This window comes from Somniosus microcephalus, chromosome 1 (genome assembly GCF_052327205.1).
Source record: "Somniosus microcephalus isolate GS21.2 chromosome 1, FLI_Smic_1.0, whole genome shotgun sequence".
Classification (NCBI taxonomy): Eukaryota; Metazoa; Chordata; class Chondrichthyes; order Squaliformes; family Somniosidae; genus Somniosus; species Somniosus microcephalus.
The window spans coordinates 250125388-250197476 of NC_140987.1; positions in this window are offsets into that span (position 1 = coordinate 250125388).

A 72089-nucleotide genomic window follows, 5' to 3' on the forward strand; every position below is an offset into this window, starting at 1 on the left:
AACGTACCCTGCCCCCTCATGCTACCCACTGAGAGCGACTGGTACAACCTACTATCCAGGGAAAATAAAAGTAATTTGGCTGTCTCAGCTTCGTTACAATTATTGATCCCCCCCACCTGCTCCACATCTGTAAAATGGACAGATTGGTCCTTTGTGCTGGTCAGTTTGGTCAGGTTAGAGAACATTGCCTGCAGCTGGGAGCTTGTATACGGGACCACGAAGTCACTCTGCAGTGCTCCTTGCTCTTGACCGTCTACGGGCGCACCATATTTCCGCTGCTGGACAGGGCACATTGGTCCTGGTCCCGGCACTTCGGGCGGTGGTCGAGCGTTCTCCTCTGCCTCACAGTCCTCCTTATCTCCCTCCTGCTCTTCCTTATCTACCTGGGCCACTCCCGGAGCTACCAAGCAGACCATCCCTTTGGCCTTAGATAGAGCATCGGTCAAATTCCGGATCTGCTCCTGGCAAGGACCATGATTACCCTTATCAAACCCTCCCGTGCTGGCTGTTAGATCCGTGTATCTTGATGTTGTGTCCTTCAATAATTAGACAAGAGACTGCAGGGAACGATCAACAGGTGTTTACTGAATGAGGGTTACTCTAGCACTAACCGTACAGATCACTACTCAGGGTTTATATACAGGTGTGGTCACTGCCGGTACTACAGTATACAGGAGCTGTAAAAAGTAGTTCTCCCCTTAAAGGTACATACATTACAATTCCTCCCCTTTTAGATTAACAGTACCATAACACTCATTTAACAATTAAATATCAAACTAATTACAATTAACACTTTTAACATGCAACATTAACTGAAAATAGTCTATTTATAAATTCAATCTTTGGGGAGGCTTCCTGATTCTTTCTGGATAACGCCTTTCCCGAGTGTCTCGCTCTTGGTGCGGAGGCGATTCTAACACCCTGTCGTCAGTTGATTCATCAGCTTCCAATGCTATTGTTTCTAAGGTAGATGCGACTTGTACGTCGGGTTCCTCACCAGGTACGTATGGCCGAGACATGGGGTTGACTCGTTCCTGTGACTCTAGGATCTGGTCAGCATGGCATCTCACAATGTTCTCCCCAACATCCACTGTGTACATTAGTGGCCCCTGCCGTGTGCATATCGTTCCTGGTTGCCATTTCTCTGTTCGGTAGTCGCAGGCCAAGACTGGTTGCCCTACATTGAAGCTCCTTGTCGGCTTCTCATTGATGTGCTGGAATTGCTTATTCTCAACATCTCTTCGTACATTTGGTCTGAGCAAATCCAGACGAGATCTCAACCTTCGGTTAAAGAACATCATGGCCGGGGCCTGGTTGGTGACTGCATGTGTCACATTTCTGTAGGCTAACAGGAAATTGTCCACCTTATGCTGCAGTGGAATGTCGTCATCGCACATGGCCTTTACTGCTTTTTTAAAGGTTTCTACGAACCTCTCAGCCAATCCATTTGTGGCTGGATGATACGGGGCGGATGTGTAATGCCTCACCCCATTCCTTTTCATAAATCTTCGAAACTCTTCGGACACAAACTGTGGTCTGTTATGAGAGCAAATCTGCTCTGGCAAGCCGTTCCTGGCAAAAATGGTCCGTAGGACTGCAATAGTTTTCTCCGTGGTGGTGGAGGACATTTTGATCACCTCAGGCCATTTCGAGTGCGCATCCACGGCTATTAAAAACATTGAGTCCATGAATGGACCAGCAAAATCAATATGCACCCGTTGCCATGGAGATGAGGGCCAATCCCATGGGTGTAGAGGGGCATGTGGTGGTGCATTTTGGACCTTCTGGCATCCTGAGCAGCTCTTTGTCAGGTCCTCGATTTGCTGATCGATCCCCGGCCACCACACATAAGCCCTAGCAAGGCTTCTCATTTTCACCCCTCCCAGATGACCTTTGTGAAGCTCATTGAGCACTCTCTCCCTTAACTTGGGTGGAATTACCACTCGGGATCCACACATCAAGGTTCCCTGGCATACTGACAGCTGTTCTCTTCTGGGTGAGAATGCTGGTAACAGTGAGTCGCCATGTGCTGGCCATCCCTTCACCGTCAAATCATATACCCGAGACAGTGTCGGGTCATTTCGGGTCTCCTTCTCTATACCAGCGTTAGTTACTGGCAAGCATTCAATTATAGTCGAATGAAACATTTCGACAGGATCCACTGCTGGTGCTTCCTCCGCAGTAGGCAGTGGCAGGCGTGATAGCCCATCAGCGTTTCCATGCTGTTTCGTGCCCTTATACTCGATTTCATATTGGTGCGCCCCTAGAAAAAGGGACCATCTTTGTAGCCGTTGCGCAGTCATCACCGGAACGCCCTTCTTTGGATTAAAGATGGAGACAAGTGATTGGTGGTCAGTCAGCAAGGTGAACTTCTGCCCGTGCAGATAGTGATTGAACTTTTTCACTACCCACACTAGGCTGAGGGCCTTCCTGTCAATCTGGGCGTAGTTACGCTCGGCTGAGGTTAGTGACCGAGACGCAAAGGCTACTGGCCTCTCCGAGCCGTCCGGGAATTTGTGCGACAGCACCGCTCCAATGCCATAGGGTGATGCATCACACGCCAACCGAATTGGTAGTGCTGGGTTGAAATGAGCCAACACCTCGTTTGATGTGATCAATGCTTTGCTCTTCTGGAAAGCTCGTTTACATTCGTCACTCCACTTCCATAGTACCCCCGTTTGCAGTAGGGTGTTCAGTGGGTGTAGTAAGGTAGACAAATTCGGCAAGAACTTATGGTAGTAGTTCACCAGCCCGAGGAACGACCTCAGTTGTGACACATTTTCCGGTGCTGGAGCCTTGACTACTGCCTCAATCTTTTCAGGGGACTTATGTAACCCCTCTTTATCAATAACGTGGCCACAATACAAGATCTGCTTCTGGAAAAACTCGCATTTGTGGCGATTAGCTCGGAGTCCATATTCCTTCAACCTAGTGAGCACCTGCTCCAGGTTGGCGAGGTGATCACTGTCATTTTCGCCCGTGACCAGGATGTCGTCCAAATAACACTGGGTCCCTGGAATCCCTTGCAGGACTTGTTCCATTGCCCTTTGCCAAATAGCCGGAGCTGATGCTACCCCGAACACCAGCCGGTTGTATTGGTAGAGACCTTTATGAGTGTTGATTGTGAGGTACTGTTTCGAGGCTTCTTCTACCTCCATTTGCAGGTACGCCTGGGCCAGATCAATCTTAGTGAAGCGTTTCCCTCCAGATAGCGAGGCGAAAATATCTTCAATCCGCGGAAGTGGATATTGTACAGTGTGAAGGACTGGGTTCACTGTCACCTTAAAGTCCCCACAGATGCGAACCTTCTTTGGTTCCCCAGGCGTATTACTCAACGACCTCTTCATTACAGGAACGATGGGTGTAGCCCACTCGCTCCAGTCCACTTTGGACAGTACTCCTGAACGTTCCAAACCTTCCAGCTCTGCTTCGACGGCTGGGCGGATCGCATAAGGTACCGGTCTGGCCTTAAAAAACTTTGGGCTTGCATTTTCCTCTATTTTGATCATCGCTGTTATGCCTTTTAGTGTTCCGAGTCCCTGCTGGAACACTTCTTGTGCATCAGTTAGCATTTTTGACAGTCGTCCAGGTGTGACGTCGTCATCCTTTTTGGCATCTACAGTCAGTGCTTGTATGGAATGCCAATCTAGCTGTATCTTCAGGATCCATTCACGTCCTAGTAGTGGTGGTCCTCCATCTGGCAATACATATAGGTCCATTTTTGGTGTTTCCTTGCCGTTAAATATAACGTTCACCCTTATTTTTCCTTTGGGGTAGACTTTTTGCCCCGTGTACGTCTTCAAGACAATCTTTGTATCTCTCAAGGGTATATGTGAGAATAGCCGCTTGTAGTCCCTTCGGTTTATGACTGTTAGGGCTGATCCTGTGTCCAATTCCATTTTCACTTGGACTCCGTCAATCTTGAGCATGACCCAGATAGTTTGGTGATCCTCCGTTTTGATCACATTATGTCGTTTCAGACAACCCAGCTCCTTGCTTCCGGAGTCTGTATCACTTTTCTGTTCGTCTGAACTACTCTCCGTCACCTTATGTACATTTTTGTACTTCTCCTGTGGAGATTTCTTGCTGCTGGTTTTCTTTCCCGACCTGCAGATTCTTGCTATGTGTCCTACTTTTCCACACTGTCTGCACACTTTGTCCATGAACCAGCAATCATTATGGTCATGTGTTGTTCTGCTGCAGCGATAGCACTTCACTTTTCCATATGACATTTCATTTGTGACATGTTCTTGCGGTCTCCATTGTACCTCTGCCGTGCCCCGTGCTGCAGCTTCATGTGATACTGCAATGCTGAAAGCCTTGTCCAGCGTAAGATCCTTTTCTGATAGAAGCCGTTTCTGGGTTCCTTCACTTTGAAGCCCACACACAAACTTGTCCCTTAAAGTATCTGCTAGTCCCGTTCCAAACTGGCAGTGTTTCGATAGCTTGCGCAGTTCCGTTAAATACTCAGCATTACTTTCATCTTTATGCTGGTTCCTTTTGTGAAACTTAAATCTTTCTGCTATCAGCAGTGGTGTGGGGTTTAGGTGGTCCTGTAGGATTGACACTGTGTTTTCAAAATCCTTTTCTACTGGCTTCTCTGGGGTTACTAGGTTTCGTTGTAAGCCATACGTTTTTGCACCCATTGAATTCAACAATACCAGCGCTTTCTTGTCACCTGGCACTTCATTCGCCTTGCAGTATACTTCTATGCGTTCGACATATGTTGTCCAACCTTTGACTTCATTGTCGAACACTTTGATACTGCCACTCTTCGGCATTTTTGGGTGTGGTTAGACTGGCTTAAAATGGCGCGTCCCGCGCTTTCCTTTCTTCCCCGCTGCGGCTTAAAATGGTGTCTCCCGCGCTTTCCTTTCTTCCCCGCTGACGCTGCTCGGCCCTTGAACACCGGCTGCGCTCTGCGTGTTTTCCTGCGCGCCTCTCTCCCCCGTTGACGCTGCTCGGCCCTTGAACACCGGCTGCGCTCTGCTCTCTCTCGCCTCTCTCCCCCGTTGACGCCGCTCGGTCCTGAACACCAGCTGCGCCCTGTGCGCTCTACCCTCTCTCTCTCCCCCATCGACGCTGCTCGGCCTTTTTCTGTGCCGTCGGTCGGCTCTAGCCGCCACTGTCCGGGAAGGGTCTGTGCAGTACCTGTTGCCAGCCCGTTTCGCTGGACCACCGTGACTGGAAAGCCAAGCCTGGCTCTCGACAGCCTCCCCTGCGATGCTCAAATCTCCGCTGGATGACTGGGGGGTTTCCCGCGCTTCTGGACTCAGCCTTCTTCCACTGTTCTCCAGGAGCGAATCCCTGGGAGGTGATGCAGAGTTGCAGGTAGGTTTGAATCTGCTCGTCGCCAATGTTAGGTCCGTGTATCTTGATGTTGTGTCCTTCAATAATTAGACAAGAGACTGCAGGGAACGATCAACAGGTGTTTACTGAATGAGGGTTACTCTAGAACTAATTGTACAGATCACTACTCAGGGTTTATATACAGGTGTGGTCACTGCCGGTACTACAGTATACAGCAGCTGTAAAAAGTAGTTCTCCCCTTAAAGGTACATACATTACACTGGCGACATTGTATGCCACCTGAATATCCTTCAACTGCTCTCCCAGCAACTTCACCTCACTCGACAAGCGAGCGTTCTCCTCCCTAACCATCCTCTCATTCCCCTTTGCCTCAGTTACCTGGCATTGCAGGAACTACTTATGGTTACGGAAGGTTTTCTCCTGGCTTATTCTTCCTTGCTTCTCATCCCTTAGCTCTGTGCATAACCTGCTCCCTACTACAGCCCTTGCGTCTGACTGTGCCTCGGACTCCCTGAGCTCTGCCTCTAACTTAGCAACCTGCTTATCTAGCAGTTGCGCTTGTCTTTGTAGACAGACGAGCCATATCACCTTTTCAATGCTGCGCCTATGATCCTTGCCCTACATCCATTCTGCCGTTGCGTCCACCGGACGCTCAGCACACAACAAGCCTAGCACCCACTTCTTAGTGACGTTAACCTTCTTAAAAACATATGACAAAATCCTTTCCTCCATTTGGGATCTTTCGCCAGAAGCGCTGTCCATGACAGATTTACACTCCTTTAACCCAGGTCCTGCCGCTGGTCACCAAGAGATGTAAGCGGCTTTTGATCCTAGCCCAATTGCTAGATGGACAGTTCGAATCGCCCCTGCCTTACGAAAGTTCTATACCCGGGAATTATTATTCAGAGTGTAAATGAAATAAGTCACGGACAGGAATGCTTCGGTGAAAAATCAAACTTGTATTTATGTGGACTAACATACACTGGCTAAAACATGCACTACTAAACAAAATCACTATCCCTGTGGAGAATAAAATCCAGATTACAATCAACATAGATACAGTACAAAACTGGGGACTATAACAAACAGTAATTCCCTTGTTGCTATGGTGACTCTATAATTCCACCCCTACCAGCAAATTATCCAGTCGCATGAACCCCTTCACCTGGCTGAACCAAACGAAGCTCCCACCCTCGGAATAGCCCAAAAGCTTCACTTCTGAGAGACTATGCTTACCCCCACATGCAGTCGGTTTCGATCGCTCTGCTCGTCGGCTTCTCTGGTATTTCTTGTTAGTTCGATCTTGTAGGGGCAGGGAGCGAGAGAGAGAGAGAGAGAGTGGTGGAAAAGAATCTATCTTTATAGTAGTCCCTATCTTTTCCCGCCAATCTTTAAAATCCATTTGCTTCTGAGCACTCCGGTGCTTAATCTGTGATGAGTCAGCCTCGGACTCATGCAAATTGCATTAATGGCCCTAAGTCTGGAACATATCTTTCGGTCTTTGTGTTGGGGAACAAAATTGGCCCCCTTTTGGCTGGCTGAGGCCAGTGGGTTCATTGTTCTGCTTCTCTTCTGAGATGGAGGTGAGAAGTGCTTTGCATATTAGAGTGGTTTTTCTAATCAAGTTCAATGGCCCCCTTCCTTTTTCCAGGACTGTCAGGCGAACCCATACATTCTGGATGACTGACAGTCCTTTTTATCACAGCCAACTGCCATGCGTTCTCTGGAGTTTTAACAAAACCAGTCTTTTACGTATCTGCACAGGGCAGTCCCATAACAGGAAAAATACCCTCAGAAAAATCCCATAAAGTCCACAAAATATTCCCGACTGAGTTCATTCTTCAGAGACTTTGCGATCTCTTCAGTGCAGGAAGAGGTTTCATGACCTTCTGCACACTGGAAAAGTGAGTATGACTTTCCCATCACCCTCAATCTGATCCCCATTGCCTCTCCTCGCCAGCACTCCTGCACCCTTACCCGTTCCCTCTCTCTCTATGGTCACATTCACCTAACTATTCGACTATGCAGCCCTCACACTCCCTATCGCTGTGATGCTATGAAAACAACTTACAACACACAGGGCGGTCCCTTGGTCTTGCCACCTCACTCCATCTTTGTCTCCTTCTAACCATCAATGATATGGATTCTCTACACTCACTCCTTCATTCTCACTCAAACTCCACTTGTCTCCCAAATTGCAGGAAAAGAGAGATCAAAATAAGAGGGAAAGAGCGAGGACAGGAGGAGGGCCACCCTCAGTAGCCCAGCTCACCCCCTGGGAGGAGGCGGCCCTGGAGATCGTGGGAGTGGAGGAGGATGTGCAAGTGAGGGATGGGCAGACGGGTGCATCAGAGCAAGTTGGTGACAGAATAGTTTGTCATCTCTCTCATTGACATTGCATGAGTCACTGATAATGATTCTGATGCTCTAACAGATTGACTTTTGATCATATGCTATATTCAATGTGCATGTAACCTTCTCCTCACATCTCTGACTCTTTCCTTTACTCCCCCACAGGACCATCGAAAGCCCCGTCCCCACTATCCAGGAGGAACAGCCTGAGCCTCCAGACTCCTCAGAGTAAGCTACAACCTCTGAGGGCGCAGCGCCAGCAGAATTCAGCGCACCCAACACCAGCGCAGACACTCACACCTCGGTGAGAACTTCACGAGATAGTGCAGTGCTGTCACCTGGTGTATCACAGCTCACAAGTGAGCATCAGCAGATGGTGGAGACAGGGACAGCAGTGGAGAGCCCTGGTCGGAGGGTGCAGGGCTCTGCCAGCTCGGCTCAGCTGCATGTCGACCCTCTGCCTCCAGTCGATCCAGAAGAAGAGCGGTGCTGGAACTCCAGGAAGAGGTGCAGGAGTCTCTGGCAGGTTTTGTCTCCAGGGTCGCTGTGAGTGTGGAGCGAATGGAGGAGTCCATCGCTAACATGAACAGAGCCTTTGTGGAGGCATTGGAGCATGAACGCATCACCACGGAAAGGATGGTAACCTCCGTGGAAAGGATGGCTACCTCCATGGTAAGGCTGGCTACGTCCATGGAGGAGCTTAGTCGCCAGGGTATGGAAAACATGGTATTTGTTCAGAATAGACTGACATCTCTTGAGGAGCGATGGTCAGCTCTTGAGCAAACAAACCAGACCTTCAGGCAAGTTCTCGGGAGTAGGACTTCCAGTACAGAAACGAGTCCTCATGGCCCCCCTGAAGTGCAGCAAGGTGCTGTCAAGCCACTTGCTAGCTCTGAAGTGGGGCTGACCTACGAGAGGGATGTTGGTGGCATACAACAAGGAAGTGGGGGCTCCTCTCCAAGCACTCACATGACCATGCCACTGCAGAGCCCCACCAGAGTCCCCACCCAACTGAGATCGGCGTCTCAACCCCTGCACAGCCGCAGGAGCAGCAGACTGTTGCCGAGCCCTCACAGGTTCGCAACCCCAGAGGACGCCCGCCAAAGGTGTTGAGACAGGAGCAGCAAGAAAGTGAACAAGGGGCCTCCACATCTGCTGAAGCCACAGGGGAAACACGATGTAGGAGCACGCGTAAGAGGAAGATAATGCACAAGTAGTCACAACGGTAGTCTCTTGGGTGAAATGTTTTGTTTTATGTTGAAAAGCCATCAGTTGGTTATTGTCATTAAAAATTCTGATGTCAACTGTTGCATTTGTGGCGTGTGTCATAGCGCTAATGGGGCTTCCACATTGAGGGCTTAGGATGACTTGCAATTGTCAGTATTGTTGTGTCTGTGTATAATAAGACACAGACTGCAGGAGAACGGTACAACAGGTGTTTACTCAACGTGGCGCACACTGGAACTGATCTGTACAGATTACTACTCAGTGCTATATACAGGTGTGGTCACTGCCGGTACTGCAGTATACATGAGCTGTAAAAGATAGTTCCCCCCTTAAAGGCATATACATTACAATTATGGTGGTCAGAGTGGTAGGAACCACAGGTTCTTGGTCATTGTCGATGCTCTGGTAAGAAGCTGCGACGCAAAAGTGCTTGATTGGCTAGGCTAAGCAAATCTGGCCAAGATGAGTGCATGCCTTGCATCCCGGGCAGCAATGTGCTCGCATGCTGCTGGCGCTGGTTGATGCACCCCTGCAAGCTGGTCATTGTCACTCTCCTCCTCCTCCTCATCTGAGGAGGCTATGTGATGAGCCACTTGTTCCTCAGGCATCTGCAAGCCACGATGCTGTGCCATGTTGTGAAGTGCACAGCAAACCATGACCATTCTGGAAACCCTGGCTGCTGAGTACTGCAGGGCTCCACCTGATCTATCCAGGCATCGGAAGTGCATCTTCAGCAAGCCGATGGTTTGCTCGATTATGAATCTGGTGGAAATGTGGCTCGAGTTGTAGTGCTCCTCAGCTTCGTTAGATGGGCTCCTCAACAACGTCATTAGCCACGTCTTCAGGGGATAGCCCTTGTCTCCAAGTAGCCACCCGTTAAGTTGGTCTGGCGGACTGAAGAGCGAGGCACACTAGACTGGTGCAGGATGAAGGAGTTATGGCAACTGCCAGGGTACTTGGCACAAACATGCAAAATGTCCTTCTTGTGGTCACACACCAGCTGTACGTTGAGGGAGTGGAAGCCCTTGCGGTTGACAAAAATACCTGGATTGTGATGGGGTGCCTTAAGGGCCACCTGTGTGCAGTCAACGATGCCCTGCACCCTTGGAAAGCCTGCCAGATTGTCAAACCCAACCGAACGCGCAGCTACACTGGCTTGATCCTTGGAGAAATGGATGTGATTGTGCGCGATGGCAAAGAGGGCATCGGTTTCCTGCGTGATGCAAGTGTGTGTGGCTGCCTGGGAAACGCCGCTGATGTCTGCTGCTGATCCCTGGAATGAGCCTAAAGCAAAAAAGTTGAGTGTGGTGGTGACTTTGATGGCCACTGATAAAATGGGTGTCCACCTGCTCCTCTGGGCTCCAGGTCTTGCTGCAGCATTGCGCAGATGTCTCCCACTACCTCTTACGAAAGTCTGAGCCTCCTTTGGCACTGCTGCTCAGTCATGTTGAGGTAGCTGATCCTCTGTCTGTAAACCCTGTTTGGGGGGTATCTCCTGCGCCGGCGGGTTTCCATGCACTGGCGCCAAGTGGGTGAGCAGCAGCTTGGAGCTCCTGCTGTTGCTCCTGCAGTTGGTGCTGCTGTTGTTCAGGGTTCGAATCTGATGTCCAGAAGGAAAGGAAATAAATGGTTCCCATTCTTCTGGTATATACCTCAGTTGAGGAAGCGCTCATTCAAGGTGGGGAGAGGGGTTTCTGAGGAGGTCAGGCTCCAAACTTCCACAACAATGAGTAGGCCTGCTAAACGTTCCCCCAGACCTGAGACAACAAAGTCCTGACACCTGCAAATGATGATTGGTGAAAACTCCTTTTTAATGGTGGAGCTGCAGCTGTTAGTAAGCAATCCACTTGTGCTGCCGCCAGGTTTCACTGGTGTGTTTCAGAGGAGGCATGCAGCAGGTGGGAAAACTGTTAAAATCAGAAAGGCCTCTCAAAATGGGATTATAGAGGCACTTAACTGATTGTTAAGAGCCTTAAGGGCCTATCCCGCCTCTTGGAGGCGGGATGGAGACAGGGTCAGAAAACTCGCATGTGGGAAAATTGCTCGGAGGCGGGATCGGGCCCGCCCGCCAGTTTTTGCAATTTTAACACCTCACGCCTTCAATCCCGCCTCCTCGGGCCTGGCAAAATCGAGCCCATAGAGTTAGGTTAGATGATAGGAAATACTTCTCTTTCACAGAGAATCATTGACGTCTGGAGTAAGTTGTTGGCTTTTGCAGTGAGTGTGGATTCACTGCAAGAGTTCAAAAGGGAGGTGGGCGAGTTCCTGCAAGTGGAAGGCATCTCGAGTTATAGTTGGGTTAGTGGGTAGGGGTGCCAACTCTCCAGGATTGTCCTGGAGTCTCCAGGAATTAAATATTAATCTCTTGAACACTACTGTGAACAAACCCAGGGGGAAACTCATAGGAGAATTTTAAAAGATTGTACGCATTTTTTCATTTTCTTTGAACACTTTAATTTACTAGGTGTAAAAATATTGGAGATGGGAAAAAGGCTGTTTGACTGACAGTTAAGAATCATCCAATCTGGTAACGAAGAGTCTGTTCACTTTTCAATTAGCATGGAAAGGCTGTGTTCTGCGAGGATGGCCTTGTTGGGCGACCAATGGTGGGAGTGTTGGGGTGGGGCTGTTGGAGGCGGCCTTGTCTCGGTTATGTGATGAAACCTCCAGGAATGCATCCAACCAGAGTTTGCAACCCTAGTTAATGGGGCCATTCACCACGGTCTTCTGGAGTTTCCTTGATTGTCTGTATGGGTTGGAGAGGAACTTCCCCGAGTTTTTATTTAACCTAAATTAACCAGGTTTTTTTTTTGCCTCTCCCAGGAGATTGTGTGACTGCGAGGATGGGCTGGGAGGTGGCATGGGTTTGATGATGTGTGTAGGCTGCACCACGTCAGAATGGGACAGGTGTGATGAACTAGCTGGCCTTTTCCTTTCCTTTTTCATATGTTCATATGTACTCCTTCAAACTCATACCTCTTAGGGGAGAGGAATTAAAAGTCAGTTCAAATGGACTTTTTAGCATCTGTTTAGCACATACAAAAGTGAGGCAAAATCACTGGCTTCTTGAAGTCATGTAGACTCACTAGTAATTGATTTAATGGTATCTTGTCTACTAATATATTATGCCTGTGATAATTAACTGTACAAATTCAGTGTATGGCAATTATATTCAAGGTGGGGTACGCCTAAATACTGATTCTGCTGTAAGTATGAAACATGCACAAACAAGACAATTACACCCCATATTTTGGGCAAATATCAGATGTTGTAGCATCTTATTTTGTACAGGCAGCATTGGGCAAAGCTGTAAGCCCCTTTGGAAGGAGGACACCACAAATAAATAATAGACAGGGATAATGAATTTCTGTGGGGATTGGCCCAATCATTCGTTGCACCCCGTGCAAGTTCTACCCCAGCCTGTCTAAACCAGTAGTCAGTGACCAGAATTTTTTTTTAAAGTTACATTTTTGAAATTGGGATAAATAAATGATTTGATTTCCGATGATGGCAAACACTCGCAGAAAGCTTCTAGAAGATTGGTAGGCATTGCGTAGTTGTATGCTATGGTCACATGGGTAAGTATCAAAGTACTGAGGTGTGATATTATTGCAATGACAAGGAAAATTGCGACATGCATTGATAAAAAATTCTGTACCATTTTGTCAAGTGCAATAAATATCTTTCAATGTTAAAGCAAAAGAAGACATTTGCCCTGATTTTGGCAGCCTCCGGTGGAAATGGGTTGGTGTGGTGCCTTGAAAGTTGCAGCACAGAATTTAACAGAATTCCTGCTCTTGATCCACATGCCATTATTTTCCTGAGGGCCTTCACCAGGTTAGCCCAGGCCCCACTTATTTATCATATGCAAATTCAGGTTGTAGCACCCTGAGATACCAATGGGCAGAGCCTGCACCACGCACATTCCGCCCACTGGTACTAGGTACTGAGCAGCCTAACCCCTGGCTGTAGGCCACTCAGCAAACAGGTAAGTAAAGGATTTCCATTAAAGATTTTAATGGGGCCAAACAGGAGCAAGAATGCTCCACCTGCCCACATTCCCGCATGTGATTGCCTCATTGGACATCCAGCTCGGTCCAGCAGACGAGCCGCTGAATTTCCCACCCTTCCAAAAAGGTGAGCTGCCTGAGTGGTGCGGCCCCTCCTCAGGACTTGGGGCTGGCGCACGATCGTCCAGCCTACTGCCCGCCCAAAGTCCGCCTGAACTTAAAATAGCCCCATTGTGTTAGAGTGCAGAATGTGGGCTCTCACCCAGGATGACACACATGATGAAGTTCTCAGTGTCCGTCATGATGCCAAAGGAGGTGCAGGTTAGTGTCCATTTCACTTCTGCCCAGGAATTGGAGCGAAGGAGAGAAAATCATTCCAGACTAGTCTTCTTGACTTTCTCCGAGGTAATTCAAGAACAGCTTTGACAGAGTTTTGGGAGTAAGTCGCCTGTCTGCACTCTCAGCTGTTAGCTGTTGTGGACACAATACATGCCTGAAAAAATCATGAGCATTTCTGTTCTTTGGATCAGTAGAGTTGTTGAGAAATGATGATATAACAGTAGCCACGGATGCCCCATTCATGCATTAAAAAGGTCTGAGAAATGTTAGTGTTCTACAAGCATTGAAGTGCTGCAAACACTCATTTCTCAACAACTCTACTGATCCAATGACTACACAAAGGCACAAGGCTGCACCCAGGTTCTCCCATGACTCCCTCCATATGCTTATGGAGGGAGTCACAGCACACAGGGAGATCCTCTTCCCTTCCCATGGGCAGAAAAGATCTCCCCAGGAGATCAACACAGCCTGGTTGCACATTGCAGAGGAGGGCACAAGCAGAGATGTGGTCAGGAGGACCAGGGTGCAGTGCCACAAACGTTTCAATGATCTCAGTAGATCATAAAACATTAGTACAAAGCCACACTGAATGTCATCCTGCCGTACCTCTCATCACATCCCATCATTCTGCCTTCCCTACCCTACGCCTACATATCCTTACTCACACCAACTTACCTTGGACCTCCATCCATCCCCCTCTATCTATATTATCACATCCCCATCTTGTTGAATCCGTGTGTTAATGGAGACACGGAATGCAGGAGTTGATTTAACAAGTGTTTACTGAACAAAGTCTGGAGGTGAACTAACTATACAAGACGCTATACAGGCTTATATACCCGAGTGGTCACTACTGGTACTACAGTACACAGGGGCTTCAAAAAAGAAACATAGTTCCGCTTAAAGGTACATACACTACAATTCCTCCCCTTTTAGATAATTAGTACATAACATTTTAAGTAATCATTAAATAACATTTTTACAAGGACAATAATCTACACATTTGCTGAAGTTAATCAATTACAAATTCAGTCTCTCTGGAGGCTTCCTGACTCGGTCCGGATAACGCCTCAGTGGTGTAGTAGGTTTCGGTGGTGTAGTAGGTTCTTTTGGCAAGGTTGATTCGGCTTCAATGCCAGTGTCGGGTTCATCTGGATCCAGTATCACCGGACCGGGGGTAGATACTATGGGTATCTCTGCTTCATCACTAGGCGTATAGAGTTGTGGTGTAGGTTGTCCCTTTTCGGATGACTCTATGATCTGGTCAGCATGGCGCCTTATTATGCTTTCTCCAATGTCCACGGTATACATCAGCGGTCCTAGTCGTGTGCAAATAGTTCCAGGCTGCCATTTCTCGGTACGGTAGTCCCGGGCCAAAACTTGTTGACCTATCTGGAAGGTTCTAGTTGGCCTTTCATTCATGCCTTGAAATTGCCGGTTCTCTACGTCCCTTCTGATGTTTGGCTTGATCAAATCCAGCCGGCATCTTAGTCTTCTATTGAAAAACATCATGGCAGGGGTTTGGTTTGTAACCACATGTGTTGCATTCCTGTACGCAAACAAGAAGTTATCTACCTTATGTTGTAGATTTATGTCTTCATTACCCATGGCCTTTATGGCCTTTTTGAAGGTCTGGACAAACCTTTCAGCTAATCCATTGGTGGCGGGATGGTATGGGGCGGACGTGTAGTGCTTAACCCCATTGTTTTTTAAGAACTTCCTGAATTCTTTGGATACAAATTGCGGTCCATTATCAGAACAGATCTGTTCAGGCAGCCCATTCCTGGTGAATATGGTCCTTAATACTGTGATGGTTGTTTCCGTGGTGGTGGAGGACATCTTTATTACCTCCGGCCACTTGGAGTGTGCATCCACCGCGATTAAGAACATTGAGTCCATAAATGGACCAGCAAAGTCGATATGTACCCTTTGCCATGGAGATGAGGGCCACTCCCATGGATGTACAGGGGCTTGTGGTGGGGCATTTTGGACCTTCTGGCATCCTAGACAGCTCTTGGTCAATTCTTCGATGTCTCCATCGATACCTGGCCACCACACAAACGCTCTGGCTAAGTTCTTCATTTTCACTCCACCCAGATGCTCCTCGTGAAGCTCCTTTAGCACTTTATGCTGGAGTTTGGGTGGAATCACCACTCTGGATCCACACATCAAGGTTCCTCGGCACACTGACAGCTGTTCTCTTCTTTGCGAGAATGCTGGCAACAGTGGTTCGCCATGTGCTGGCCATCCCTTCACCGTTAAATTGTAGACTCGTGAGAGAGTCGGGTCATTTCTCATTTCCTTTTCAATGGTAGAATTTGTCACTGGTAGACATTCCACTATGGTCGAGTGGAACATCTCCACTGGGTCCACTGTAGTTGCCTCTTCTACCGTTGGCAACGGTAGGCGCGATAAACCGTCAGCATTCCCATGCTGTTTTGTTCCTTTGTATTCTATGTCATATTGGTGTGCCCCTAGGAAATGGGACCACCTCTGTAGCCTTTGCGCTGTCATAATGGGAACGCCCTTTTTAGGGTTGAATATGGAGACGAGGGGTTGATGCTCAGTCAACAAGGTAAATTTTTGTCCGTGTAGGTAATGGTTGAATTTCTTCACTCCCCACACCAGGCTGAGTGCCTCCCTGTCGATCTGGGCATAGTTACGCTCAGCTGAGTTCAATGAGCGTGACGCAAAAGCTATCAGCCGCTCCGAGCCATCAGGTAATCTATGCGATAATACCGCTACCACGCCGTAAGGGGATGCATCGCACGCCAGTCTGATTGGCAGTGATGGGTTGTAATGAGCCAACACTTCCTTGGACGTGATCAAGCCTTTGCATTTATGGAAGGCACGTTTACAGTCTTCGCTCCATTTCCAAATTACTCCCGTTTGTAGCAGTGCGTTAAGAGGGTGCAGAACCGTTGACAAGTTCGGTAAAAATTTATGATAGTAATTTATTAATCCCAGGAACGACCTTAATTGTGAGACATTTTCAGGCGCTGGGGCTTTTACGACCGCTTCAATTTTTTCAGGTGACTTATGCAACCCTTCTTCGTTAATGACATGGCCACAATATGATATTTGTTTCTGGAAAAATTCGCACTTGGGGCGATTTGCTTGTAGGCCCCGTTCTCTCAGCCTCGTGAGCACCTGCTCCAAATTGGCAAGGTGCTCGTTGTCGTTTTCTCCTGTTACAAGGATGTCGTCTAGGTAGTATTGAGTCCCCGGAATCCCTTGCAGGACTTGCTCCATAGCTCTTTGCCAGATAGCTGGAGCTGATGCTACTCCGAAAACCAGTCGATTGTACTGGTACAGGCCTGTGTGTGTGTTTATCGTGAGATACTTTTTAGAGGCCTCCTCAACCTCCACCTGTAGATATGCCTGTGCCAAGTCAATTTTGGTGAAACGTTTCCCTCCGGATAGTGAGGCGAAAATATCTTCTATCCTCGGAAGAGGATACTGTACCATGTTAAGAACCGGGTTTACAGTCACCTTGAAGTCCCCACAGATGCAAATTTTTCTCTGTTCTTCAGATTTATCATTATTCAACGTTTTTTTCATGACCGGGACAATGGGTGTTGCCCACTCGCTCCAATCTACCTTGGATAACATGCCTGCTTTTTCCAAATTCTCCAGCTCTGCCTCGACGGCTGGACGAATTGCGTATGGCACCGGCCTTGCCTTAAAAAACTTGGGAATTGCCGCATCTTCCACTTTTATTGAGGCGGTGGCGCCTTTCAGGGTTCCTAGTTCCTGTTGAAACACTTCTTTGGCGTTAGCCAAGATTTCTTTTAATCGTCCAGGTATGACGTCATCATCGTTTTTTTTCTTACTGGTCACCGTCAGTGCCTGAATGGAGTGCCAGTCTAAACGTATCTTTCTGATCCATTCACGTCCCAACAGCGGTGGACCACCATCTTGCAGAACGTTAAATACAACTTCTGTATTTCCTTGCCGTTGTATACAACAGGCACCCTTATTTTCCCTCTGGGGTATACTTTCTGCCCCGTATATGTCTTCAAGATAATGGATGTGTCTTTCAAAGGTATATGTGGAAATAGCCGCTCGTAATCCCGTCGACTTATGACGGTCAGAGCTGATCCTGTATCTAGCTCCATTTTAACTGGGGACCCCGCTATCGTGAGGGTAACCCAAATGGTCTGGTAATCTTCTTTGGCAATTACATTATGTAATTTGAGACAGCTTAGCCTCTTGTTTCCGGAGTCGCTATCGCTCTACTGGTCTTCGGAGCTACTGTCCGTCATCATTTGTACCTTTCTGTACTTTTCCTTATTGACCTTTTTACTGTCAGCGGATTTTTTTCCAGATTGGCATACACGTGCAATGTGTCCCATCTTTCCGCATTGCCTGCATGCTTTGTCCTTGAACCAGCAGTCCCTCTGGTCATGGGTGGATCTGCCGCAGCGATAACATCTCTCGAAACCCCGTGTCATTTCATGGGTGCCGAAGTCCTGTGGCTTTTGCTGTATCTCTGCAGCTCCTCTTGCTGCTGCTTCGTATGATACAGCCACACTGAAAGCCTTGTCCAGTGTCAAATCTTTCTCAGAAAGTAGTCTTTTCTGTGTTCCTTCGCTTAGGAGACCGCAGACGAATTTGTCTCGTAGAGTATCTGCCAGTCCTGCCCCGAATTGGCAGTGCTTTGACAGCTTTCGTAATTCGGTGAGGTAATCAGCGTTACTTTCATTCTTGTGCTGATTCCTCCTGAAGAATTTGAATCATTCCGCTATCAGCAGCGGTGTTGGGTTTAAGTGCTCCTGTAGGGTATCAACAATCTCCTTAAAATTCTTGTCCATCGGTTTGGCTGGAGTGATCAAGTTTTGTAACAGCCCGTATGTCCTTGCGCCCATCAGATTTAGAAGTACCGATGCCTTTTTATCATCCGCTACTTCATTCACTTTGCAATATACCTCCACTCTTTCCACATATGTGGTCCAATCCTCTATATCACTATCGAAAGCAGTAATATTGCCAGTCTTAGGCATCCTGAAAATCAAAAATGGCACCTCCCGCACTTTTCCTTCTTCCCTGCCGAGTCAAGATGGCGCCTCCCGCGCTTTCCCGCCGCTGCCGCTGCTGCCAACGCTGTTCACCGCGGTTCCCGTTGCGACCTGCAGCTTTTCGCGGTATTTCTATTTTTTTAATTCTTTTTATTTACACATATATTTTGAACAGTTTCTCCGTCACTTGGAGAATCGTTCCCGTTGGACCCTCTGGGACTTTCCCCTCCCTCTGCTTGGTCCGAACGCCGACCTGCTTTGCAGCGCCAGCTGTCTCCTGCGTGCTCCACCCTCTGTCTCTGTTTGCTTCTGCTTTCCGACTCGCTGCCCGGCCGCGCTGCAGAGCCATCCGATCGAGCCCCAGCCCGCCACCCAGGAAGGATCAGTGCACTACCTGCCACCAGCCCGTTTAGCTGGTGAAACCACAGTTTTTTTTTTTCTTCGACCTTCATCTGAGGAATCGATCTCCTTGAGGTGCTGCCGAATTGCAGGTAAGTTCGTTTCTAACTCGTCGCCACTGTTGAATCCGTGTGTTAATGGAGACATGGAATGCAGGACTTGATTTAACAAGTGTTTACTGAACAAAGTCTGGAGGTGAACTAACTATACAAGACGCTATACAGGCTTATATACCCGAATGGTCACTACTGGTACTACAGTACACAGGGGCTTCAAAAAACAACATAGTTCCTCTTAAATGTACATACACTACACATCTCACTAGCCACCCCTCACTCACCCTCATCCTAGTGCAATCATATCAACTAACAACAAACAAGGTTAGCCACTTGGGTGTTTTATCCAATGTTCATGTGAAGTTTCTGTTAATGTGCTGACAAACATTGAAACCTTTATTTTCAACACACTGCATTCTTGGACAGATTGTGTGCACCTTTGGAAGTGACTTAGTGAGTTGCAATGAATGGTGAGACATAACGGCACCCTCCGCAATGGTGATGTGTGAAAGGAATGGCTTGGGCATTGTAGGGATGGTTTATGGTGTTGGTGTGGGGCAGTGCCTACCTGGCGCATCATGTGGCAGCCAAGGTGTGCAGCCTCAAGTGAAGTAAGTCTGGCCATGGTGGTCGGGTGCTCATGTCATGTGCAGCATTAGTTGATTGCGGAGAAGGTTGGTGTTGTTGGTGCTGCTGGTGTTGGGGCTGATGGTGGTCAAATTCTGAGGACCAAGGTGAGAGAGTATAAATGGTACCCATGCCGATGGAAGAGTTGACAGGTCATAGAGTCATATCGGTGCAGAAGGAGGCCATTCAGCCCATCTAGTCTGTGCCGGCTCTCTATAGAGCAATCCAGTCAGTCCCATTCCCCTGCTCTATCCCTGTAGCCCTGCAAGTTTACTTCCCTCAAGTGCCTATCCAGTCTCCCATTGAAAACATTGAGGGGGGAAAATTGAAAATAAGAGGGCGCTAACGGGGCACAAAGCAATTGGCATCCGGGTGTGGCGCCGCCCATGCCTTCTGCGAAATTCAGCAGGAGGTTAGCGGTGGTGCTAACTGGTAGAGCCCTGCGGCGCTGCGCCGTCGGCGATGACGTCATTGTCGTGCGCAGCGCCCCGGCCATGATCTTCGGAAGCAGCCCCTGACTTACCGCTGGACACTATGTCCGACGGGGTCGGGTGGCCTACCTGTGGCTACTCCATCCTGTGATACAATATGCCCCACATAGGACACGGATGTTTGGCAAAACTGACACTTGTCCAATGATAGCTTGAGACCTTCATCCTCCAGGCGACCAAGCACTTTCAGCAACCGAGCTTCGTGTTCTTCAAGGGTTGCCCCAAACACAATGATATCATCCAAGTACACCAATACTTCGAGCAAGTTCATGTCCCCAACTGTTTGTTCCATTATTCTTTGAAAAGTTGCTGGAGCACCTGAAACTCCCTGTGGCATCCTTTCAAATTGGTAGAACCCAACTGGACATATAAAGGCTGTCTTTTCTTTGTCCAATTCACTCATCGGTATTTGGTAGTATCCACTTCTGAGATCCAACACACTGAACCACTTGATTCCATTAAGACAAGCCAGTGCATCCTCAATTCTTGGAACGGTGTATTGGTCGGGAATAGTACGTCTGTTAAGCGTCCTAAAGTCCACACACATCCGAATCTTTCCGTTCTTTTTCCTCACCACCACTATAGGAGATGCATAAGGACTCCTGGACTCGGTAATGATCTCAGCTTCTTTTAACTGCGACAGGTGCTGTCTCACTGCTTTGATGTCAGCTGGTGCCAGCCATCGAGACCTCTCCCAAAAGGGTTTATCCTCGGTAATTCTGATAGAATGGCGAGTACTGTTACTACAACCAACATCAAACTCATGAGTAGAGAAAACTCCTCTCCGCTCCATCATCTTCCTGACTAATCGGTCCTTCCATTCTTTAGGAACGAATGAATCTCCAAAGTTGAAGGAGGAGGGTGTCAGATCTCCGGTTGAGTTAACTTTGGACTCTTCCTTCACATGTGACGACAGTACATTTACAGGAAACAGATGCGCAATCAGCATTCCTTTCCTCAATGTGATTCCTTTGCCTGACATATTCCTCACGGTCACTGTAACTCTCCTTGACATCACAGCTGTCGGGGTCTGCAACTCTGGTCTCACCAGAAGCTCATTTGGAAACCATGACTCTTCTGCAGGATCATCAGGTGACTCTATCAGAATGGCTTCAGTACCTGGCGTTCCAGGGAATTTTGGTATCCCAGGGATTGTAGCCACTCCTCCAGGACGCAGGGTGATAGGTTTGGCTCGAACGTACCACACAGTTCCTCTTTTGCTATCATCTACGTCGGAAGAAAGTTCAGGCAGTTTCTCAAAAGCCTTTTTGAAAACAGGGTGAATGTGTCTGGTGCTCAAGAAGTTTTCACCTCCCTGCTCTTTGCAGCTTGTCAGGAGTTGTCTCACTATGGGTGTATTACTGCCAACCAGTATGGAAACCTCACCTTTCACCATGGGGTCAGGGCAAACCAACACAAGTGCATCAATGGTCTCAGTGGTCCCTACATCAGCTTCCAAGAACTCCAACCTCAGCAACAAATAGCCATCATATGGGTAATCAGCAGGACTAAGGCCCCAGATCTGCAGAAGACTGATTGGGGTTAACGGCAAATGCGTCAGGTATCGGTCATAGAAGGATCTGTACAGTATGGTAACCTGAGAACACGTGTCGAGGATAGCTTTAGTATAAATGCCTTCAATCTGTATTGATACAGCAGAACTCGGCCCTACTAAACCTTCAGGTATGATGTCTTTCATATCCCCTCGTCTATTATTGCACTTAGCGGAACGTGTCTTAACTACAGGGACAGCAGGCTGTTCCGTTACTGTGCCCCTTTGTAGTTTCCCGACTTCTTGGTAAGTTTTATGAGACGGTCATTTACTTTTTTTAGATTTTCCTCACCTCTACATTCTCGCTTGAAATGTCCATCCTTTCCACAGTTATAACAAAAGACTCCAGGTCTATCTCCTTCATGGGGATATCCTTTAGAGGAATCATTCATTTTGCTGTTAGACTTCGCAGGGTGTTCAACCTTTTGCACCCGTGCGTCATCCCTTTCTGTGTTGGGCTTAGACCGAAAATATGCCATCTCGGCTCTCATGACATTTATTTCCTTCTTCAGCTGTTCCATCTCAGGGTTGACATCACCCTTAGGAGTAGGAACTGTAACAGGAGTCACAAGCTTGGACATCACAGCACTCTTTGCTACATTCCGGGCCTGAAGCATATCCTCCTCCTCTCTGACTTCCCTTAGCAGCTCAGTGAAGGTAGGTGGATCTCGCAACTTATGGGTCATGCGTATGCGAAGAGCAGTCACGTCTTCGAGCAATGCACCTCGCACAACCTGTTCAATGCGGAACCGATTCATTTCAGGCTACTCAATCCCTCTTTTCCGTAACATACAATGCAGCAGTTTGTCTATTCTCAGCAGATAACTGGACAGCTTCTCTCCCTCACACTGGAATGTGCTTCTGAATCTGACCATCAAATCTGAAATGGTTTCAGTAGTTCCAAAGACAGTTTCTAGAGCCTGCATGTAGTCAAAGGAAGTAGCAGAGGTGTTCTGCGCCTTTAAGAATCTTACAATGTCAGCAGCAGGACCCTTAAGGCTTTCTACTATTCTCTGCCTCTTCACATTGTCACTGCACTGCCATTCCTCTAGCAGAGGCAGGGTCTGCTCAGCCCAGGCGTCGTACTCCTCTTCCCCACTGGGAGTTGGTCTCACTCCTGAGAACATACGGAGCTTACGGTATCCCTGAGCCTCGAAGGGCAGATTGGTGCATTTATCCACCAGAGAACTAATGGCACTGACCAGCTGAGTGTTCATATCCAGGGCCGAAGGACCTATCAGACCTTTGACATCAGCAACAGTCTTTCCTTCTTGTCTCAAGAATGACAACAACTTGGTCTGAAACCCTTCTTCTTCCTTAGTAGTGATAGGGACAAACTGAACTGGCCAGGGACCAGCCTCTTCAGAAAGCCCAACTGCCTCAGGTAAACCATGACCTCTCAGGTTCTCTGATGTCTGGATCAACACAAACTGCTTCTTGGTAGCTGTATCCAAGCAGCGCTCAACTATCCTAACCTTTCCAAAGGCTTTGACACAATTCAGAGCCCTTAGCAAGACATCATCAGGGTCATCGTTAGCAACACCATTCAGCACAATGGCATGGGTAGTAGCTATCTGCTTCCGTTTGCACCAAGCTTCAACCTCAATAACATCCATCTTTTATGCTCAAACAGCCCAATAGAAACCACAAACCACTCTCTTAGCAATGAGCATTCAAGGCTGTTAGTTTACTGACATAAATAGACCACAATCCCGGACGAGCCCCCAAAATGTAACCCCTTCACGGTTCTCTAGATATATGTGAGATGTGGTCTCTGTTGTAGACAGTATTCTATAGTCCAGTAAGGAGATCACTACTACAATGGCTTAATTCTAATTATCTTACTTTATAGTTTTAACGTCAGACAGTATAAGAAGATTACGGGTCAGTGACCTTAATTAGACATTTGCATACATTAGAATTAATCTAGACATAATAAACATACATTCTCCATTTATATGGATTCAAAGGAGAATCTGTCCCTGTGTCCAAATTCGAGTGCACTCTTTCGTTGGCGCGCTTAAGTTGGAGCTCATGGTATGTATAATGTCTGCAAGACTTACGACTCCGAACCCCTTCGTTGAATTCTCTTCACGATCACTGAATCCCACTTTGAGTTCTGGATGCAGAGCTACTAATACGAAGGGCGGCGGCCGAGTTTGGAAGCCCGGGACGGGATGCGGCAGCCATTTGCCTCCTGAGCCCTCTTTTCAGAGCTCCTGCCCTCTTCTCTTCCAGTCGCTCGCGTTTCCCGCTCGAAAAACCCGACTCCACCCCTTCCTCCTGGGGTTTCTGCCTGGAGACTGCACAGCCTCACTGTCTGCAACAGTTGATACTGGTGCAGAATTATGGAAAGTCTGCTCTTAGTCACATTGTGTCCTTAAAAGTTCTTGCCGTACCTTCACATGGGCAACTTTAACCCAGGGATTTATAACAATGATAATACAGTGTCTAAGTTAAAGATTGATAACCATACTTAGCGTACATAACATTTCCAGTGGGTATTACACTTGTACACCTCTATCAAATCACCCCTCAAACTCCTTTGTTAAACTGACCAGCCTATAGTTACTAGGATTGTCCTTGCACCCTTTCTTGAACAATGGTGTCACATTTGCCACTTTCCAATCCTCAGGCACCTCCCGCGCATCTAGGGAAGATTGGAAAATTATGGCAAGCCCTTCTGCTATCTCCTCCCCCAATTCCCTTAGCAACCTGGGATGCAAGCCATCTGGACCAGGCGACTTATCCACTCTAAGCATACCCAGCCTTTCTAGTACATCCTGTCTTATCAATTTTCACCCCTTCACCTTTTCCACTTCTACTGATATTTTGTCAGCATCCACCTCCTTAGTAAACACTGATACAAAGTACTCATTGAGTATTCTAGCCTTGCCCTGCGCTTCTAAGCATATATCACCTTCTTTGTCCCTAATAGGCCCCACCCCGCCTCTTACTACCCGCTTACTATTTACATGCCGGTAGAATATTTTTGGGTTCCCTTTTATGTTAACCATCATTCTACTCTCATATTCTCTCTTTGCCAATCTTATTTTCATTTTCACTTCCCCTCTCAACTTATTGTATTTGGTCTGGTTTTTCCTTGAAGAATTCACCTGACATGCATCATACACCCTCTTTTTTTGTTTCATCATCTTCTCTATCTCCCTCATCATCCAAGGAGCCCTTGTTTTGGTTCCCTTACCCTTCACTCTTGTTGGAATGAACCTAGCCTGTACTTGGAACATCTCCTCCTTAAAGATTACCCATTGTTCCGTTACAATTTTTCCTATCAGTCTTTGGTTCCATTTTACCCTGGTTAGATCCTTTCACATCCCATTGAAGTTAGCCCTATTCCAGTTTAGAAGTTCCACTGTAGATTGCTCCTTGCTCCTCTCCATTGCTAATCTAAATGTTATGATACGATGATCACTCATACCCACGTGTTCTCCCACAGACACTTGGTCGACCTGGCCCACCTCATTCCCCAGCACCAGATCCAGCAATACCTCCTTCCTAGTGGGGCCAAGAACATACTGGCCAAGGAAATGCTCCTGAACACATTTCAGAAATTCCTCCCTCTCCTTTCCCTGCATTACCCCATTTGATATTTGGGTAATTAAAGTCCCCCAATAACACCACTCTATTGCTCTTGCATAGCTCTGTGATTTCCCTGCAGATTTGCTCCTCTACCTCCCTCTCACTATTTGGAGGCCTATAGGATACCCCCAATAACAGGTGAGTAGAGATGATAGAAGCAAACTGTCAATGGTGAGAGAAGTTGTTCCAATGAGCTGACACTGAATAGAGAGTTTGCTCCAAACACTTGCAACTTGCAAAAAGCTCAATCTGTCTTCTAAATGCAGTAAGCAACAACTTCTGAGCTTGGAAAGTGAACAGCTGTGAGGTGGGAGCTTTATATCACACTTCAAGCTGTCAAGTAATCAGCTGATTCAGTGGCAATTCATCTCCCACCTCAGCTTAAGAAACATGATCCCGGAGGCGAGCACGTAAAATCAAAACGTGAGCTCAAATGTATTCTTAATGATCTCTAAACAAGGTCATAATTACCTGAATTGGGTCCCCTGCTGCTGCCTGTCGGGTCTGCTCAGCGCTGACAGACCCGACATTGGGGAAAGGTGTGTGGCGGTGGGTTCACAGCAGGGTCCTAACCCACTGGGGGAAAAAAACAATTTCCCACCTGACCTGCCACTGATCGCGCCTGTTGACCCCCAGAAAATCTCGGCCCTCAAGCCTGTTCCGCCATTCAATGAGATCATGGCTGATCTGTAACCTAACTCCATATACCTGCCTTTGCCCCAAATCCCTTAATACCTTTGGTTAACAAAAATCTATCAATCCCAGATTTAAATTTAACAACTGACCCAGCATCAGCTGCTGTTTGCGAGAGTTCCAAACATCTACCACCTTTTGTGTGTGGAAGTGTTTCCTAACTTCATTCCTGAAAGGCCTGGCTCTAATTTTTAGGCTATGTCCCCTAGTCCTAGACTCCCCAACCAGCGGAAATAGTTTCTCCTTAAAATCTTGAAAACTTCGATCAAACCACCCTTTAATCTTTTACATTCCAGGGAATATAGTCCTAGTCTGTGAAATCGCTCCTCATAATTTAACCCTTGGAGTCCAGATATCACTCTGGTAAATCTACGTTGCACTCCCTCCAAGGCCAATATGTCCTTCATAAGGTGCGGTGCACAGAACTGAACACAGTACTCCATGAGTTAACACACAGAATAAATTATTATTATCATATAGTTCGATAGATATTTTAAATGAAAGGGTAAATACAATGAAAGCTGTGTTCTTTGCCTTACATCAGTGATGCAGGGCTAAGTACAGTAAATGCTATGTACTTAACCTTATAGAATTGCTTCAGGCTGTTCTTCCCAAATCAGTGACCATCCACCTTGAAGTGTAAATTCTGTCCTACAGGGTTTCCTGCAAAGGATTACAAGGATGCAGCTGGATAACAGAGGATATTTGAGCAGCATATTTTAGTAAGTGTTTAAAGAGAACAATCTGAAAGTAATAACTGAAAAGTTTCAGTAAACCAGTGTTGGCAAGGAGCACTGCGGATTTGGCTCAGGCACAGCATATAGATGTTGCTAGATATACAGTAACATATTTTCATTTTTTATAGACTTGCCAAAATGTTGAGACAACCTAGTAGGGTCTAGTGTTATAGTGTTACAGCTTTATATTCTCAATCCAAACCGCTGCTAGAATCTCAGCCTTGAGAGGTGTTGGAGATACTTCTTCAGTACTGGGCCAGGCCATCAGATGGAGCATCTTGGGGAAAGGGCACAGGTGGCTGCTATCTACTTGCCATAGAAGTGTGTCTCCTGCCGACAAGCATCATTGACAATGGCTGTGGAGAATACCACCCGCGCACAGGAAGGTGAGAGCATGGCAGTGGGACACTGAGACCTTAAAAGAGAGTGCAAAAGAAAAATAGAACAAATAAATAAACTGGAAATACTCAGCAAATCTGTCAGCATCTATAAAGAGCCAAGGCGGATTAACGTTTCAGATGCAGACTCTTTGACTGAACTGGAAGACTGAAAGGGTCTACATCGAAAAAGTCCATCTTTTATCTGTGCAGATTCTGATGGAGTTGCTTTGTATTTCCAACATTCCCTATTTTTAGTTTTGGATTTCCAGCATTTGTAAGTTTTCTCTTTGTAATAAACTGAAAAAAAGACATTTGCCCTCATTTGTACAAATCACAAGAATGGAAACTATGTTGATACCACTTTAAAAATAGTTGGCAAAAAAATAATTCGTAAACATGCTCTAAACTTTGAAAATGTAAGCTGTGTTTTATTAAAATATAAAGTGCGTCTAATAGTGCACCGTGGTAACAAGAGGGAAAAACAAGGCTTCCCATTTTAGGGAGTTTCACAATGCAATCAAGGTAAGTGTTTGCAGATTTTAGTGTGCATTTGCTATGGCAACCAAACTTCTTTGAGGGAACCCCTTTGTGTGATGATGTCGACAGCAGTTTAATCTGAGTACAGAGTACGTAAGCAGCACAGGCACACCCTGTGTGGGAAGCAGACGTACAGGCATGTAACCTAGGGAATCCTGAGTGTTTTTCACTAAGGTGAAAGTAAACATAGGTGCCGGGTTTCTAAAAATACTGAGCTCAGGAATCTTCTGTGTCAGATTTCAATGAATTCCTCTCAGTTAAATCTGGAAGCCCTTTGCATTAGGGACGGAGGAGAATGATTATATTACTGAATGGTCTAATTCTGCTGCTCTAAAGCTACTGCTCAATTTAAATATCAAATTTAATAAAAACTGTGAGTGGCCATGAATTGAAGGAAGACTGTGAATAGCAAACATAATGTCCTCATTCATTGCCATCACAAAGGAGATGTTCTATATATTTTTCACATCGTAAGACTGTAGGCTCCAGCTAATGGACTTGGCTGCTTCCCAGCAAATCTTGTCAAACCAGATCCATTTCCTCAAAGGTTTTTGGCAACACTGAGGCATGCTGCCATGTGTTAGCATGTCCAATCTGGCTCCCTTTCCACTTCTTTGACACTGAATCGTAGGATCCTATTTGTGAGGAGCAGGTGGCCATCACCCTGGTCCAGATTTCTTACATCTGTTTGCTTTGGTTACAAGGGATGGCTTGTGGCTGGTCGCTGCAGATACTGTACATGACATTAGTGAAATTATAACTGAAAGCCATTGAATTTAAAGCTCGTTTGGCAAATTACTGCGGCAGGTATTCTACTGGTCTCTTGCTGCAAGCTGTAGGGAAATGGTGTAAACAGCCATGTTGTCAGCAGTTTACGCCTGACCATTTACACCAATTCCCTGGAAGCTCCATCGGTCTGCTGCCGGAATCACGGCGGGAGACCAGGAAAACCACTGCGCTATTTACATTTCTATTATTTGAGTGATCCTACTGGCTTCAAAAAAATACTGTATTCACTTACAGGCCCTGCTCGCTCCCCCGGCCCACCCCCCCCCCCCAACCCCTGGGATTGGCTCCCACAGCCCCAGGGCCCGACCTGCTGGCTGGTTCATTTAGCGCCCACCGCTTGCCAGCTACATTCAAATGAGGCTCGAACCTTGAAAATGGTTCTGGCCTCCCAATGCTGGGTCTGGCTCCAGGCAGATGGTGCAGCCATTCCACCCACTTGGGAGCAAGTTGAAATTCCCCCTCGCTCCCCCATTATTTGTAGAGTGAGATGAGCTACACTGTTTTTTTGTTACAGTTTCAAGGCATCACAGTGTGTGTGTGTTTCAACTTGGATTTATATCATTGTGTTGCAGGTTACACAGACTAGGGTTGCATTCCCTGGAATTTAGAAGGTTACGGGATGATTTGATCGAAGTTTTCAAGAGATTAAGGGGAACTGATAGAGTAGATAGAGAGAAACTATTTTCGCTGGTTGGGGAGTCTAGGGCTAGGGGACATAGTCTAAAAATTAGGGCCGGACCTTTCAGGAATGAAATTAGGAAACACTTCTACACACAAAGGGTGGTAGAGGTTTGGAACTCTCTTCTGCAAACGACAGTTGATGCTGGGCCAATTGTTAATTTTAAATCTGAGATTGATAGATTTTTGTTAACCAAAGGTATTAAGGGATGTGGGGCAAAGGCGAGTATATGGAGTCAGGTCACAGATTAACCGTGATCTTTTTGAATGGCGAAACAGTCTTGAGGGGCTAAATGGCCACCTTCTGTTCCTATGTTGTCAAACAAACAGAAAAAAGGTTTTCAGGAAGACGGTCCCTCTTCAAAGGTGCATTGATAACAGGAATATCTGGCGTGATCAAGACAGTCGCTGGAAACTCTCAAATCAGGCTGAAAGTCCATAGAAGCCTCTATATTATATTATATTTTCAGTTTTGCATTGTTTATATAATGTACATTGTACATTTTCTTTACATGAAATTTTCAGCACCGTATGTTTATACAATGATTAATTTGAGCAGAGTCCTATATATTGCAGTAGCGTAATGTGTGGCGAGAGTGAGGATTGTTGAACAGGGCATTTTGGGGTTACCTTGTCTTGAGATGGAGTTCAGGTAAGTCACTGTTCTTGTAGTATTTGAGGTGCAGGGGATTATACTCCTTTCTTCCCTCTCAAATCAACCTACCCTCACTGTGGTATTAATAAAGGAGGGATCTTATTGTGACGCCTCCAGGAAGAGGGACAGCACTGCCTGATACCTTCCTAGACCTGGGCAGCGGCAGAACATCACTCACTAACGCATGGCCTACAGATGCTATACCTGTACGTTTGTATGGTGAAAGAATAAAGCTTTGTCCTAATGGGGGCAAGGGCCTTCTTAGCACTACCGGCAAAATCTTTGTTCTTCTAATGGGGAGTTCTTGCTCCCACAGACGCAAGCCCAGCAGGCAGCAACATGTATCTGAGGATATCACAAAGTATTCTGGAACAATCTCCAGTATGTTTGGAATAAAAACAGAAAATGCAGGAAAACACTCAGCAGGTCAGGCAGCATCTGTGGAGAAAGTAAAAGAGTTAATGTTTCAGGTCGTAGGTCTTTCGTCAGAACTGGAAGATGTTAGAGATGAACAGTTTTTTAAGCAAGTGCAGAGGCAGGGAAAAGAGGTGGGGGAGGAAAAAGAAAGGTCTGTGATAGGGTGAAGGGCAGGACTGATTAAATGACAAAAGAGATGATGATGCAAGGCAAAATGGAGTGGTAATGGAACAAGTAAAGAAACAAAAGATGGGTCCAGAGGAGGTGTAAATGGTTACAGCAGAATAGTAGAGGGGGTGGGAAGCATGGAAAATATGGCAAAGAGAAGGCGCCCATGGCTCGGGAATGTGCTAGAAAAAGGTGGGTTGACCCCAGGGGTGCGGACCACCCCGCCGGCTGTGTATCGATAGAGGGCCCCCACCCAAGCATCAGCCCACATTTCCTTCTCTCCCAGTGGCTCTGGTGCAGCCATCTGCCATTACTAGCACCGCCTGTCCGAGAAAATGAGGACGGTGGTTAAGATCTAAAGTTGTTGAACTCAGTGTTAAGGCTGGAAGCTTGTAAAGCGCCTAATGGAAAAATGATGAATGTATGGAGTTTGTGTAGGCTAGGGTATATTCAGCATATTTATTTATTTTTATTAGTTTAAGGGATCTGGGCATCGCTGACAAGGCCAGCATTTATTGCCCATCTCTAATTGCCCTTGAGAAGGTGGTGGTGAGCAGCCTTCTTGAATCGCTGCAGTCCGTGTGGTGAAGGTACGCCCACCGTGCTGTTAGGGAGGGAGTTCCAGGATTTTGACCCAGCGACGATGAAGGATCGGCAATATACTTCTAAGTCAGGATGGTGTGTGACTTAGAGCAGAACTTGGAAGTGGTGGTGTTCCCATGCGTCTGCTGCACTTGTCCTTCTAGGTGGAAGAGGTCGCGGGTTTGGGAGGTGCTGCCGAAGAAGCGTTGGCGAGTTGCTGCAGTGCATCTTGTAGATGGTACACACTGCAGCCACGGTACGCCAGTGGTGGAGGGAGTGAATGTTTAAGGTGGTGGATGGGGTGCCAATCAAGCGGGCTGCTTTGTCCTGGATAGTGTTGAGCTTCTTGAGTGTTGTTGGAGCTGCACTCATCCAGACAAGTGGAAAGTATTCCATCACACTCCTTATTTGTGCCTTGTAGATGGTGGAAAGGCTTTGGGGAGTCAGGAAGTGAGACACTCGCTGCAGAATACCTAGCCTCTGATTTGCTCTTATTGCCACAGTATTTATGTGGCTGGTCCAGTTAAGTTTCTGGTCAATGGTGACCCCCCAGGATGTTGATGGTGGGGGATTCGACAGTGGTAATACCGTTGAATGTCAAGGGGAGGTGGTTAGACTCTCGTTTGTTGGAGATAGTCATTGCCTGGCACTTCTGTGCCGCGAATGTTACCTCCCACTTATCAGCCCAAGCCTGATCATCATCCAGGTCTTGTTGCGTGCGGGCATGGACTGCTTCATTATCTGAGGAGTTGTGATTGGCACTGAACACTGTGCAGTCATCAGCGAACATCCCCATTTCTAACCTTATGTTGGAGGGAAGGTCATTGATGAAGCAGCTGAAGATGGTTGGGCCTAGGACACTGCCTTGAGGCACTCCTGCAGCGATGTCCTGGGGCTGTGATGATTGACCTTCAACCACCACAATCATCTTCCTTTGTGCTAAGTATGACTCCAACCAGTGGAGAGTCTTCCCCCCGATTCCCATTTACTTCAGTTTTACTGGGGCTCCTTGGTGCCAGACTCGGTCAAATGTTGCCTTGATGTCAAGGGCACTCACTCTCACCTCACCTCTAGAATTCAGCCCCTTTGTCCATGTTTGGACCAAGGCTGTAATGAGGTCGGGAGCCGAGTGGTCTTGGCGGTACCCAAACTGGGGATCCGTGAGCAGGTTATTGGTGAGTAATTGCCGCTTGATAGCTCTTTCGATGACACCTTCCATCACTTTGCTGATGATTGAGTGTAAACTGATGGGGCAGTAATTGGCCGGGTTGGATTTGTCCTGCTTTTTGAGGACAGGACATATCTGGGCAGTTATCCACATTGTCGGGTAGATGCCAGTGTTGTAGCTGTACTGGAACAACTTGGCTAGAGGCGCGGCTAGTTCTGGAGCACAAGTCTTCAGCACGATAGCTGGGGTGTTGTTGGGGCCCATAGCCTTTGCCGTATCCAGTGCACTCAGCCGTTTCTTGATATCACGTATGCTTTTGAGTTAACCCTCCTCCATTTTACGATATGTTCTCCATTTTCGTTTTGTTATTTACTGGGCTAGGGCTTAACGTTATGCCACATTCAAGTGGCTGTGGTGGCTGTTCACATAAGCTGCAAGACCTATGCAGCACCAGCATTTCTCAACACATATGTCTCATGCAGCCAGCAGCAACCTGACAATAAATTTGTAGGATTCACTAAGTTGGTGGTTGGGAACATCCATCTTTCACCAGGTTAATAATGGCCCGGAATTTCTTCAACAAGCTGAATACTGAGGGACTGGAATCCCTTTCTATTCAGAAAGATGCCAGGATGGCGATGGGGAATACACAAGACAATGTGGATGATGTCTATCTCACCTTGCATTATGGCAATGTGGGCAAAGCCTCGTGTTCTCTCGTCCTGCTTTGCTCTGTCAATGGGGAAAGATGTAAGAAGTCACACAACACCAGGTTATAGTCCAACAGCTTTATTTGAAATCACAAGCTGTGATTTCAAATAAAGCTGTTGGACTATAACCTGGTGTTGTGTGACTTCTTACATTTGTCCACCCCAGTCCAACTCCGGCATCTCCACACAATGGGGAAAGAGAAATAGCTGTTCCTCCTGGCGTAGAAAGCCTCGGTGACCTCCCTGATAACAATAGTGGACTTCAAGCTGTAAGATGTCGCTGATGTCACCTTCTGCAGCCTGGATGGAGCTTGTTACATAAAGGTTAAGGGCCACGGTGATCTTGACAGCCACAGGTAGTGCTGTCCATGCCCTGGTTCGAGGCCCGAGTTGTGTAGCAGCAGGTGCAATAGCTCGGTGAGAGTCTCCTTTGTGAAACAAAGGTGCCTGAGACATTACTCCTCAGTGAAGTTCAGATAGGGGAACTGCTCTCTGAAGACCCACTGGGTGCATGGCCTTCTGCACAGTGCCCTCCTCCCCCTTCTCTCCCAGCTGCTCCTGCTCTCTTATTTTCTTGGATGCTCCCCCTTGTCCTCCAGCCCTACCGGACCACCCATGACTACAGTGAAACTATTTTGAAAGCAGTCAAAACCACTGAAGCACCAGCAAAAACTTCATTTCAGAAGTCAGAAATCAGGTATACAAGTGAGAAAATAGGCCAGAGAATGATCAAATGTTAACTAGCAGCCTAAAAGGACAAAGCAGCAACTAACCTGCATGTCGTGGATAAGCCCTTTAAATAGCACTGCTGAAGGGTCCTTGCTGCCTCTTAGCACCACGAGTTGCTGGCCGAGTTTCTCACGAGGCGAGTCAGGCGCTGGGGCAGCCCAATTTCACAAAAGGGTCCCTATAATATGCATAGGATCCTTATTTAAATATTTTAATTGCCATTTACCATACAACAACAACAACTTGCCTTTGACGTAATAAAATGTCCCAAAGCGCTTCACAGGAGCGATTATCAAACAAATTTTGACATTTAACATATTTCTGATGCGCACCTTGGACGCCAATGGAGAAGCCCAATCCAATATGGTGGGTGGTGCACTTGTGGCGTGGGACAGGCATGTGTGCGCCGCCCGACATATTGAATGTTTCGGTGCCCGTTTTATGCCTGTAAGTACTTGAAGGAAAAAAATCTGCAGGGCTACAGGAAAAGGGCAGGAGAGTGGGACTAGCTGAAGTGCTCTTGCAGAGAGCCGGCATGGACTTGACGGGACGAATGGCCTCCTTCTGTGCTGTATTGATTCTATGATTCTAAAACAAGCACGGCGCCAACAAATTTCTAGGCCATGGTCTAAATAAAGGGCATTGATCAGCAGTTATGTAGTTGGTGTCAGACAATGACGTCTTTGTTATTAATTGCATAGTTTGAAGTTCTTAATACCTATGAGGGACTGTCTGTGACTAATAGTTCTGTTCCTCACGGGTGTTACACAATTCTGTAAATAACAAAGAGCTGTCAAAGATTTATTTGTGAAGTTTGGGTATACAAAGGATCTTATAGAAATGCTGTTTCTGGCCTCTGGGGTGGTTGTACAGCTGTCACCTGGATTGAATCTGAATTAGGCACCAAGATATCTGGCTTCATTTATACATTGGGTATCAAGTGATTTTGGGATTACATAACATTCTGAGATCAACCTATTTTTCTGCATTAGAGCTGACGGTTAACAGATTAGGTGAAAAAGCGATGGCTCCATAGATTTATCCTTTAGTTGAGCCATTCAGACTAGGAAGTTCCGAGTCTGTTCTGAGTTAGCTAATCTCAACCAAAACTCAGTTTAGGGCTCCTCACCTCAGGAAGTATATATTGGCCTCAGAGGGAGTGCAGTGCAAAATAATACCGGGGCTTAGTTAGAGTTAAATTATGAGGACAGGTTGCATAAACTTGTCTTGTATTTCCTTTGTAGAAAATTGAGGGGTGATCTGATCGAGGTGTTTAAAATGTTAAAAGAATTCAATAGGGTAGATACAGTGAAACTATTTCCTTTGGTGGGGAAAGAGAACAAGGGGACATAATCTTAAAATCAGAGCTAGGCCATTTCGGAGGGAAATCAGGAAGCACTTATTCAAGGGTAGGGAAAATCTGGAACACTCTTCCCCCAGAAAGCTGTGGATGCTGGGGGTCAATTGGAGCTTTCAAGACTGAGATCGATAGATTTTAGTTAGGTAAGGGTGTCAAGGGAGCAAAGGTGGGTACAGAGTTGAGGTACAGATCAGCCATGATTTAACTGAATTGTGGGGCAGGCTTGAGGTGTTTAATGACCTACTGCTGTTCTTTGTTCTAACGTTCCATTAGGTGCAATACAAGTAGCTTCAGTGCCCTTGGGTTAGGAAAAGAAAAATCAACGAAGGTTCTGCTCCTCATTACTGCCCAGTGATCCATGCAGGGAATGCATGCTTGTGGACATCGGGGGAGGACACGATCAAGCTCAGATATAATATAGTTGCAAATAGCCTTCTGATACTCACTGTCAAGCTCACACAAAAGAATGGCTACTTGAGCAAAGTACAGGAGGGCTACTGGTGTCCATGGAACTGTAGTCACACAAGGAGTCAAAATCTTCAGAGGAACTGAGCAGTGAAAATTGGTAAGAAAAAAGCAAAGTATAAAAGACAGGTGATACACATGAAGAGAAAGTGTAGTGATGTTTAGAGGGAAGGCTAGTGGCTTTGGCTGAGCTGTTATTAAACTGAGGCCATGTTGGTCTGTTTGTGTGGATGTAAAATATCCTATGATGCTATTTAAAGAAGAGATGGGGAATTCTCCTGTTCTCCTGGGCAACATTTATCCCTCAACCTAACACCACCAAAACAGATTGACTGGTCATTTATCTCGTCGTTTGTGGAATTTTGCTGCATGTAAATTAGCTGCCGTATTCGCCTACATTACAACAGTGACCACACTTTCTGTTCATCTTTTATTTTTTCAGTTATGGAGAAGGGCATGAGCTCACAACACCAACAATCTGATCTCTCCACAGATGCTGAGTGATCTGCTGTGAGCTTCCAGCTATTTCTGTTTTTGTTTCAGGTTTCCAACCTTTGCAGTATTTTGTTTTTTATATGAATATTAGAATCTGAGATTTCTATTGCCGGGAAACCTATCCTTTGAAGCCAGTTTTCAGCCAACCCTTTTCTAAAAAAAAGACTTGTGCCAATAATTTCGATGGGATTTCTCTCAATCGTCCTCTGTTACTTTGACAGAAATGGTGTAAATGGCTGTTTATGCTGTTTCTCCTGGGATTTCTAGTGATCTTCGGCCAGTTATGGCAGGAAATTAGGGAACCCCTACAGAAATTCTACCTCACAGCCTTGCCTCCAAAGTTAATAGTGCAAGCAGAGAGCCAGAAAGAGAAGTGAAAACTTCTAGGCTTAAAAAGAATAGGAAAAACAATGAGAATTGTCAAAATAGAGTATATTGGGCTAAAAGGAGTACATTTAAGTTAAAGTTAAAAGAAGGATAGGTAGAGAATAGAAGGAATAAAAGGACAGGATGAGCAGGGATATAATTTTTTTTATTGTATATAGTTTTATGTTAAGCTGTTTTTAGTAATTAATCTAGGAGTTTAGGGTCAATATTATCGTAATAAAACTATTCCCAATGTTTGAGTATCTTTATTACTGGGAGGTTAGTGAAAAGGTAGTGGAACAACCCAAAAGCTGCCATTAAACTCTTTTCGGTTTGTTGCAGATTCCTGGACTTCCTCTTAGCCATTATGATTGATTTCACGTTGGCATAAAACCTGGCACAAGTTATTCAAAAACCTATTTACTGGTTTACTGTGGTCTTCTCTGATCCAGGGCTCAGTTAAACAGATTGCTCGGAAGTGCTCACAGAATCCACAATTTTCCCATTTCTTTTACCTATGGGGGAATCGCAGCCAAACCCAATCCTATCATTATTCCACACATGTGTACATGTGTATGTGTGCATATACACACACTTCCAGCAAGAATGTTGAATAGTAATCAGGAGTGTGACTCCTTCCCTTCCTTGTTCTAGAGTCCATCTTCTTCTTCCGTATGGTAGTAGCAAAGCAAGTCAAATGTCAATATCTAAGTCAGATATCCGAAACTTCCAGTGTAATATCTTGTAGGCTGCCTGCGAATTTCCTCTGAAGGCAGTGCTGAATGATATGCTCCAGGGTCTGATTAGGAGCTCCACAGTCACATGATGGGGATGCATTAGTCTTCAAGCTATGGAGAAGGTGGCAGCATCTACCATGACTGGTTCTGAGGTATTTGATGGTTGTCCACAGTTTGCGAGGAAGGTTTGATCCTTCTGGTTGTACTGTGGGGTCCTCCATAAGGAATCCATTCCGTATGTCGCAGTTCTTCCAAGTCATCGGTCATCAAGGCTGAGGGAAGATCGCTGAAGGGCTTTGGCGATGGTCCAAAATGGCCTTCTAGATTTGAGACGGGTTGGTGGTAGGTTGTTCAAGTTGGCCTGGATCGTCATTGTCATAAATCGCAACTTCTACAAGAAGTAACTCAGGAAGTACTACTGAATGGCCAGCTGAGGGCGCCGTCCGAGGAGTATAAATACTCGGGCGTGGGCCCACCTTGGCCAGAGACAATCTGGAAACAGGAAGCTAGTGACTACTAACTAGACCTCCATGTTTTGTTACAAGTCGATTAAAGCCTTGCTTTATGTACAACCAAGTGCGTAGTGAGTCTTTATTATGTCAGTCATGTCTTTGCTGGTATAGCGGTTCTATTCTCTGGAGACTGCATATTCGCGGTGTATGTGTGGTGGTGCGATGTTTGCAAGCACAGGCAGCCAAGGTGTTGGTGTCGATAAAAGCGTACCGGTGATAATTCTCATAGTAGAATTCAGCTGGACATCAACGGATTTGACATGCGGACTCGATAGACATGCTGGAGAGCAGTACTCCGCTGTAAAGTACACCAGGGTGAGTGCTGCCGTATGGAGGGTTTGAGCGTCTGCTCCCCATGTGGATCCAGTGAGTTTCTGGATCAAGTTGACCTTACTCTTTAGTTTCTTCCCAAGGTTCTGGAGATGTTGTTTATATGACAGGGTGCGATCAAGCGTGACTCCTAAATAGGAGAGTTTTTTGGCATGGTTTATCTCTGTGCCGCAAAAGGGAGACTTTCAAAGCTTAGTATACTTTTTAGGTGTTGAGGTGGAATGTCAAGGTGATGATCTTTTGAGGGTTTGGCCGAAGTCGCCATCGGCGGAAGTAGGGCTCCATCCTCTGTAAATCACTGGTCAGGGTCTCCTCGGTGATGGAAAGATTCATGTTTTGCATGGCCAAGGCAATGTCATCAGTGTATACGAAATTGTAGGACTCTGTTTTGGGCAGGTCACTGGTGTAAATGTTGAATAATATGGGTGCCAGGACAGAACCCTGTGGGAGTCCATTGTTCAATGTCCTATATCTGCTCTTCTGGGTGCCAGAGTACACATGGAAGCGTCGGTTGCTAAGTGTGGAGTTGAGAAGATGGACTGTTGTTCTGCAGGGTTAAATGGTGGAGAGCTTGAAAAGCTGTCCATGCTTCCATACTGTATCACACGCTGCTAAAAGGTCCACGAGTGCTACAGCGGTCTTGAGCTGGCGCTAAAAGCCTGCTTCGATGTGCGTTGTTAAAGTTACCACTTGGTCACTGCAGTTACTGCTGCTCCGGAAGCCCGCTTGCTCCTTAAGAATGGTTGGCTCAATGATGGGGGCTAGTCTGTGGAGTAGTAGCCACTCCAGCACTTTATAACAAGTGCAAAACAAGGAGATCAGGCGGTAGCTGGAGGCTTCACAAGCATTCTTCCCCTGCTTCAGGAGGGCAATTATTTTAGTCTCCCTCCAAATAGGTGGAATTTTACCAGTTGCCAGGATCTCCGAGAAGAAGGAGGTCAGCCATCACTTCGCTTTGGGTCCCAGTGTTTTTAAGAATTCTGGGTAAACACCATCTGGACCAGCAGCTTTTCCAGATTTGGTTGTCGACAGGGCTGCGTTTAGTTCGCCCAAGGTAAATGGATCAGACATAGTTGACGACCTTGGTGCCACCATCAAGTTTGTCGAAAGCTGCCACTGCAGAGATTTACTAAGGCCAGCATCCTCGAAGACTTTGCTAAAAACAGGTGTTCCTGGCAGCCAAACCTGGCAGTTTTTACATTTGGCTTCCTGCCAGCTGGGTAAGGCCTGCACTTTGTGAATCAAGTAGCATTAGCATGGGTCTTGCATAATAAAATTGCCTAAACGCACTAAATCATCAGTGGAGCTCATGAAAAGTTGTTATGTCACTGTGACTCATTATTGGATATCTATGGACCACTCCTTTTGGGTGTGAGTTTATTGAATATTTTAAGAGCGTTCGAAACAAAGAGGGAAAGGCAAAGGAGGTAATTAAATATATCCTTCATTAATCAATGGGTTCACTTCTAATCCCAGGAGCAGTAATTCCTCATCATGTGCCTGTGGTCAGTTAACTCTCAGTGCTCAACTTACTTAGGAGCAACATTTCTGGGAACAGTGGTGATGACTTAAACCTGTAAAGAATCCAAAGAAGAAGGTTTTCCTGATAGCTCAGGAAGTAAATAGACCATGTGGCATGGTACTGTATTGAGCCACACAAAAGCAGCAAGTCCTCAGGTTTTATCTTAACTGTATATTAAACTTTTCTCGAAATGTGAATTCATGTCCCCGTTTCCGAGAGCTTGTGTTAATACTGAACATCATTCTGGTGATGCAATTTAGCTATTCGCTTAAACAGCTTAATAAAGTTGCCTCAAAACCAACTTGTACACATGAGGGAGCTCCTTGATATTGACATGTGGAATGCATAAACATACCAACATATTTCTAGCAGTACACCACTGCTGGAGACACATCCTTGAGATTTAGAAAGCTGTCATTCACTTAATAGGTTCTGAAGGTTTATGAATATCGGCAATATTCAATAGAGTCTGAACTTGAGTCTTTGATTCCTCTCCCAATGTCTGCATAATACATGCATGAAGGATCAAATGACTGAGTTACAATCCAACCATTGCTGTGGAAAGCTTCCAAATGCATCAGCTGTTTATAATTATTTTTCTGATAGTTGAAAGTAATGCATACTGATGTCATGAGAAAGGTATAATTACCTGCTGTGATGTGCAAATTTAGCCACATGGTTCCAGAAAGCATATAATCACACTTTATTTTGCAGTAGGTTTCACTGTGCAGTATATAACACGAAGAGAATAATGGGTAGTCTGGGAATGATTACATGGCAGAAATCTAATTGAGGGGTTCAACTGATGTAAAAACTCATGACACCAGCAACAATAGGACCCCCAAGATTAGGGGGTATATTTGTCTCTGCAAATTTTATTGAAAAAGTAGACATGAATATAAAGATATGTTCTGTACTCCTGTCTATGTTTTTGGTCAAATTAGTGAAGGGAGGAAAATATGGCCCTAGATTACAGCTGAGTAATCACTCTCAGGTATCTGTCACTGTTTATAATCTGTAAGTGCCTCAGATTTATGTGAGGGCTGCGTTTTATTTATAGGATCATTCTTCACTGACAGAGGCTTTTGGTATGGGAGCTGAATGGCAGTTTCCTCCATGATACCATTCCCACGTGACACTATTAGTGCAGGTTCATGCAGAAATAACCAATTGATTAGCAGAGAATACTGTCACATATACATATCATATCAAGGTTTTAGCTTCTGGAGAAGCCCAGCAATTAGCAAGTTAACCTATAAGGGAACATCAGTGCCTCTTTTACAAGAATCTGCCAATTTGGAGCAAATCCCTGTCAGCTACATTGGCTCAGAAATTCGGGTTGGGGGCTTCCCGCGGGTGTAAGCCCCCGATCTGCACTTACCTTGTGCGCCGGCCGTTGAGCTGTGGGCCCCCGTGGAATTCCGATCCTGGGCCTGCTCCAACTGCTGGCGCGCAGTGCTTGCATATCCCAGGGGCGCAGTTAGTTCGATGTGTCCCCTGGGATCACGTGGGCCATGGAGAGCCAATCGGAGCAGGGAATGCTCCATTCATAAGTCTGACAGGAAGTGCTGTCAAGACTTATAAATACTACGACCCCAAAACAGCACTAAATCTTCAAATAATTTTTTTTTAAATCACATTTTTTAAATAAACTATAAATTCATGAAATAATTATTTTAAACAATAATTTAAATTTTTGAAAAATATAATTTTATTTTCTAACGGGGCTAAAAATAAACTTACCTGGCTTTAAAGGATTTAAAAATAATAAACCTGTGGAAAAGATGATTTAATTTTAATTAATTCACCACTTACCTTGTAAAAAGCAGGCCTTACGCCTGCCTTTTAAATGTCTAACTTCTGCAGGCTTACCCTCCCGGGAAAACCTGCAAATAAAAACAAAGTTCGATGCGCACGCGCAGCCTTTCCTGCGCACGCGTTCGAACTCTGAACCCCTTCGTTCAGAGGATCGGAAGTGCCGGTTTCCCGCGTATGCGCAGTGCATGCAGGAAACCGGCACTTCCATTGGGCCTACAGGTGAGTACCCCGTGCGTACTCACCCGTGGAGACCCGAATTTCTGGGCCATTATCTGTTGTTTGCACAATATAGTATCTGATTTTCTGGAAAAGGGCAGGGATGGGGGGGGGGAGATTTTTTTTTAAAAGGCAGTTTTACTCCACTAATCGTATTCTTACGAAAACTATGTTGCAAAGATGCGCATTCCCAAGATTTCATTGCTGAACTATTAGTTTAGGGAGAAATGGGCATTTCTCCCATTTTTGATTGCGAGGAATTTCAAACCTTTATGTTGAAAAGCCATAGCACAGGTGATTTTTCAGTAACCACAATATTTTGCTAAAATTAGGCAACTGAGTTAAATTTGAAAGAAAATGTTTCTTTTTATATGTTACAGGTATTCACAGTGGCTGTGTTTGCAGTTTTTAAGCACAAGAGGGTAAATTCAGTGCTCCCATGATCCCAGTGTTAAGCCACAGTCGAAGGGGGTGTTGGTAGGAGAATTGAGCTAGAGTGTTGTAGGCCTGTCTTTGACCTGCACTCCCTTGGAGTACAGCTCAATGCTGGGAGTCTGGGATTGCTGAAATTACCTATAGAGGTCCAGCTTCCAGCTCTCACATAAACTAATGTCAGAGAATTTGATTTTTATTCAGTCTGTATTGAAAAGTAAAATGTGAAGTCTCAAGTAATGCAGACTAAATGGCTAGACAGACACAGCTTTCACGAATACTGACTACATCCAAACTCCAGTTTCCTCCCACAGTCCAAAGATGTGCGGGTTAGGTTGATTGGCTATGATAAATTGACCCTTAGTGTTAGGGGGATTAAATACGTGGGGTTACAGGGATAGGGTGGGATATGTGTCGGTGCAGGCTCGATGGGCCGAAATGGCCTCTATCTGCACTGTGGGGTTTCTGTGATTCTGTGATACACAACTACCTCATTCGTGCAAACTCCTTGTTGCACAAGGTGCAACTAGAGCAAGATTGAATGTTTTATTGTGATTTTTTTTTTCTCATCAAGGTGAGGTACTTCTTGCATCAAATACAGCATCAAGCACTTTCACATCAAGTATAGCACTGGGCAGGGTGAATCCCCCTCTCTTCCCCAATCGTGTATCTTAACCCCAACCTCAGAAAAACATCCCCTACTACACTGGTATGATTTTTTTTTAAATTCCTAATTTAAGTTGTCAGGGAGTGCTGCACTGTCAGAGGTGCCATCTTTCAGATGAGACGTTAAACCGAGGCCCTGTCTGCTCCCTCAGGTGGACTTAAAAGATCCCATGGCACTATATCGGAGAAGAGTAGGGGCCAATATTTATCCCTCAATCAACATCGCTAAAAATGTATAGTTTATCTAGTCATTATCACATTGTTGTTTGTGCGGGCTTGCTGTGCACAAATTGGTTGCCACGTTTCCTACCTTACAACAGTGACTGCACTTTAAAAGTACTTCATTGGCTGTGAAGTTCTTTGGAATGTCCTGAGGTCGTGCAAGGCAGTATATAAATGTAAGTCTTTCTTTCTTTCTTTCCTACTGCAGCCATTTATTTAGCCAGTCTGAGCCCCGGCACTCTTACCTCTTGAGTTTCCCAAGGCCCCCTCCTATTTCTCATCCACATGCTTCCCTTCAGTGATATCATCCGAAGACATGGCATCAAGTTCCACATGTACGCTGACGACACCACTCTACCTCACCACCACCTCTCACGACCCCTCCACTGCCTTTGTGTTGTCAGACAGCTTGTTCGACATCCAGTCCTGGATGAGCCACAATTTCCTCCAATTAAACATTGGGAAGACCATACCCATTGCTTTCGGCCCCCGCCAATAACTCAATTCCCTCGCCACCGATTCCATCCCCCTCCCTGGTCACTGTTTCAGGCTGAACCAGACTGCTCCCAACCTCAGCGTCTTATTTGACCCTGAGCTGAGCTTCTGACCCCATATCCTCTCCATCACAAAGACCAGCTACTTCCACCTCTGTACCATCACTCATCTCCGCCCCTGCCTCAGCCCATCTGCTACTGAGGCTCTCATCCATGCTTTTGTTACCTCCGGACTCGACTATTCCAATGCTTTTCTGGCTGGCCTCCCATCTTCTACCCTCCATAAACTTTGAGTTCATCCAAAACTCTGCTACCCCTATCTTAACCCGTACCAAGCCCTACTCACCTATCACCCCTATGCTAGCTGGCCTACATTGGCTCTGGGTCCCCCAATGCCTCGATTTCCTTCACCCCACCATTGGCGGCCATGCCTTCAGTCGTCTAGGCCCTAAGCTCTGGAATTCCCTCCCTAAAACCCCCTGCCTCTCCACCTCTCTCTGTTCCTTTTAAGACCCTCCTTAAAACCTACTTCTTTCACCAAGTTTTTAGTCACCCATCTTAATATCCTAATAGCAACTTATTTGGCTCGGTGTCAATCTAATTACTCATCTATGAAGTATCTTGGGGCATTTTCCTACGTTAAAGATACTGGCCCAGAACTTGGTGTCGGGGGCTTGCCGCGCGTGCAAGCCCCCGATCTGCGCTCACCCTGCGCACTGACATCTGAAGCCCGGGCCTGCTTGCATTTCCTGTCACAGGCCCGGTTCAGATGTCAGCGCGCTGTGCTTACCTGATCCAGCGGCGTAGTTAGTGCGATGTGCCGGCTGGGATCAGGTGAGCACTGTACAACCAATCAGGGGAGGGGAAGGTTCATTCATGAGTTTGAGAGTAAGAACTGTCAAACTCATGAAAACTACGGGGACCCAAAACACTATTTAAACTTTAAATAAAAATTTAAAAAACATTCCAATCATTAAATTAAGTATAAATAAGTTTAAAAAAATAATTTAAACAATAATTTTTTTTTTTGAAAAAAATAAATTTTTAATAAAAAGGGTCCAAAACTAAACTTACCTTATTGTAGATTCTTTAAAATAATAAACCTGTGGGAAAAAAAATTCTAAATTACACTAAAACACTACTTACCTGTAAAAGTAAATACTTACGTGTGCTTTTTACAAGCGTAAAGACCGGAGGCCTTTACACATGCGCAAATCCCCCAAAACAGAGGAAATCCAAGACGCACGCGCTGCCCCCTACAGCGCACGCGCTAGCCTCTTCACCTCTTGGGTTAGAGGAGAGGAAATGCCGGTTTTCAGCGCATGCGCTGTGCATGCTGAAAACCGGCATTTCCTCCGGCCAGACACGTGAGTACTCCTTCCGTACTCACGCGTTTGGGGAGGAATTACTGCCCCACTATATTTAATTGTAAATGATTGTTGTTGAGTGAGATTGTCATTTTCATTTTGGTTCTATGCTCCGACTCACTGTGACGTGGGTTGAAACTGCCCAACCTTATTTTACCTAACAGTATTACAGGAAACAGAGATGTTCATCTAGTCAGTTCAGGCTGGATTTGAACCTTTGACCCAGAGGTAAAAGTACAGGGTGCTAACCCATTGTACTATCCAATCTTCATTATCTGAGGTAAATTTTAAAAAATGCAAACCATTTTACTTGATTGTAACATAACAAATAACGCACAAAGTAGTTCAAAACAAATTACATTTGAGCTGGATACTTGCCAGAAAGGATATGTGCATAAACCCTCAGATGTATTGAGTGCTTAATAATGGTGACAAAGTAAAACAAGCCTTTGCCAATGTTTACCCTGGAGATTTTCCAACACAGCAAAACTATGGTTGTATCAGCTCACGCTCCGCAGGCACCGGAACAGACAATTATCAGCTAGTTATGTTAAATATCCTCATTAGCGCCTGCACTCGGTGCTTCTGACAGGCAGTGCCATGAATTTGATTATTAATTGCTACCACTGTTTTGTGTTGCTGCTTCACATCACTGAAAAAATGTTAATGTGTTGTAAACTGCTCTCCCGATGGTTTAGTGCGGGCCATATGTGGCCCCTGAGGCTTGGCAGTCTGTTCTTTGAAGCCCTGGCACATCAGACCTATTTTGGTTCATATTTCTTATTCACTGGCTTGTCCTGCCTGAACTTTGTGGCACTGGAGGTTTGGAAAGGGCTGTTCTTGGTGTTGCTGCCTCATTGGTAGATAAATTCTAAATCAGAACACTCAGACCTGTTTGTATCAGCAGCGCAAGCTAAGCAAAAAATGCAAATGTTGATTTAAACTTTACGTATAGCCATATGGCTACATGGTATGCACCTATGCCGCCCACACGGATAAAGGGTTGGACACCCTGGTTTAGTGAATAAATATACTGTCCAGGGTCAGCCATACAGAACAGGAGTTGCCAGGTTTGATCCTCAGTCTGTGCTGAAACATAGAAACATAGAAGATAGGAGCAGGAGTAGGCCATTCGGCCCCTCGAGCCTGCTCCGCCATTTAATGAGATCATGGCTGATCATTGAAATTCAGTACCCTGTCCCTGCTTTCTCCCCATAGCCCTTGATCCCTTTAGCCTTAAGAAATATATCTAACTCTTTCTTGAATATATTTAATGAATTGGCCTCAACTGCCTTCTGTGGTAGAGAATTCCACAGGTTCACAACTCTCTGGGTGAGGAAATTCCTCCTCATCTCTGTCCTAAATGGATTACCCCTTATCCTTAGACTGTGACCCCTGATTCTGGACACCCCCGCCATCGGGAACATCCATCCTGCATCTAGTCTGTTTAGTCCTGTTAGAATTTTATAAGTTTCAATGAGATCCCCTCTCATTCTTCTAAACTCTAGCAAATATAAGCCCAATCGACCCAATCTCTCCTCATACGTCATTCCTGCTATCCCAGGTATCAGTCTGGTGAATCTTCGCTGCACTCTCTCCATGGCAAGAACATCCTTCCTCAGATAAGGTGGAGTGCTACAATCTACTTCAGCACCCTTGGGCTAGAGAGAGGAAAACTGAGGCAGGGTTATTTCTCTTGCAAGTGGATGTCGGCCAAGGACAGTGCTGGCTTCACTGTGATCCTTCTGCCTGCCCCACCCAGACAAAAAACCTGCTTACTTTCACTGTCTAGGTATACACATGAAGAATGGCCAATTAAGTGAATGGTACTCATGGAACCGAAGGGTGAATGGTGCCCATGGAACCGAAGGGTGAATGGTGCCCAAAGGAACCATTGTTTACCTTTGTCAGCATCTTTAATGGGCGAGGGAGAAAAAATTTACAAGATAGCTAATTTTTAAAAAAAAGCCAATTTGTAAACTATGACTCAATGCAGCTTTTTATAACCCCAGAAACTTTGCCAGGGTCAGCACTGGCTCAGTTGGACTGGCAAAAGTCCCATCCCGCTTCTGGTGACAATGCCAACAGAGAGGAAAATCGTACAGCACAGAAGGAGGCCATTCAGCCCATCGTGCCTGTGCCGGCTCTTTGAAAGAGCTGTCCAATTAGTCCCACTCCCCCTGCTCTTTCCCCATAGCCCTACAAATTTTAATCCTTCACTCTGTCTCGACTCCATCTCCGTTGCTGGCAAAGAGCTGTGGGCCACCCAGTAAGGGAAACACATGATTTAATCTGTCGGGATGCAAAATGTTTTTGCATTATTCACAAATTTTTTCTGGCATGTAAATGGAACAGAATTTAGCCAAATGTTTCCCTTTTAGCAGCTGTCTCAAGAGTTTCTCCTTTTCAAGTAAACATACTATGCAGATACACTAATCAGAATCAGGATATGTTTTGAGTACTCATGAAAGGACAACATCACTCAATTGCAAATTATTTTGGGCAGGCTCAAACAGCCCGATCAGAGAATCCCACTCAAAGTCTGCCATGCAGGCTGCTGCATCAGCCAGTGTAGCTACCATGTGAATTTGTATAATGCTTTTTTTATTACGTACTTTGGAATTGAAGCAGTAGTTGGTGGTAAAATGTATTTGTAATATCAACTCTCACTGACTCCAGCTCTCAATAATAAGTGCTATAGATGTGTAGAGGTACAGGTAATTGCTGAGCGTGTACACCAGATGGCACTGCTGTAGAAATCTAGGGAGCCAACAATACGATGCTTGGCACCTATAGCACTGATGGGTGTCCGGCACACACAACCTGCATTGTAGGGCTCTAAGATCTATGCATCCATTGGACATAGTACATGATAATCTGGTGAGGAATCGGCTGTAGCATTAAGGGCCTGTGCACTGCAACAACAACTTACATTTATATAGCGCCTTTAACATAATAAAATGCCCCAAGGCACTTCACAGGAGTGATTATCAGACAAAATCTAACATGAGCCACATAAGGTTTTAGACATGCAATAGGCTCATTAAGGCCTCATAAAAATGTTAATGAGGTGATGGCCCCATATACAGTCTGAGCAGTTGAACAGTGCTGCTGAGGCTCACCACCCATATAAAATGGGTTTGGGATGATTAGCTTGTTGAACCATGTTGATCCCTCTTTCTTAAAGTGCCGTCTGGTAAATAGTTTCATCAAATTAGAGCATCTTCATCCAAAAATTTTATTTATTTCATAATGTCCTTGAGTTTCACTACTGAAGCTATTAAGACCTTCTTATACCTGCACCCCATCGACCACCTGATGGTGTCCACCAAAGGAACTGGAATTGAGCTGTGCCTAAATAGGACCTCTGGGTATCCCACCTGCCATCCCAATCCATCTGCTGGTTCTAGAAGAGAAAGGAAAGGATCAGAGGTGGCATGTTAGTGCAAGCCAGTCTAGGTGTCTAAGATGATTCCAACTGTGTACGCTTATACAACCTCAATCTGCAAAAGGCCATGCAACGGGTAGAGAAGGCGACAGCATGGACCTGAGCGGGAGCAGAGTCAGCGGGAGTGGCGGCTTAAAAAAACAAGGAGTCACAGAACAGCTGGTAGGTGATTGGTTGGTGAGTAGTACAGCTCTTTTGCTCTCTCTAGGTTAGGTAAGTGGATTACATTCAGAATTAGGAGAGTATTAACTACTATAACTTTATTGAATTAATAACTTAATCTAAATTAACTAATAAAAACTAAAAATTAACAGTAAAAAATAATCATTTGAATAAATACTGTAACTAATTATATAAATAAAATAAGGTTAGATAGAGATGGCAGTGCAGGTGGCGTGTTGTAACTGCAGCATGTGGGAGTTGGTGGAGACCAATGAGATCCCGAGCAACCACATCTGCGATAACTGTCGGCAGCTCAAGGAACTTCAGCTTAGAGTTGTTGAGCTGGAGTCCGAGAGGCAGACATTGCGATGCATCAGGGAAGGGGAGAGTTACCTGGACACTTTGTTCCTGGAGGCAGTCACACCCCTTAGGTTAAGCAGTACTTTTGAAATAGTCAATGGTCAGGGACAGGAGGGTGTGACTGCGAGTCAGGACGGTATGGGGACCCAGGATATAGTGATGGAGGAACCTCAGCCCTTGACCTTGTCCAACAGGTACGAGGTACTTGCTGCCTGTATGGATGAGAACAAGGACTGCAAGGAGGATGCGCAAGCTGACCACGGCACCATGGTACAGGAGGCCATTCAAGTAGGGGAAGTAAAAAGGAATGTGGTAGTGGTGGGCGACAGTATAGTCAGGGGGATAGATACTGTTCTCTGCAGCCATGACCGAGAGCTCCAAAGGTTGTGTTGCCTGCCTGGTGCCAAGGTTAAGGATACCTCCTCGCGGCCGGAGAAGAACTTGGAGTGGGAGGGGGAGGATCCAGTTGTCGTGATCCACGTAGGAACCAATGACTTAGGTAGAACTAGGAATGAGGTTCTGCTGAGGGAGTTTGAGGAGCTAGGATCCAAATTAAAAAGCAAAACCTCAAAGGTAATAATCTCTGGATTGTTACCTGAGCCATGTGCAAATTGGCATAGGGACAAACAGATTAAAGGTTTAAATATGTGGCTCAATGAGTGGTGTGGGAAAAAGGGGTTTCAGTTCATGGGGCACTGGGACCAGTACTGGGGAAAGAGGGAGCTCTTCCGCTGGGATGGGCTCCACTTAAACCAGACTGGGACCAGTGTCCTGGTGAACCGAATAACTAGGGGAGTAGACAAGGCTTTAAACTAATGAAGGGGCGGTGGGAAGATTCAGGAAAGAGTAAATTTTAAAAGCAGCAAGAGAAATGTCAAGGCTCTAGAGCAGAGTAGAGTTTTGGGTAAAAATAAGCAGAGTGGGTCAGGAAGGGACAGAGAGAGTAATAAAGATAATAAGGCATCAGTGACTAAGGTGACATCAGGGAAAAATTGAAATAAGTCAAAGCTAAAGGCACTATATTTGAATGCACGAAGCATTCGCAACAAAATAGATCAATTAATAGTGCAGATAGAAATTAATAGGTGTGATCTAATAGCCATTATAGAGACTTGGGGGTGATTTTCCCAATGGAGGCGGGTTGGAGGCGGGTTTCGGTTTGGGTGGGTTCCAAACTCGCCTCCACTGAGAGGTGGGAAAAAATTGCGATTTTCCCCTAATTGGCCAGTTAATTCAGAGGTGTGGGTTCCCCTGGGCCAATTAGTGTTTTGGGACTGAAACTCGCCTCTGCTGACGTCACTTATCCAGCTTCATTTAAGGGCTGCCTGCTGCCTTGGCTCATTCCACTGGATTTTGTTTGATGGTGCACCACCTCCAACGTTTTTTCAATTTCAACAATGGCCAACTCCAAGGCAAGGGCCTCCCTGAGGTTCTCAGATGAGGCACTGGGAATGTTGGTTGAGGGGGCGAGAACCAGCAGGGAGGTGCTCTTCCCCTCATCTGGGAGGAAGAGGACTCCCAAAGAAACCAAGGCTGTCTGGGTACAGCTGGCAAGGGAGATCACCTCCAGATCGGTGTGCAGCAGAACATGGATGCAGTGCCGTAAAAGGATCAATAACCTTGTAAGATCAGGCAAAGTGAGTATAGCTTCAGCTTGACCCTCCTTCTGTTCCCCTTCTCCTCTCATCACCAGCACTCTGCATTGTCAACCTCCTCCTCCACATCCCACTTTACCCTTACAACCCTTGCACCCTTCACCATCCCTCTCACTCTATGAACCCAATCACTTGGCTATTCGACTATGCTGCCCTCACATTCCCTTTCAATGTTATGCAATGACAACGACTAACAACGCACATGGAGGGCCCTTGGTCATGGAACCTCACTCTATCTTTGTCTCCTAAGCATTTATGCTCTGGACTCTCTACACTCACTCCACCATTCTCACTCCAACTCCACTGTCTCCCTCACTGCAGGAAACGAGAGCCCACAATAGAAGGGAAAGGACGAAGACAGGAGGAGGGCCACCTTCCCTAGCCATTCTCAGCCAGGCTGAAGAGGCGGCCCTGGACATCGCCGGCACAGAGGTGGAGGTGGAAGTGGGGGATGGACAGACGGGTGAAGCAGAGCAAGCTGGTGACAGAATAGTTTTGCCTCTCTCTCATTTACACTGCTTGAGTGACTGAAATGGCTGCTGGTGTACATTATTAGAATGCCACTTGAGCATCGGCGCTATTGCATCTGCATGCCACACTTCAGTCAAATGTCTAACCCATGCCTTTACTCTCCCACAGGACCATCCACAGAGCCCCTGCCCACTGTCCAGGAGGAAGAGGCTGAGCAGCAAGACTCCTCAGGGGAACCTGCAACCTCTGAGGATGCAGCATCAGCAGAATTAAGCGCACCCTGCACCAGCGCAGATACGCACACCTCAGTGGGACCTTCGGGACATAGATAAGTGTTGTCACCGTGTGTATCACATCTCACAGGTGAGCATCAGCAGTTGGTGGAGAGTCCTCGGCGAAGGCCACAGGACTCGCCTAGCTCTGCTCCGCTGCATGTGGACCCTGTGCCTCTGGGTCCATCCAGAAAGTGAGCGGTGCTGGAACTCCAGGAGCAGGTGCAGCAGTCTCTGACAGGTCTTGTCTCCAAGGTCACTGAGAGTGTGGAGAGGATGGAGGAGTCCAGCTCTAACCTGAGCGGTGCCATTGGGGAGGCAATGGCGCATATACACAGCACCACGGAAAGGATGGCAACCTCCGTGGAAAGGTTGGCTATGGCCATGGAGGCAATAAGCCGCCAGAGTGAGGAAAACATGGTGATTGTTCAGAATAGACTGACATCTCTGGAGGAGCGATGGGCAGCTATTGAACAGAGAAACCAGAGCTTCATGGAAGTCCTTTTGAATAGGATTGCCAGTGCAGAGACGGGTCCCCATGGCCCTCCTGTTGTGCAGCAAGGTGCTCTCAAGCCACTTGCAAGCACTGAGGTGGATCTGACCCATGAGGGGGAAGTTGGGGGCAGACAACAAGGAAGTGGGGGCTCATCTCCAAGCACTCAAACTTCCATGCCACTGCGTAGCCCTCGGTCAGAGCCCCGCCAGAGTCCACACCCAACTGAGATCGGCATCTCAACCCCTGCACAGCCACAGGATGAGCAGACATTTGGCGAGCCCTCATAGGCTTGTAAACCCAGAGGACGCCCGCCAAAGATGTCAAAGCAGGAGCAGCATGAAAGTGAGCAAGGGGCCTCTACTTCTGCTGAAGCCACAGGGGGAGCACCACGTAGGAGCACGCACAAGAGAAAAATTAAGCACCACTAGTCACAGGGGTAGCCACTTGGGTGAATGTTTATGTGTATTGATGAAATGCCATCCCTGTTTGAAAGTATAAAAATGATTTGATGGCAAACTGTTGGCGTGATGGCATCTGTTATTTCGTCTTAGGCAGCTCCACATTGCGGGCTCTGTGACACTTGCGTGGCCAGGTTGGTGGCCAGAGTGAAAGGAGGCCTTTAGGACTGAGATGAGGAGAAATTTCTTCACTCAGAGGGTGGTAAATCTTTGGAATTCTCTACCCCAGAGGGCTGTGGAGGCTCAGTCGTTGAGTATATTTAAGACAGAGATCAATAGATTTTTGCATATTAAGGGATTCAAAGGATATGGGGATAGTGCAGGAAAGTGGAGTTGAGGTAGAAGATCAGCCAGGATCTTATTGAATAGCGGAGCAGGCTCGATGGGCCAAATGGCCTACTCCTGCTCCTATTTCTTATGTTCTTATGTAAGAGAACCTGCTTCAACCACTGGCAGAAGTGGACTCTAGTGATCAGCCACCTTCTGTGAACATGCAGCTACTTTATGTTGGCTGTGTACTTGGTGTTTGTTCCTTAATAATGTTTCATGGGCCACAGGGCAAATGTATTGACATGGCTACAATACTGACGCTGTGCTAAAATATGGGCAATTACCAGAGGACCGTGTAGTTTCCTTTTGTGAAGCTCTACCAATTTACGGTGAAATACCGTTAAGGTGTTTTGTAAGGTAAAATTATAAAATTAAGCATTGCTTTCAGGGCAATCTTTCAGGGATCAGCAAATTTCTTCCTTATCTGCTGTCAGGATCTGGTCACAGGAGAGACAGCATTCACTCTTTCTACTATCGCCATCTGGGTTTCTCTCACTCCATTCTTCAATGCCCCTCTGGTCCAATAAGGGCCCTGCTTCACTTCAGCACCTCTTGCATCAGGACCTCCAATGCTGCATCCTACAAGGGTGCTCTTCATCACCCTAGTCTTGCAGCAGCCATTTCTACCCCTCAGTAGCAGTACAGCTTTAAGGTGCCAACAGCCCTTCAAGAGCTGCTGGCCTAGATAATCCATTCCTTTGCTTTACGTGCTGTGCATGGGGAGCACTGTGATATTGTGCAAAGAGGAGCACAGTGGTTTTATCAGCAGCCATCCCCAAAACACGCCTGCCAGCAGTTATGATTTCCTGGGCCACGGAGGTTCACTACAATAACACATTTTTCTAATTAGTTACCTTGCAAAGGACTACAGACTATAACTGCCTCAATACAAAGCGAGTGTTTCCACTTGTGGGAAAGAGCAAAACTAGAGGCCATCAATATAAGATAGTCATCAAGATATCAAATAGGGAATTCAGAAGAAACATCTTTGCCCAGAGAGTGGTGAGAATGTGGAACTCGCTACCACAGGAAGTGGTTGAGCCGAATAGTATAGATGCATTTAAAGGGAAGCTAGATAAGCACATGAGGGAGAAGGAAATAGAGGGTTATACTGATAGTTAGATGAACAAGGATGGGAGGAGGCTTGAGTGCAGCATAAATGCTGGCATGGACTGGTTGGGCCGAATGGGTTGTTTCTGTGCCATATATTCTATGTAATTTATGCAATACACTAGGCATTAGAGTGCAAAGTTAGGAGTGGAGTGAAGGCAAACTAGTAGTGCTCATCTAGTCACTGCATCAGAAGTGCTATTGATGCATCCATTGTTGACCTGCCAACCTCCTTCTCTCTGCTCCAGTTTAATGCTCTTCTGAGAAAATCATATAGCAGATTCAGATCTCGCAGGACATTTAGTGCAGAGCTGCTTTTGAAAGCAACGCTGTACACTCACAGTTCCTCTGGCCCGGTTATAAAATCACCCCATTTAAAGGAGGGAATAGCAGTTGAAATGATGGCTCAACAAGAGGAAGCCAAAAAAAACCAGTTGCTGGCAGCCCAATTGGCGAAGCCCTTCCTGAACAGGCAACTGAAACAGGTTTAAGAGTGCTATCCATCCTGTGGCTCTTCTCGCTAACTGTTGATGGCACCAAGTAACCTTCTGAGCCACTGGATATAATACTGTGGTGTTCATAACTGCAAGGAATTATATCCTGTCGACCTCTCGTGACCTGAACTGGATATCCATGCCTTTTGAACATGCATTTGTTCAATCTCTCCAAGGCTGACTGAGTTATGGCTAGATGAGACTCAGCTTGGTTTGAATCAGTAAGCTGTATGGTACAATTAGAGAGTAACAGTTACGATCAGATTCCCTTAGTTCAATCGATAAAACTTATCTTCACATAATATAAAAATAATGAATACATGATGCTATCCCACTTTGATGGGTCATCTTAATTAACTTAAACAGAATAACACCTCTGCATTCAGTTCTACAGTCCAGGGCAGAACATTCTCTCCTTGCAGTCTCTTGTCTTTTTTTATTCATTCACGGGATGTGGGTGTCGCTAGCAAGGCCAGCATTTATTGCATATCGCTAAGCCCCCTTGAGAAGGTGCTGGTGAGCCGCCTTCTTGAACCACTGCAGTCCGTGTGGTGAAGGTACTCCTACAGTGGTGTTAGGTAGGGAGTTCCAGGATTTTGACCCAGCGACGATGAAGGAATGGTGATATATTTCTAAGTCAGGGTGGTGTGTGACTTGGAGGGGAACTTGGAGGTGGTGGTGTTCCCATGCGCCTGCTGCCTTCTAGGTGGTGGAGGTCACAGGTTTGGGAGATGTTGTCGATGAAGCCTTGGCGAGTTGCTGCAGTGCATCGTGTATTGCATCTTTTGAGCCTTTATCTGCCTGGCTGCATGCTCCGCATACTCTCACCAAAATAAATTGCCTTTTTTGTCACTGTATCTCTCTTTAATCTCCGTTTCACAGACAGATAGAGATCTGGGCCCTCTGTTAGTGCCTCCGGGGGCGCAAAGGGTTTATCGCCCTGGCGGGGGCAAAAGAGCACCTGCCAAGAAATTTGGCGGGACACTACTGAGGCGCTAGCAGATAGCGGCTCGCCCCCACCAGTAGCGCCCTGGCCGCTGTGCCGCCGGTGATGACGTCATCGCCAAGTGACTCAACCCCTTAACGCCCGCTGCAGAAATTTGGCTGCGTCCTGCGAGGCTGCCGTGGGTGATGTCAGTGTGTTGCGAACCGGGCCACACACCGCTGGCGGGGCGGTAATTAAAGGGGTGATTCGGCTGCACCCCGCACAGCCATTTTATTAATTTGGCAAATCTCCAGGTCGGCCCCTCTTGGTGGCCCTTGACATGGTCTGTGGCTGCCATCGTGCCGTCCGGCACCGCGTGTCGGTGCCGGGCTGTGGCTACGGCACCACGCCACCCTGGTGGGCTAGTGGAGGTCATCAAATGGCCTGCAGAGTGCGCAGCAGCCCTCCTCTTTAACGGAAGGGGTGGGGCACTGAAACGCATCAGCGCTACACGGAGCGGCGGCGTAGCGCTCCTGCGCTTTGTGCCCCAGACACTACCTGAGATAGCGCTCCGCTTCCTCGCTGGGGCGGTAAGCCCAATTTAGTGGCCGGGGTGGTACTCCCGCGCCAGGCGCTAAATGTCTGCCGCTAATTCGGTTACCACCCCCAAACGGGACGTAACCGAATTTCGCCCCTAAAGAGTTTTCAACGGAATGGTGGGAGGTGTTTTATCAATTATCCAGGCAAGGTAACAAATCATTTATTGTTTAGACTCTGGGAAAAACAACTTCTGTGCGGCATGCTAACTACCCTTCATCTCAATGCCTTTTAAAAAAAATCTTGCATATGCACATCGTTTTAAAAAACCCAGCATTTAAAGTAACACTTTTCCCAAAATTCTTTGAAAAAATGGTCAAAGGCTCCTGAAATGTGACAACTATATTATATGAATCAGAAACCAAAGCAAATGGGTAATAATTTTATTGGTACTTTGAGAACTTTATGATACCACAAGTTAACTAAGAAATACTGTAGTGTTTAGAAAGGCTTATGGTATTAACAAAATAGCACAGCAGTGAGGTTAATCCAAGGCTATAGCCCCAGGATTGGATAGATCTACTGCAGAATTTTCTGGAGAACATGTGGCCTGTGGCAGCTTACGGGGTCTTTAAGGGAGGTGTTGATTTCCATTTAAAAACTGCTTTTATATCAGTGCGAATGGAATGCTTGAACCACCAGTTCCCAAATTTCGGGTCATTAGCAAACAACAGCAATCTCAGTGTAAACCTACTGCCTGTGCATTACTCAAATACCTCGGGAACTGATAGTACCAGCACCATACTGACATCAGTATAAAGCAGCCAAATCTGTTAATACTGGGAAATACTCATTTGTGTGTTAATTAGAGGCCCATTTTGTTGCTCAGTGTGGATTGCAAAACTCTGGTTAAGATACCAGTTATTAGAGTGTAAAATTATTCACAAGAACCAGACAGAATTCACAAAAGATTGATTTTCATCAAACAATTTAAATAACACACCTCTGAATCATCCCTTATGATTCTGAAATGATTGTGACATTGTATGACTAAAGCCTTTTTTGGGGGTTGAGTTGAGGTACTCATTTTATGTGTTGGACGAATATGATTTTAGGCCCAGTTTTATCTATTGGATTACAAGGAACGTGGTTCCCCCCCAATAGCCACCGTTATAAATGACATTATTTCCTTACCTTTTTGATCTGGGTAGGGGGCTAACCAGGATCCCCATTCTTTGTTGGAACCTTTGAGAGTGGTTTATTCTTATGAGGGGAAACACTCACATCCAAGGCCTTTATGCATAGGACCCAAAATACATTGGCCCCTAAATTACAGTGGGGTGGGCGGCTGGAAATAGGGTGCGGCGTTCACCTGAAGTCCGGAATTTGAGGCAGGTCCGGAATTGTCTAGGGATCTGCCCCATTTATGCAACATATATTCTGTCAGAAGGAACATAGGTACATAGGAACAGGAGTAGGCCATTTAGCCTCTCGAGCCTGTTCCACCATTCAATAAGACCATGGCTGATCTGTGACCTAACTCCATATACCCGCCTTTGCCCCATATCCCTTAATACCTTTTGTTAACAAAAATCTATCAATCTCAGATCTAAAATTAACAACTGACCCAGCATCAACTGCTGTTTGTGGAAGAGAGTTCCAAACATCTACCACCCTTTGCATGTAGAAGTGTTTCCTAACTTCACTCCTGAAAGGCCTGGCTCTAATTTTTAGGCTATGTCCCTTAATCCTAGGGGGAGAAATTCAGTATCACCCTGTTTGGAGCACTAACTTTTGAAAGATCGGAAACATAGCATCAGGTGCTAATGATTCCCAACTTTTTCAAAATTCGGTGTTTGCGCTCCAGGAAGGAAGTGGAGCACTAAATCAAGTACAGGCAGGGTGTTAGTGGTGCAGCGCTGCACAATGCTCCGTGCAGCGCTGCCGTGATCTGAGGTTCCTTCCCTCCCTTAAAGGGAAGGGCCATCGCTGCAGGCTATGCATTGGGACCAGTTAGCTGGTCCCCGACAGCAGCCGGGATCCAGCCCGACCAGCCCCATGCACTCCAGCAGAGTGCTGGGCTGATTGATCGCGGCCCTGGAGCAATCAAAACAAATCACTTGAAGCGTTGTTAAATTTTTTCTCCTACCCACACCAACATCCCCTTTTATTTATGCCTCCAGGCTACTTGCTGGGCCCGGACCTTGCCTGTGGAGCCCACATGCTTCATTGTGGACGTCATTATGCCTCATCTTGCTTATTGTACCAGTCACCCACCAGAGTTATAGCAGCAGACAGATAGAACACTCCAGGGACAGAGGGAGAACCACAGATATACACAAGGGCACTCATGGAATTTTGGGGCCATTCTGTTTGTCATCACTGAATGCTTAAAAGAATATTCAATACACAAATGATTAATATAAATTTGGGGGGAATTTTGTAGGGGCCAACATTTGTTTTGTGCTCTGTTTATCTTTTATTTTTAAATATCTGACACTCCACTTGTTTCAGCCTGCCAATAATTGAAAAAAGTGAGTATGAATTAGGCCTAACCTGCTATACAACAACTTAGCAACCAATCCTTTTATAATTCGACTGTGGGAAGCATAGTTTGAGAATGAGAAAGTTCTGTCAGTGCGAAAATTGCATTAATAATTTCTTCCAGGCATTGAACAGGAAAGTGATTGTTTTTCTTTGTGTTTATTTGTGAATGGGATGCTCAGGTGGTTTCTCTGTAACTTTATGACATTGACTGATCCATCAGACAGGCTGTTGTTTCTTTTTTCATTTCTGTTGGGGGCTAATCAGAAACTCATTTTTTCCACATTCAATTTTGAGTGGTAGGTGTTAATGGATACAGTTTTGTGCTAAGATTGTTTACCCTAACAGGATATATTCAGAGTCCCACAAATTACTTTAATTTTATTTGAGGCTGGTTGTAAATCTATTCCATGCCTACAGCGACTGAAGATTTGAAATGAAAATGTATTGTTACAATAACTCCCAGTGTCAAAGCACATTAGAAATCTAATGCACTCTTTGTGCCATGATTTCCTGATCCTGACAGTGGAGTTGAGGCACTTCCTCTGTGGGAGGGCACATTGAAAAGTTAACCAGTTCTGCTCGCCCCACTTTCTAGCATCCAGCAGTGTCTGCAGAGGGAAGGAAGGAAGGAACTTGCATTTCTGTAGTGCCTTTCATGGCCTCGGTATGTCCCAAAGCGCTTCACAGCCAATTAAGTAATTTTGAAGTTGATGTGCCAAATAACTGCCCGAATCCGAAGTTAAAGCTTAAGACTGAAGCCTTTTATTAAATAAGAATCATGGCAGAGTTAACAGAGTCCATCATCGACTGAGCCCTTGGTAGAACATACCAGAAGAGGGGCGGGGCCAGGGAGGAGCATTAGTGGTTCCCCCTAGTGGAACATTCTAGACATTACAAGTGCAAGTACAAATATCAGAACAGAGTTATTTCATCACATTCACCCCCTGCTATAGATTCAGTCTGTCAGGTAGTCTGATAATCCTCTGGGAACGACGTAACTCTTGCTGAGGCTCCTCCCGGAGTACTAACTCTGGTTCATTCGAATTCCCAGAATCATCAGTATTTTCCACACTGAGGGTTTGTGTCTCTGAAGGTCCAATACCACGATTGAAAACTCTACTCTCAGAGTCGAACTCTTTTCGAGCTCCAGCAGGCGCAAGATCTTTAATAGAGACCGTATCCTCTCGCCCATCCGAATAGTGAATATACGCATACTGGGGATTGGCATGGAGGAGTTGTACTTCCTCCACCAGTGGATCAGTCTTGTGGCCTCTCACATGTCTGCGCAACAACACAGGGCCCGTGGTCGTCAACCATGTGGGTAACGATACTCCATTAGTAGCTTTTCTTGGAAAACTAAACATCCTTTCATGAGGGGTGGCATTCGTCGCTGTACACAAAAGAGACCTTATGGAATGCAGCACGTCTGGCAGGACATCCTGCCAGCGAGAGGTCAGCAGGCCTCGTGACTTCAGAGACAGTACGATAGCCTTCCACACTGTCGCATTTTCTTTCTCGACCTGCCCATTACCACGAGGGTTATAGCTGGTAGTTCTACTCATTGCAATCTCCTTCGATAGCAAAAACTGTCGTAATTCTTCGCTCATAAAGGAAGAACCCCTATCACTATGTATATAGTTAGGCATGCCGAACAAGGAAAACAGTTGGCAGAGGCATTTAATTACAACAGCACTAGTCACATCCGGACAGGGGATAACAAAAGGGAACCGAGCGTACTCGTCTATAATATTAAGAAAATAGACATTACGGTCGCTCGATGGAAGGGGACCTTTAAAATCGAGACTCAAACACTCAAATGGTCGAGTTGCTTTAATAAGATGAGCTGGCTCGGATGGCTTATAGAAGCGGGGTTTGCATTCAGCACAAACATGACAGGTTCTGGTCATTGTCCGGACCTCCTCAATAGAGTAGGGTAGATTGTGGGACTTAATGAAGTGGTTCATTCTGGTAACCCCAGGGTGACAGAGTGCGTCGTGGAGACTTTGAAGCTTATCTGTACCTAGACTAGCACATACTCCTCGTGACAAAGCATCTGATGGCTCATTAAATACTCCAGGCCTGTACTGAATATCATAGTCATATGTTGACAGTTCTATTCGCCATCTTAAAATCTTATCATTTTTGATCTTGCCTCTCTGCTTAGTGTTGAACATAAAGGCCACAGATCTGGTCAGTAATGAGCGTAAAACGTTGGCCAGCGAGATAATGTCTCCAATACCTGACTGCTTCAATAATCGCCTGTGCCTCCTTTTCCACTGAAGAATGTCGAACTTCTGGTCCTTGCAATGTACGAGAGAAGAAGGCTACTGGTCTACCAGCTTGGTTAAGAGTTGCTGCCAACGCAAAATCAGATGCATCACTTTCCACTTGAAATGGGATCTTCTCATCCATGGCACATACCACTGCCTTCTCAATGTCCCGTTTGATATTAAGGAAAGCCTCCTGAGCTTCCACCGATAGCGGAAAAGACGTCGACTTAATAAGAGGTCGGACTTTATCTGAGTAGCTAGCCACCCACTGGGCATAGTACGAGAAGAATCCCAGACACCTTCTTAAGGCTTTTACAGTGTGAGGTAAAGGTAATTCCTTAAGTGGGCGTAATCTTTCAGGGTCTGGCCCGATTACCCCATTCTCCACAACGCAACCAAGAATACACAAACGTGTAGTATTGAAGGTACACTTGTTTTCGTTGTAGGTCAGGTTTAACCTCTTTGCAGTCTCTAGGAACTTCGCGAGATTTTGATCATGCTCCCGTTGGTCACGCCCACAGATGGTAACATTGTCCAGGTACGGGAATGTTGCTTCCAATGCGTATTCATCCACCATACGATCCATCTCCCGTTGGAAGGCGGATACCCCATTCGTCACTCCAAAGGGCACCCGAAGGAATTGCAACAGGCGCCCATTAGCTTCGAAGGCCGTATAAGGTCGGTCTTCTATTTTGATGGGGAGTTGATGGTAGGCAGACTTTAAATCAATGGTGGAGAACACGCGGTACTGAGCTATCTGGTTCACCATCTCAGAAATACGAGGCAAAGGATAAGCGTCTAATTGGGTATACAAGTTTATAGTCTGGCTATAATCGACCACAAGTCTTTTCTTCTCATTAGTTTTAACCACCACCACCTGGGCACGCCACGGGCTACCACTGTGTTCGATGATTCCCTCCCGTTGAAGCCTTTCCACTTCCTCTTTTATAAATGTTTTATCTTCTGAACTATACCGTCGACTCTTAGTCGCTATAGGTCTACAATTAGGAGCAAGGTTCGCAAACAAAGAAGGCGGGCTTACGTTTAAAGTAGAAAGGCCGCAGACTGTGAGCGGAGGCTGGGATCCACCATACTTAAGGGTAACGCTCTCATGCTGACACTGGAAGTCCAAGCCTAATATTAAGTTCACACACAACTGAGGTACTATGAGGAGTTTAAAATCCTTATACTCCGTATCCTTAACGGTCAATGTGACTTTACAATATCCAGTTACCTCTGAAGTAAGGGATTTGGACGCCATCACAATTTCACTTCGAGTAGGATACACCTTCAATGAACAGGAGTTAACAAGGTTGGGGTGTATAAAACTTTCAGTACTGCCACAGTCTATCAAACACCCAGTAGGACGACCATTAATCTTAATGTCCATCATAGATTTTGACAAGGAACACGGTATGGTCTGGTCAACCATAGCCGAGGCTAGAGTAAAACGATAGGCGGCAGCAGAGAAGACATCGGGTACAGGATTACCCTTACACACTTTACTAAAATGTCCCCGTTTCTTACATTTAAAACAGGTAGCCTCTCTGGCTGGGCAACTTTGCCTGGGGTGTTTAGATTGGCCACAAAAATAACACTTAGACCCATGGGGCACAGCCGCAACAATAGGATTAAGTGGGGGCTCCATTGGTGTTATGGATGCCTCCATACTCGGAACACACGAGGCTGAGAGAGATGCATGGGCTGATGCATACACTTCTGAATTCTTCTGGGCTACATCTAACGATCGAGCAGCAGCGACAACCGTTTTTAAAACTAACGAGTCGTTCTCGAGGAGTCTCTGTCTAACATAATTAGACCGGAGGCCAGATATGAAAGAATCGCGGATGGCTTCTTCCTGATACACTATGGCAGAGACAGCCTTGTAGTTGCAACCCTTAGCCAAAGCCTTAAGGTCCTGCAGGAAATCGTCCAGAGATTCCTCGGGTAATTGCCTGCGAGTAGACAGGAGATACCTGGCGTATACTTCGTTAACCGACTTAAGGTACTGGGCTTTAAGAGCTGCGAGGGCCTCTTCATATGTAGTAATATCTTCAATTATAGAGTAAGTTTGATGACTTACCAAGTTGGTTAGAAGACCCAACTTGTTAACCGTCGGATCGGTCGATGATGCGATGAAGTGTTCAAAACATCGGAGCCAATGCGTAAATTTCTTCGACGCATCTGCCGAATGGGGATCGATATCCAGGCGCTCTGGTTTCAAAAATCGATCCATCTTCCAAAAGTAGTTATTTAATAAAATTGATGTGCCAAATAACTGCCCGAATCCGAAGTTAAAGCTTAAGACTGAAGCCTTTTATTAAATAAGAATCATGGCAGAGTTAACAGAGTCCATCATCGACCGAGCCCTTGGTAGAACATACCAGAAGAGGGGCGGGGCCAGGGAGGAGCATTAGTGGTTCCCCCTAGTGGAACATTCCAGACATTACAAGTGCAAGTACAAACATCAGAACACAGTTATTTCATCACAGAAGTGCAGTCACTGCTGTAATGTAGGAAACGCGGCAGCTAATTTGTGCACAGCAAGATCCCACAGACAGCAATGAGATAACAACCAGATCATTCATTTTAGGTATTGGTTGAAGGCTATATGTTGGCCGGGACACCAGGAACAACTCCCTTGCTCTTCTTCGAAATAGTGCCATGGTATCTTTTACATCCACCTGAGAGAGCAGACAGGGCCTCGATTTAATGTCTCAACCGAAAGACGGCACCTCCAATAGTACAGCACCGGCACTGGAGCATACAGAATGATACAGCAGAGAAGGAGGAAATCATTTCATTTTTCTATGTTCAGTAAGCTTGCCGTTGTGCACAATCATTCACATGACACCCTCAACCCTGAACACAAATGATCAAAATCACACCCTCCTGTGTGCATCTGTGGTTCTCTCCATTCCCATATCTGTGGTGTTCACTTTCTATCATTGAATGTATTTCTGACTCTCTGAGGGTAATGTCCACTTTTGGCAGGGGTAGAAAACAGGAGGTAGCAGACTGGCATCCCGTTATACAACCTGCCTGATTCTTCTTTCCATTGATGTCAATGATGTACTACAGCATGTGATGTCTCCAAACTGAAACTGAAAATTACCCCTTTGTCTCTCTGTGTATTTGTAGTTCTCTCTCTGACCCTGTGTGTACCTGAGGTTCTCTCTTACTAAGTGTATCTGTGGTTCTAACTCTCTCTCTCTATTTCTCACTCTCCCAATGTGTATCTTTGCTTCTCATTCTGTTCCTTGTGTACCTGTTTGTGTGTTTGTCCCTGTTCTAGCTCTCTCTCTCTCTCTTCTCTCTCTCTCTTTTGCTTTCCCTCTGTCCATGTTTCACTCTCTCTTTGTCCATGTTCTCTCTTTTTCTCTCTTTTGCTCTCTATCCCCATGTGTATCTGTGGTTCTCTCTATTCCTGACATTCTCTCTTGTCTTTGTGTGATTTGTGAATGGTGGTGAACAATTAAACAACTAACAGGAGGAGGCGGCTCCATGAATATCTCCATCCTCAATGATGGCGGAGCCCAGCATGCGAGTGCAAAAGACAAGACTGAAGCGTTTGCAACCATCTTCAGCCAGAAGGACCGAGTGGATGATCTATATCGACCTCCTCCTGAGGTCCCTACCATCACAAAAGCCAGTCTTCAGCTAATTCGATTCACTCCATGCGATATCAAGAAATGGCTGAGCAGTCTGGACAGAAAAGGCTATGGGCCCAGCTGTCGTGCTGAAAGCTTGTGCTCCAGAACTAGACGCGCTTCTAGCCAAGCTGTTCCAGTACAGCTACAACTCTGGCATCTACCCAACAATGTGTAAAACTGCCCAGGTATGTCCTGTTCACAAAAAGCAGGACAAATACAATCCGGCCAATCAGCAAAGTGATGAAAGGTGTCATCGACAGTGCTATCAAGCGGCACTTACTCACCAATAACCTTCTCACTGGTTCCCACTTTGGAGGTTCCACCAGGACCACTCTGCTCCAGACCTCATTACAACCTTGGTCCAAACATGGACAAAAGAGCTGAATTCCTGAGGTGAGGTGAGGTGAGAGTGACTGCCCTTGACATCAAAGCAGCATTTGACCAAGTGTGACATCAAGGAGCCTTAGTAAAATTAAAGCCAATGGGAATCAGGGGGAAAACACTCCACTGGCTGGAGTCATACCTAGCACAAAGGAAGATGGTTGTGGTTGTTGGAGGCCAATCATCTCAACCCCAGGATATTGCTGCAAGAGTTCCTCAGGGCAGTGTCCTAGGCCCAACCATCTTCAGCTGCTTCATCAATGACCTTCCCTCCATCATAAGGTCAGAAGTGGGGATTTTCACTGATGATTGCACAGTGTTCAGTGCCATTCGCAACTTCTCAGATAATGAAGCAGTCCATGCTCGCATGCAGCAAGACCTGGACGACATTCAGGCTTGAACTGATAAGTGATAAGTAACATTCGCGCCACACAGGTGACTATCTCCAACGGGCGAGAGTCTAACCATCACCCCTTGACATTCAATGGCATTACCATCGCCGAATCTCCCACTATCAACATCCTGGGGGGTCACCATTAACCAGAAATTTAACTGGACCAGCCACATAAATACTATGGCAACAAGAGCAGGTCAGAGGCTAGGTATTCTGTGGTGAGTGTCTCACCTCCTGACTCCCCAAAGCCTTTCCACCATCTACAAGGCACAAGTAAGGAGTGTGATGGAACAATCTCCACTTGCATGGATGAAGACTGGCTTTTGTGATGGTAGGGACCTCAGGAGGAGGTCGATATACCGACCATAGAGCACATATACCAGAAACGCTGTTTACGGAGGTCACGGACCATCATCAAAGACCCTACCCACCCCAGCCACAGTCTGTTCGCCCCCCTGCCATGTGGGAGACGCTACAGATGCATTCGCACCCGAATGACCAGATTTAGGAACAGCTTCTTTCCCAGGGCTGTCATCCTACTGAACTCCACAAATAAACTCTAAAGCCTGCACATCTGTCAATGCACTTTATTATGTTTATGGTAATGTATTACAAGCCAAATGAATGTTGAATGTTTAAATGTCTTAATCTAAATGTACACTCTCGGGAGCCACAAACCTACATTTCGTTGTACTGCACTTGTGCACTAACAATGACAATAAAGTTGATTATGATTATTATTATGATTATGATTATGATTATGAGTGCAGCTCCAACAACACTCAAGAAGCTTGACATCGTCCAGGACAAAGCAGCCCACTTGATTGGCACCCCATCCACCACCTTAAACATTCACTCCCTCCACCACCGGCGTACCATGGCTGCAGTGTGTACCATCTACAAGATACACTGCAGCAACTCGCCAAGGCTTCTTCGGCAGCACCTCCCAAACCCATGACCTCTACTACCTAGAAGGACAAGGGCAGCAGGTGCATGGGAACACCATCACCTCCAGGTTCCCCTCCAAGTCACACACCATCTTGATTTGAAAATATATTTGTAAGAAGTCACACAACACCAGGTTATAGTCCAACAGTTTTATTTGAAATCACAAGCTTTCGGAGTGCTGCTCCTTCATCAGGTGAAGTGGAGAGATGCATAAAGACACAGCTTATATAGTCAGAGAATAATGCCAGATGATTACAGGTAATCTTTCTAACTGCCATTTATCACACCTCGGCAGAGAGATAATCACAGCAATCAAAGGTGTGAATGGTGTCCAAACAGGTTAGTCAGGAAAACATTACATCAAAGAACAATGAGGTGGGGTCACAAGGGGTCAAATGTTGCAGATGCTGGGGTCTGTATGAAAAACAAAAAACAGACAAAAAAACATTTTTTTGCTGGAAATCACAGCAGGTCCGGCCGCATCTGTGTAGAGAGAACAAGCCAACGACGACTTGAGTCTGGATGACCCTACGTCAGGTGGGGTTACATGTAGCGTGACATGAACCCAAGATCCCGGTTGATGCTGTCCTCATGATTGCGGAACTTGGCTATCAGTTTCTGCTCTACGATTTTGCGTTGTCGTGTGTCTCGAAGGCTGCCTTGGAGAATGCTTACCCGAAGATCGGAGGCTGAGTGTCCTTGCACTGCTGAAGTGTTCCCCGACTGGGAGGGAACACTCCTGCCTGGCGATTGTTGCACCGTGTCCGTTCATCCGTTGTCGCAGTGTCTGCATGGTCTCGCCAATGTACCATGCTCCGGGGCATCCTTTCTTGCAATGCATGAGGTAGACAACGTTGGCCGAGTCACATGAGTATGTACCATGTACCTGGTGGGTGGTGTCCTCACATGTGATGATGGTATCTGTGTTGATGATCTGGCATGTCTTGTAGAGGTTGCCGTGGCAGGGTTGTGTGGTGTCGTGGTCGCTGTTCTCCTGAAAGCTGGGTAATTTGCTGCGAACGATGGTCTGTTTGAGGTTAGGTGGCTGTTTGAAGGCGAGTAGTGGAGGCATGGGGATGGCCTTAGCGAGGTGTTCGTCGTCATCGATGACATGTTGAAGGCTGCGAAGAACATGGCATAGTTTCTCCGCTCTGGGGAAATACTGGACAACAAAGGGTACTCTGTTGGTTGTGTCCCGTGTTTGTCTTCTGATGAACGGACACCGCACAACAATTGCCAGGCAGGAGTGTTCCCTCCCAGTCGGGGAACACTTCAGCAGTCAAGGACATTCAGCCTCCGATCTTCGGGTAAGCATTCTCCAAGGCAGCCTTCGAGACACACGACAACACAAAATCGTAGAGCAGAAACTGATAGCCAAGTTCCGCATTCATGAGGATGGCCTCAACCGGGATCTTGGGTTCATGTCACGCTACATGTAACCCCACCTGACGTAGGGTCATTCAGACTCGAGTCGTCATTGGCTTGTTCTCTCTACACAGATGTGGCCGGACCTGCTGTGATTTCCAGCAAAAAAAATGTTTTTTTGTCTGTTTCTTGTTTTTCATACAGACCCCAGCACCTGCAACATTTGACCCCTTGTGACCCCACCTCATTGTTCTTTGATGTAATGTTTTCCTGACTAACCTGTTTGGTCACCATTCACACCTTTGATTGCTGTGATTATCTCTCTGCCGAGGTGTGATAAATGGCAGTTAGAAAGATTACCTGTAATCATCTGGCATTATTCTCTGACTATATAAGCTGTGTCTTTATGCATCTCTCCACTTCACCTGATGAAGGAGCAGCGCTCCAAAAGCTTGTGATTTCAAATAAAACTGTTGGACTATAACCTGGTGTTGTGTGACTTCTTACATTTGTCCACCCCAGTCCAACACCGGCATCTCCACACCATGAAAATATATTGCCATTCCTTCATAGTCGCTGGGACAAAATTCTGGAAACCCCTCCCTAACGGCACTATGGGAGTACCTTCACCACACAGACTGCAGCTGTTCAAGAACGCGACTCACCACCACCTTCTTAAGGGCAATTAGGGATGGGCAATAAATGATGGCCTTTCCAGCGATGCTCACATCCCAGAAACGAATTTAAAAAATATTCTGAGACTGGAAGTGTGTGGCCGGGATCTTACCTGAGAAGGCACATTGGGGGCGGGACTGCTGCTTTCCGGGTTCTAGTCCCGCCTCCAGCGATGTCTGACGACCTGACACTATTTTCCCCTGTGGGCTTGCCAGCCAATTAAGGGAAAGCCGGTGTCAGATGACGTCAGTGCATGACGCTTCATCTGCCGGTTTTGTTAAAGTGACAGGCACCATCATTTTTTGACAGATGATTTGACAGTGTTTGACAGCATTGAGGTGCTATCAAACACTAACAATCACTGTCCAAAGGTGAGCCTTTGCATCCAGGCTCACGAATGACAGCTACATGTGAGATTGCAGAAGTCATTTGTCAATTCTCCTGATCAGATGAGGCTTCCCTGAAACATCAACATAAGAACATAAGAAATAGGAGCAGGAGTAGGCCATACGGCCCCTCGGGCCTGCTCCGCCATTCAATAGGATCATGGCTGATCTGAATCTAGACTCACGTCCACTTCCCTGCCCTCTCCCTGTAACCCCTAATTCCCTTATCTGCTAGGAAAATGCCTATCTCCATTTTAAATTTATTTAATGTTGCAGCTTCCACAGCTCTCTGGGGTAGCAAATTCCATAGATTTACTACCCTCTGAGTGAAGAAGTTTCTCCTCATCTCAGTTTTGAAAGGGCAGCTCCTTATTCTAAGATTATGCCCCCTAGTTCTAGTCTCACCCATCAGTGGAAACATCCTCACCGCATCCACCCGATCAAGCCCCCTCACAATCTTATATGTTTCAATAAGATCGCCTCTCATTCTTCTGAACTCCAATGAGTAGAGTCCCAACCTACTCAACCTTTCCTCATACGTCAACCCCCTCATCTCTGGAATCAACCGAGTGAACCTTCTCTGAACCACCTCGAGAGCAAGTATATCTTTTCTTAAATATGGAAACCAAAACTGCACGCAGTATTCCAGGTGTGGCCTCACCAATACCCTGTATAACTGCAGCAAGGCTTCCCTGTTTTTATACTCCATCCCCCTTGCAATAAAAGCCAAGATTCCATTGGCCTTCCTGATCACCTGCTGCACCTGCATACTAACTTTTTGTGTTTCATGCACCAGGACCCCCAGATCCCTTTGTACTGTAGCACTTTGCAGTTTCTCTCCATTTAGATAATAACTTGCTCTTTGATTTCTTCTGCCAAAGTGCATAACCTCACACTTTCCAACATAATATTCCATCTGCCAAATTACTGCCCACTCACTTAGCCTGTCTATGTCCTTTTGCAGGTTTTTTATGTCCTCCTCACTCACTGCTTTCCCTCCCATCTTTGTATCGTCAGCAAACTTGGATATGTTGCACTCGGTCCCTTCCTCCAAATCGTTAATGTAGATTGTAAAGAGTTGGGGTCCCAGCACTGACCCCTGCGGAACACCACTAGTTACTGATTGCCAGCCCGAGAACGAACCATTTATCCCAACTCTTTGTTTTCTGTTAGATAGCCAATCTTCCACCCATGCCAGTATATTACCCCCAATCCCGTGATTTTTTATCTTGATCAGTAATCTTTTGTGTGGAACCTTGTCAAATGCCTTTTGGAAGTCCAAATACACTACATCCACTGGTTCCCCTTTATCCACCCTGTATGTTACATCCTCAAAGAATTCGAGCAAATTTGTCAAACATGACTTCCCCTTCGTAAAACCATGCTGACTCTGTCCTATTAAATTATGTTTATCTAAATGCTCTGTTACTGTTTCCTTAATAATGGACTCCAACATTTTGCCAACCACAGATGTTAGGCTAACCGGTCTATAGTTTCCAGCTTTTTGTCTACTTCCCTTCTTAAATAAGGTTGTTACATTAGCAGTTTTCCAATCTGCCGGGACCTTTCCTGAGTCCAGGGAGTTCTGGAAAATGATCACCAATGCATCCACAATCCCTACCGCCACTTCTCTCAAGACCCTAGGATGTAGGCCATCAGGTCCGGGGGATTTATCCGCCTTAAGTCCCATTATTTTACTGAGTACCATCTCCTTAGTGATTTTAATCGTGTTTAGCTCCTCCCCCCCCATTGCCCCCTGTTTGTCCAGTGTTGGGATATTTTTAGTGTCCTCTACTGTAAAGACTGATACAAAATATTTGTTCAGCGTCTTTGCCATCTCCATGTTCCCCACCACCAGTTTCCCGGTCCCATCCTCTATGGGACCAATGTTCACTTTAGCCACCCTTTTTCTTTTTATATAGCTGTAGAAATTCTTGCTATCTGTTTTTATATTTTTTGCTAGTTTACTTCCATAATCTATCTTCCCTTTCTTAATTAATCTTTTAGTTATTGTTTGCTGGCTTTTAAATGCTTCCCAATCTTCTATCCTCCCACTAGATTTGGCTAATTTATATGCCCTTGTTTTCAGTCGAATACTATCCTTTATTACTTTACTAAGCCACAGATGGCTGTCTTTTCTTTTACTCCCCCTTTTCCTCAGTGGAATATATTTATCTTGAAAGATGTGAAATATCTCCTTGAATCAAATCTTGTCACCTGCAGATACATATAATCAGAATAAAAATATTTCTCACCGCATTCTCTCACCTGTTATACTTACCTGTGCACTATTGCACCCATCACACTACCTCTGCAGCTGTCATTTGCACAGTTACAATGCAGCAGACCCACAGCTCACCTCGCTGACCCTGGCGGGGTTTCCCAACGTTGGGAAGCCCGCATCAGCAGGCTGAAAATGGAGAAAAGCCTCTTAACTGCCTGTTAACTACCTGTTAACAAGCAGTTAATTTGCTCCAATCTCCTTCCCGCCGCTAGGAGATGGGTCCCTGCGCGAGTCGGGGACCCGCCTCCCGGGAAGATGGTTCAGAGGCGGGTTGGGAGCGGGTTTGGGACCCACTCCCAATTTATCCCATTTTCCCAGCAGTCCCGCCTCCAAACCCACCTCCTTAGAGCTGGGAAAATCCAGCCCTATGTGTCTGAGTGTGCAAGAGGGGAGAGGAAGGCAGACATTGTAAGAGACTGGGGGGGAATTCAGTTGCTTTGCGCCTCCCGTTAGCGCCCTAGCTAACGGTGTGCAAAGCAACTAGCACCCGGGCATGGTGATGTTTGTGCCACTTGTGAAATTGACCAGACTATTTGCGGTGGCGCTAAACACCACTGCCACCATCTCCTGCGCCCACAGATCGTGATGTCAGTCGAGCATGCAACGCCCCGCTAGTGCCCCGGACTGGATATTGAGTGGCACCCCCTGCCTTTCCGCCTGCCGCTAGCAACGACAGGTAATGGGGAACGTTTTGCAGTTGGGAAAGGATTGGGGGAGCGCTATTTAAAGGCGGCCGCTTCCTGCCTTTTTTTTAATCGGCGACATTTTTGCACCACACATTCTGAGAGAGAGAGAGGCTCCTCCTGGAGAGAATCAACGCTGTGTGAAGGAGTTTTGGGGACTGAGCAGCACTTTGCAGGTTCATTTTGATTTGACCTTCCTTGCATCGATTTAGAAGAGACTGGGGGCTGCACTCTGAGCTGTTTCCCTGGGTCTCTCCATTGTTCTTTCCAGCAGATTTGATGTACAGGTCTCCCCAGGCTGAGATTCAAGGCTGCAATGAGCAGGGTGTGGATGGAGAGCAAGATTGACCCTCCCCTTTAAGAACTGGCCGGCGCCGGTGTGTCTGTGTTTCATTGCTAACTGATATCACATGAGCTTTGCCAGCGCTCTGAGGTAGCGCTTCGCTCCTCGGCGTTAGCGCCTTAAGAGAGGTGTGTAGCGCCTGATTTAGCGCCCCAATCACCTCCAGGGGCGATAGAAGCCAAGTTTGCAGTTGGAGGCGATAATTAGCACCGGGCACTAAACTTTGCGCCCGGCCGATAATTGCACCCCAAATGGGGCGATACCGAATTTCTCCCCCGGATGTTTGAGAGAATGAGGGTGCAGTATCGTAATAGTTTTCTGTAGTTTATTTTTTATGCTTTTTTGCATTTATATCTGGGTTTATTTGGCTGTGATGGCCTCACATGTGTTCTCTCACTATAGCATCATAGAATGTTACATCACAGAAACAGGCCATTCAGCTCATCAAATCTCCACTGGTATTTTTCTGCACTAGTTTAATCCCATTCTCTTGCTTCGTCCTCATACTTTTAATATTCCTCTTTTTTAAGCGTCTATTTAATTCCCTTTCAAAACAATATATGGATTCTGCTTCCACAACAGTTTGTGGCAAAGAAGTCTGCATTATAACCACCCTCTGTGTAAAGAAATATTTCACAACCTTCCCTTTTTTGGTGATTATCTAAAATGTGGGACCTCTAATTATCGTGCCACCTTCCAGTGGAAACAATCTATTACTATTTACCTTATCCATCTTAGTTTCAGTGAAAAAATTCCTAACTTCTCAACTCTCTCTTCATAACAGAAACTACTCATAGCTGATAAATATATTAGTGAAGGGCACATTGAAACATTTTACTCACCTACCAGGAATGTCCATCATCAAGATTCATGTTATATTTGTCACAAAGGATGACATACATTCTGTAATCTTCAAGCCTCAACAAATGCATATTATTCATATTTACAAACAATTTATAACATTTGGAAGTATACTGGACAATGGAAACAAATATTTTTGGTTAATTGAGTACCGTTTGCAGCAACTACATTAGAGCCAACAGCTAGATACTAGGGCTAATTCCATAGTCACCTGTGATGGTTGAGTGGAGACTAACCCCTGGATTCTGCATGGCCAGCTTACTTAAATCATTTCAATATGTTCCCTGCACGCTTTTCCCGTGCACAGGGAGCGTTGCTGTAAGAGCTTCCTGTAAGTTGGAGCCCAAGGTATCGT